Source organism: Zea mays, chromosome 8, assembly GCF_902167145.1.
Source record: "Zea mays cultivar B73 chromosome 8, Zm-B73-REFERENCE-NAM-5.0, whole genome shotgun sequence".
NCBI classification, from domain to species: Eukaryota; Viridiplantae; Streptophyta; class Magnoliopsida; order Poales; family Poaceae; genus Zea; species Zea mays.
In genome coordinates this window covers 6,745,870-6,817,651 of record NC_050103.1, presented here as the reverse complement: position 1 = coordinate 6,817,651, position 71,782 = coordinate 6,745,870, and the positions used below count along the sequence as shown (strand labels likewise).

The 71,782-nt window shown below is 43.3% G+C and overlaps 2 protein-coding genes, 1 long non-coding RNA gene and 1 other non-coding gene across 6 annotated transcripts; 3 read left to right on the top strand and 1 right to left on the bottom strand.

Moving 5' to 3' along the window:
- The first annotated feature begins 18,615 nt into the window (after window positions 1-18,615).
- LOC100284073 (uncharacterized) lies at window positions 18,616-22,278 on the top strand. Of its 2 annotated transcripts, none has more exons than XM_020542163.3 (9): window positions 18,616-18,971; window positions 19,089-19,204; window positions 19,322-19,381; window positions 19,636-19,821; window positions 19,924-20,028; window positions 20,295-20,391; window positions 20,891-20,998; window positions 21,127-21,331; window positions 21,723-22,234. In XM_020542163.3, the coding sequence occupies exons 1-9, from the start codon at window positions 18,911-18,913 to the stop codon at window positions 21,832-21,834; spliced, it is 1,050 nt and encodes a 349-aa protein (XP_020397752.1). In that variant the 5' UTR covers window positions 18,616-18,910; the 3' UTR covers window positions 21,835-22,234. The 2 variants fall into 2 exon arrangements, with proteins under 2 accessions (XP_020397752.1, NP_001150443.1); NM_001156971.3 differs by having other exon boundaries at window positions 18,644-18,971; window positions 21,127-21,262; window positions 21,723-22,278.
- A 244-nt stretch (window positions 22,279-22,522) lies between these two features.
- TRNAI-UAU (transfer RNA isoleucine (anticodon UAU)) lies at window positions 22,523-22,596 on the top strand. Its single transcript has one exon. It is a non-coding gene; the product is annotated as a tRNA-Ile (tRNA).
- Window positions 22,597-23,849: 1,253 nt separating this feature from the next.
- Window positions 23,850-63,761, bottom strand: LOC100279760 (uncharacterized). Of its 2 annotated transcripts, none has more exons than XM_020542076.2 (18): window positions 63,610-63,761; window positions 27,637-27,699; window positions 27,461-27,550; window positions 27,224-27,283; window positions 27,047-27,112; window positions 26,905-26,970; window positions 26,745-26,820; window positions 26,469-26,533; window positions 25,713-25,805; window positions 25,537-25,617; window positions 25,372-25,456; window positions 25,196-25,242; window positions 25,058-25,120; window positions 24,882-24,941; window positions 24,745-24,798; window positions 24,557-24,616; window positions 24,343-24,457; window positions 23,850-24,212 (listed from the first exon to the last, which is right to left on the bottom strand). In XM_020542076.2, the coding sequence occupies exons 2-18, from the start codon at window positions 27,664-27,666 to the stop codon at window positions 24,073-24,075; spliced, it is 1,251 nt and encodes a 416-aa protein (XP_020397665.1). In that variant the 5' UTR covers window positions 27,667-27,699; window positions 63,610-63,761; the 3' UTR covers window positions 23,850-24,072. The 2 variants fall into 2 exon arrangements, with proteins under 2 accessions (XP_020397665.1, NP_001146190.1); NM_001152718.1 differs by lacking the exon at window positions 63,610-63,761 and adding an exon at window positions 27,898-28,200 and having other exon boundaries at window positions 23,895-24,212.
- Window positions 63,762-66,581: 2,820 nt separating this feature from the next.
- LOC109941595 (uncharacterized) lies at window positions 66,582-68,762 on the top strand. Its single transcript, XR_002264256.3, has 3 exons — window positions 66,582-68,279; window positions 68,357-68,446; window positions 68,528-68,762. It is a non-coding gene; the product is annotated as an uncharacterized lncRNA (long non-coding RNA).
- Window positions 68,763-71,782: the final 3,020 nt, after the last annotated feature.

Sequence of the window (71,782 nt, the reverse complement as noted above, 5' to 3'; positions counted from 1 at the left end):
TAATATGGCATTTTCATCTCTAAGATTGGAAATGGAAGCATTGCAAACATTTAATTCATTAGCCTTAGCAATTAATTTTTCATTTTCATTTCTAAGGCTATCAAGAGAGACATTTAATTTTTCAATCTTAGCAATAGAAATAGCGTGATCATTTCTAAGATTGGCATATGAATCATCACATACATTCGAATCAACCTTAGCAATTAATTTAGCATTCTCTTTCCTAAGGTTGGCAATCAAATCATGGCAAGTGCTTAGCTCACTAGATAATTTTTCACATTTTTCTACCTCTAGAGCATAAGCATTTTTAACCTTAACATGCTTCTTGTTTTCCTTAATTAGGAAGTCCTCTTGGCTATCCAAGAGTTCATCCTTATCATGAATGGCACTAATTAATTCATTCAATTTTTTCTTTTGTTGCATGTTAAGATCGGCAAAAAGGGTAAGTAAATTGTCCTCATCATCACTAGAATTATTCTCATCACTAGAGTTTTCGTATTTAGTGGAGGATTTGGATTTAACCTTCTTTTTGCCGTCCTTTGCCATGAGGCACTTGTGGCCGACGTTGGGGAAGAGGAGTCCCTTGTTGGCGGCGATGTTGGCGGCGTCCTCGTCGGAGGAGGAGTCGGTGGAGCTCTCGTCGGAGTCCCACTCGCGGCACACATGGGCATCGCCGCCCTTCTTCTTGTAGTACCTCTTCTTTTCCTTTCTTCTCCCCTTCTTGTCGTCGCTCCTGTCACTGTCACTAGAAATAGGACATTTTGCTATAAAGTGACCGGGCTTACCACACTTGTAGCAAACCTTCTTGGAGCAAGGCTTGTAGTCCTTCCCCTCCTTTGCTTGGGGATTTGTCGAAAGCTTTTGATGATTAAAGCCATCTCCTCATTGTCGAGCTTTGAGGCGTCGATGGGGAGCCTACTTGATGTAGACTCTTCCTTTTTCTCCTCCGTTGCCTTGAATGCGATGGGTTGTGCCTCGAGCGTGGAGGAGGCGCCTTGCTCGATGATTTTCTTTGAGCCTTTAATCATTAGCTCAAAGCTCACAAACTTTCCTATAACCTCCTCGGGAGACATTAGCGTGTATCTAGGATCACCTCGAATTAATTGAACTTGCGTAGGGTTAAGAAAAACGAGGGATCTAAGAATAACCTTGACCATCTCATGGTCATCCCATTTGGTGCTCCCGAGGTTGCGCACTTGGTTCACCAAGGTCTTCAAGCGATTGTACATGGCTTGCAGATTCTCTCCTTGGTGAAGCATAAAGCGACCGAGCTCCCCCTCGATCGTCTCCCGCTTGGTGATTTTGGTCACCTCGTCTCCTTCGTGCGCGGTCTTGAGCACGTCCCAAATTTCCTTTGCGCTCTTCAACCCTTGCACCTTATACTCCTCTCGACTTAGAGAGGCGAGGAGTATAGTAGTGGCTTGGGAGTTGAAGTGTTGGATTTGGGCCACTTCGTCCGAATCATAATCTTCATCCCCTATAGATGGTACCTGTACACCAAACTCAACAACGTTCCAAATGCTAGTGTGGAATGAGGTTAGGTGATGCCTCATTTTGTCACTCCACATGTTATAATCCTCACCGTCAAAAACCGGTGGTTTGCCTAATGGAACGGAAAGTAATGGAGTACATTTAGAAATACGAGGGTAGTGTAGGGGAATCTTACTAAACTTCTTGCGCTCATGGCGCTTAGAAGTTATGGACGGCGCGTCGGAGCCGGAGGTGGATGGTGATGAAGAATCGGTCTCATAGTAGACCACTTTCCTCATCTTCTTTTTCTTGTCGCCATTTCGATGCGACTTTTGTGAGGAGGATTCCTTATCCTTCCCCTTGTTGCGGGACTCTCCCGATGGAGCCTTCCCGTGGCTTGTAACGGGCTTGTCGCCGGTCACCATCTCCTTCTTGGCGTGATCTCCCGACATCACTTCGAGCGGTTAGGCTCTAATGAAGCACCGGGCTCTGATACCAATTGAAACTCGCCTAGAGGGGGGGGTGAATAGGGCGAATATGAAATTTACAAAGTTTAAGCACAACTACAAGTCGGGTTAGTGTTAGAAATATAAGCGATTCCGAGAGAGAGGGTGAAAAACAAATCGCAAGCAAATAAGGAGTGAGACACAAGGATTTGTTTTACCGAGGTTCGGTTCTTGCAAACCTACTCCCCGTTTGAGGTGGTCACAAAGACCGGGTCTCTTTCAACCCTTTCCCTCTCTCAAACGGTCACTTAGACCGAGTGAGCTTCTCTTCTCAATCACACGGGACACTAAGTCCCCGCAAGGACCACCACACAATTGGTGTCTCTTGCCTTGGTTACAATTGAGTTGATCACAAGAAGAATGAGAAAGAAAAGAAGCAATCCAAGCGCAAGAGCTCAAATGAACACGAGTCACTCTCTCACTAGTCACTATTGATTGGAATTGAACTAGAGACTTGGGAGAGGATTTGGTCTCTTTGGTGTGTCTTGTATTGAATGCTATAGCTCTTGTAATGTGTTGGAAGGTGGAAAACTTGGATTCAATTGAATGTGGGGTGGTTGGGGTATTTATAGCCCCAACCACCAAACTAGCCGTTTGGTGGAGGCTGCTGTCGAATGGCGCACCGGACAGTCCGGTGCGTCACCGGATACTGTCCGGTGCGCCAGCCACGTCACCCGGCCGTTAGGTTCGACCGTTGGAGCTCTGACAGGTGGGGTCTTCTGGTTGTCCGGTGGTGCACCGGACAAGTACTGTAGACTGTCCGGTGCGCCTTCTGACGCTGCTCTGACTCTGGCGCGCACTTTAGCGCATTGAATGCGGTTGCAGTCGATCGTTGGCGCTGAAGTAGCCGTTGCTCCGCTGGCACACCGGACAGTCCAGTGCGCCACCGGACACTGTCCGGTGCCTCACCGGACAGTCCGGTGAATTATAGCGGAGCGCCCTCTGATTTTTCCGAAGGTACGAGTTTGGAGCTGAGTTCCCTAGTACATCGGACATTGTCCGGTGGCACACCGGACAGTCCGGTGCGCCAGACCAGGGCACGCTTCGGTTGTCTTTTGCTCTCTTTGTTTGAACCCTTTCTTGGTCTTTTTATTGGTTTGTTGTGAACCTTTGGCACCTGTAAAACTTATAATCTAGAGCAAACTAGTTAGTCCAATTATTTGTGTTGGGCAATTCAACCACCAAAATCACCTAGAGGGGGGGTGAATAGGTGATCCTGTGAAACTTAAACTTATAGCCACAAAAACTTGTTAAGGGTTAGCACAATAATTGCCAAGTGGCTAGAGAGGAGTCTCAACAAAACACAATACCACAAGAGATCAAACACAGAGATGACACAGTGGTTATCCCGTGGTTCGGCCAAGACCAACGCTTGCCTACTCCACGTTGTGGCGTCCCAACGGACGAGGGCTGCAATCAACCCCTCTCAAGCGGTCCAAAGACCAACTTGAATACCACGGTGTTTTGCTTTGCCTTTCAATATCCCGTTTGCGAGGAATCTCCACAACTTGGAGTCTCTCGCCCTTACACTTGAGATTCACAAAGAAATACGGAGTAAGGGAGGGAAGCAACACACACAAATCCACAGAAAAATGCGCACACACACGACCAAGAATCGAGCTCAAAAGACTGTCTCACAGTTCTCACTAGAACAGAGCTCGAATCACTGAGAATGACAAACAAATGCGCAAAGACTGAGTGTGGATGATCAAGAATGCTCTAAGGTTGCTTGGTGTTCTCCTCCATGCGCCTAGGGGTCCCTTTTATAGCCCCAAGGCAGCTAGGAGCCGTTGAGAGCAAATCTGGAAGGCCAATCTTGCCTTCTGTCGTCGGGTGCACCGGACAGTCCGGTGCACACCGGACACTGTCCGGTGCCCGATTTCCTTCCTAAAATGGCGCGGCCGACCGTTGCAGATCTGGGAGCCGTTGGCGCACCGGACATGTCCGGTGCACACCGGACAGTCCGGTGCCCCCTTCCGACCGTTGGCTCGGCCACGTGTCCCGCGCAGATCGCGCGGTCGACCGTTGGCCCGGCCGACCGTTGGCTCACCGGACAGTCCGGTGCACACCGGACAGTCCGGTGAATTTTAGCCGTACGCCGTCGGCGAATTCCCGAGAGCGGCCACTTCGCCCGAGGCAACCTGGCGCACCGGACACTGTCCGATGCACCACCGGACACTGTCCGGTGCACCACCGGACAGTCCGGTGCCCCAGACCGAAACAGCCTCGTGGCTGTACACAGCCAACTCTTCTCTTTTCTTCTTCTTTCTGTTTCTGATACTTAGACAAGTATATTAGTACACAAAACCAATGTACTAAGACTTAGAAACATACCTTTGCTCTTGATTTGCACTTTGTTCATCCATGGGCATAGATTCACATTTAAGCACTTGTGTTGGCACTCAATCACCAAAATATTTAGAAATGGCCCAAGGGCACATTTCCCTTTCAATCTCCCCCTTTTTGGTGATTTATGCCAACACAACATAAAGCAACTAGAACAAGTGCAATATCACTTCAAATAAAACTCAAATTTATTTTGATTCAATTTTGGCATATATGGATCATCCTTTGCCACCACTTGGTTTGTTTTTGCAAATCAAACTCAAATCTCTATCTCTAAGTCAAACACACATGTTGAAGCATAAATAGAGTCATTCCAAAGAAAATTAATTCAAGATTCCAAAAATTCCCCCTTTTTTCATAATCAACACTTCTCCCTACAAGATGCCAACGTTTGACAAAAGAGACAATGCATGAGTTTTGACAAAACAAAAAGGCTCTATTCTACTATTTTCAAAATCTCTAAGGCTCTATTCTACTATTTTCAAAATCTAAGTGGTAGCTGATCCATTTATTGCTTTGGCCTTTATTTTCTCCCCCTTTGGCATCAAGCACCAAAACGGGATCAATCTTGGCCCTATAACCCCATTGCCTCACCAAAAACTTCAATTAAGAGCAAATGGCAATAAGAGTTCATGAGATGAACTTGGAATAAGTTACCCTCTCATCGGAGTGCAGTGGAAGTCTTTCATGGTCCAAGTCCACCTTTTCCCTTTCAATCCTCCTTCGAGACTAAACACATGGTAAGTCTCAAAGGGTCAAGTTGTAACACATCTCCCCCTAAACATGTGCATCACTTTGCAACGGACTTGTGAGGTCCAGGGAGTGTTTGTACAACTTGAGCACCACAATAAACAACAAAATGCAAAAAGGAACATGATCAAAAGCATAAACACACGTATGCTACAATTCAATCCAAGTTCCGCGAATCTAAGACATTTAGCTCACTACGCAGCCTGCAAAAGGTCTTCTCATCTAGAGGCTTGGTAAAGATATCGGCTAGCTGGTTCTCGGTGCTAACATGAAACACTTCGATATCCCCCTTTTGCTGGTGGTCTCTCAAAAAGTGATGCCGGATGTCTATGTGCTTTGTGCGGCTGTGTTCAACAGGATTTTCCGCCATGCGGATAGCACTCTCATTGTCACATAGGAGTGGGACTTTGCTCAGATTGTAGCCAAAGTCCCTGAGGGTTTGCCTCATCCAAAGTAGTTGCGCGCAACACTGTCCTGCGGCAACGTACTCGGCCTCAGCGGTGGATAGGGCAACGGAGGTTTGTTTCTTAGAGTTCCACGACACCAGGGACCTTCCTAAGAATTGGCACGTCCCTGATGTACTCTTCCTATCGACCTTACATCCAGCATAGTCGGAATCTGAGTATCCAACCAAGTCAAAGGTAGACCCCTTTGGATACCAGAGCCCGAAGCAGGGCGTAGCAACCAAATATCTAAGAATTCGCTTCACCGCCACTAAGTGACACTCCTTAGGATCGGATTGAAACCTAGCACACATGCATACGCTAAGCATAATATCCGGTCTACTAGCACATAAATAAAGTAAAGACCCTATCATTGACCGGTATGCTTTTTGATCAACGGACTTACCTCCTTTGTTGAGGTTGGTGTGTCCGTCGGTTCCCATCGGTGTCTTTGCGGGCTTGGCGTCCTTCATCTCAAACCGTTTTAGCAGATCTTGCGTGTACTTCGTTTGGGAGATGAAAGTGCCGTCCTTGAGTTGCTTCACTTGGAACCCAAGGAAGTAGGTCAATTCGCCCATCATCGACATCTCGAATTTCTGCGTCATCACCCTGCTAAACTCTTCACAAGACTTTTGGTTAGTAGAGCCAAATATTATGTCATCGACATAAATTTGGCACACAAAAAGATCACCGTCACAAGTCTTAGTGAAAAGAGTTGGATCGGCTTTCCCAACCTTGAAAGCATTAGCAATTAAAAAGTCTCTAAGGCATTCATACCATGCTCTTGGGGCTTGCTTAAGTCCATAGAGCGCCTTAGAGAGCTTACACACGTGGTCGGGGTACCGTTCATCCTCGAAGCCAGGGGGTTGCTCCACGTACACCTCCTCCTTAATTGGCCCATTGAGGAAAGCGCTCTTCACATCCATTTGGAACAACCTGAAAGAATGGTGAGCGGCATATGCTAGCAAGATACGAATTGATTCTAGCCTAGCCACAGGAGCAAACGTCTCCTCAAAGTCCAAACCTGCGACTTGGGCATAACCTTTTGCCACAAGTCGAGTCTTGTTCCTCGTCACTACCCCGTGCTCGTCCTGTTTGTTGTGGAACACCCACTTGGTTCCCACAACATTTTGCTTGGGACGAGGCACCAGTGTCCAGACTTCATTGCGCTTGAAGTTGTTGAGTTCCTCCTGCATGGCCAACACCCAGTCCGGATCTAGCAAGGCCTCTTCTACCCTGAAAGGCTCAATAGAAGAGACAAAGGAGTAATGCTCACAAAAATTAACTAATCGAGATCGAGTAGTTACTCCCTTGCTAATGTCACCCAGAATTTGGTCGACGGGATGATCCCTTTGAATCATTGCTCGAACTTGGGTTGGGGGTGCCGGTTGCGCTTCTTCCTCCATCACGTGATCATCTTGTGCTCCCCCTTGATCACACGCCTCCTTTTGATGAACCTGTTCATCGTCTTGAGTTGGGGGATGCACCGTTGTTGAGGAAGAAGGTTGATCTTGTTCATCTTGTTCCTGTGGCCGCACTTCTCCAATCGCCATGGTTCGTATAGCGGCTGTCGGAACATCTTCTTCATCTACATCATCACAATCAACAACTTGCTCTCTTGGAGAGCCATTAGTCTCATCAAATACAACGTCGCTAGAGACTTCAACCAAACCCGATGATTTGTTGAAGACTCTATACGCCTTTGTATTTGAGTCATATCCTAACAAAAAACCTTCTACAGCTTTGGGAGCAAATTTAGAATTTCTACCCTTCTTCACTAGAATGTAGCACCTGCTCCCAAATACACGAAAGTAAGATACATTGGGTTTGTTACCGGTTAGCAGCTCATATGACGTCTTCTTGAGGAGGCGATGAAGGTGGCAAGCCGTGTTCACGGCTTCCGACCAGAAACACTCGGGGGTCTTGAATTCTCCAAGCATCGTCCTCGCCATATCGATTAGCGTCCTGTTCTTCCTCTCTACCACACCATTTTGCTGTGGTGTGTAGGGAGCGGAGAACTCGTGCTTGATCCCTTCCTCCTCAAGGAACTCTTCCACTTGAAGGTTCTTGAACTCGGACCCGTTGTCGCTCCTTATCTTCTTCACCTTGAGCTCAAACTCATTTTGAGCTCTCCTGAGGAAGCGCTTGAGGGTTCCTTGGGTTTCAGACTTATCCTGCAAAAAGAACACCCAAGTGAAGCGGGAAAAATCATCAACAATAACTAGACCATACTTACTTCCTCCTATGCTCAGATAGGCGACGGGTCCGAAGAGGTCCATATGTAGCAACTCCAGGGGTCTTGATGTTGTCATCACATTTTTGGTGTGATGAGAGCCTCCCACCTGTTTCCCTGCTTGACAAGATGCACAAGGTCTATCTTTTTCGAAATGAACATTGGTTAGACCTATCACGTGTTCTCCCTTTAGAAGCTTGTGGAGGTTCTTCATCCCCACATGTGCTAAGCGGCGATGCCACAGCCAGCCCATGCAAGTCTTAGCCATTAAGCATGCATCTAGACCGGCCTCTTCTTTTGCAAAATCAACTAAGTAAAGCTTGCCGTCTAGTACACCCTTAAAAGCTAGTGAACCATCACATCTTCTAAAGACAGACACATCTACATTTGTAAATAAGCAGTTATATCCCATATTGCATAATTGACTAATAGATAGTAAATTATATCCAAGACTCTCTACCAGAAACACATTAGAGATAGAATGCTCATTGGAAATTGCAATTTTACCTAGCCCTTTTACCTTGCCTTGATTCCCATCACCGAATATTATTGAGTCTTGGGAATCTTTGTTTTTGAAGTAGGAGGTGAACATCTTCTTCTCCCCCGTCATATGGTTTGTGCATCCGCTGTCAATGATCCAGCTTGAACCCCCGGATGCATAAACCTGCAAGGCAAATTTAGGCTTAGGTCTTAGGTACCCAACTCATGTTGGGTCCTGCAAGGTTAGCACAAATATCCTTAGGGACCCAAATGCAAGTTTTGTCTCCCTTGCATCTTGCCCCTAATTTTCTAGCAACTATCTTCTTATTCTTTCTACAAATAGCAAAAGAAGCATTTAAAGCATGATATATTGTAGAAGGTTCATTAACTTTCCTAGGAGCATTAGCAACATTTTTCCTAGGCATATTATGAATAACATTTCTCCTACCAACATTTATATCATGCACATAAGAAGAACTAGAAGCAAACATTGCATGAGAATCAAAGGCATTATAACTCCTATAATCATTTCTAGGTTGTCTTCTATCATAGTACATAAAGGCATGGTTCTTTTGCACATTACTAGCCATAGGGGCCTTCCCTTTCTCCTTGGCGGAGATGGGAGCCTTATGGCTTGTCAAGTTCTTGGCTTCCCTCTTGTAGCCAAGTCCATCCTTAATTGAGGGGTGTCTACCAATCGTGTAGGCATCCCTTGCAAATTTTAGCTTGTCAAATTCATTCTTGCTAGTCTTAAGTTGGGCATTAAGACTAGCTAATTCATCATTTAATTTGGAAATTGAAGCTAAATGATCACTACAAGCATCAATGTCAAAGTCTTTACACCTATTACAAGTTTCAACAATTTCTACACAAGAATTAGATTTACTAGCTACTTCTAGTTTAGCATTTAAATCATCATTACAACTTTTTAACTTAGCAATAGTTTCATGACAAGAAGATAATTCACTAGAGAGCATTTCATTTCTCTTAATTTCTAGAGCAAGAGATTTCTTAGCTTCTACAAATTTATCATGTTCTTCATACAACAAATCCTCTTGCTTTTCTAAAAGTATATTCCTATCATTCAAGGCATCAATCAATTCATTAATTTTGTCTACCTTAGTTCTATCTAATCCCTTGAATAATCATGAGTAATCTATATCATCATCATCACTAGACTCATCCTCACTTGAAGAAGCATAAGTACTAGTATTAGGAGTGCTTACTTTCTTTTCCCTTGCCATGAGGCAAGTGTGACGCTCGTTGGGGAAGAGGGATGACTTGTTGAAGGCAGTGGCGGCGAGTCCCTCATTGTCGGAGTCGGACGAGGAGCAGTCCGAATCCCACTCCTTGCCAAGATGAGCCTCGCCCTTTGCCTTCTTATAGTTCTTCTTTTTCTCCCCCTTGTTCCCTTGATCCTGATCACTATCATTGTCGGGACAGTTAGCAATAAAATGACCAAGCTTACCGCATTTGAAGCATGAGCGCTTCCCCTTGGCTTTGGTCTTGCTTGGCTGTCCCTTGCGACCTTTAAGCACTGTCTTGAATCTTTTGATGATGAGAGCCATCTCTTCATCATTAAGTCCGGCCGCCTCAATCTGTGCCACCTTGCTAGGTAGCGCCTCCTTGCTTCGTGTTGCCTTGAGAGCAAGGGGTTGCGGTTCGTTGATCGGACCATTCAAGGCGTCGTCCACGTACCTCGCCTCCTTGATCATCATTCGCCCGCTAACGAATTTCCCAAGAACTTCTTCGGGCGACATCTTGGTGTACCTGGGATTTTCACGTATATTGTTCACCAAATGAGGATCAAGAACGGTAAATGACCTTAGCATTAGACGGACGACGTCGTGGTCCGTCCATCGCGTGCTCCCGTAGCTCCTTATTTTGTTGATAAGGGTCTTGAGCCGGTTGTATGTTTGTGTTGGCTCCTCGCCCCTTATCATCGCGAACCGTCCAAGCTCGCCCTCCACCAACTCCATTTTGGTGAGCAAGGTGACGTCGTTTCCCTCATGAGAGATCTTGAGGGTGTCCCAGATCTGCTTGGCATTGTCCAAGCCGCTCACCTTGTGATACTCGTCCCTGCACAAAGAGGCTAGCAACACAGTAGTAGCTTGTGCATTTTTATGAATCTGTTCATTAATAAACACAGGGCTATCCGAGCTATCAAATTTCATTCCACTTTCCACAATCTCCCAAATGCTTGGATGGAGAGAAAACAGGTGAGTACGCATTTTGTGACTCCAAAATCCGTAATCCTCTCCATCAAAGTGAGGGGGCTTGCCAAGTGGAATGGGGAGCAATTGAGCATTTGAACTATGCGGGATGCGCGAATAATCGAAAGAAAAGTTTGAGTTAACCGTCTTTCGTCTATCGTAGTCGTCGTCGTATTTTTGGGAGGAGGAAGATTCGTCGCTGTCGTAGTAGACAATTTCCTTGATGTGCCTTGTCTTCTTCTTCCTCCCATCTTTTCTTTTGTGGCCCGAGCCTGAGTCGGTGGGCCTGTCATCATTGGGCTCGTTGACGAAGGTCTCCTCCTTGTCGTTGATCACCATCCCCTTGCCCTTAGGATCCATCTCTCCGGGTGGTTAGTCCCTTTGTGAAGAGAACGGCTCTGATACCAATTGAGAGCACCTAGAGGGGGGGTGAATAGGTGATCCTGTGAAACTTAAACTTATAGCCACAAAAACTTGTTAAGGGTTAGCACAATAATTGCCAAGTGGCTAGAGAGGAGTCTCAACAAAACACAATACCACAAGAGATCAAACACAGAGATGACACAGTGGTTATCCCGTGGTTCGGCCAAGACCAACGCTTGCCTACTCCACGTTGTGGCGTCCAAACGGACGAGGGCTGCAATCAACCCCTCTCAAGCGGTCCAAAGACCAACTTGAATACCACGGTGTTTTGCTTTGCCTTTCAATATCCCGTTTGCGAGGAATCTCCACAACTTGGAGTCTCTCGCCCTTACACTTGAGATTCACAAAGAAATACGGAGTAAGGGAGGGAAGCAACACACACAAATCCACAGAAAAATGCGCACACACACGACCAAGAATCGAGCTCAAAAGACTGTCTCACAGTTCTCACTAGAACAGAGCTCGAATCACTGAGAATGACAAACAAATGCGCAAAGACTGAGTGTGGATGATCAAGAATGCTCTAAGGTTGCTTGGTGTTCTCCTCCATGCGCCTAGGGGTCCCTTTTATAGCCCCAAGGCAGCTAGGAGCCGTTGAGAGCAAATCTGGAAGGCCAATCTTGCCTTCTGTCGTCGGGTGCACCGGACAGTCCGGTGCACACCGGACACTGTCCGGTGCCCGATTTCCTTCCTAAAATGGTGCGGCCGACCGTTGCAGATCTGGGAGCCGTTGGCGCACCGGACATGTCCGGTGCACACCAGACAGTCCGGTGCCCCCTTCCGACCGTTGGCTCGGCCACGTGTCCCGTGCAGATCGCGCGGTCGACCGTTGGCCCGGCCGACCGTTGGCTCACCGGACAGTCCGGTGCACACCGGACAGTCCGGTAAATTTTAGCCGTACGCCGTCGGCGAATTCCCGAGAGCGGCCACTTCGCCCGAGGCAACCTGGCGCACCGGACACTGTCCGATGCACCACCGGACACTGTCCGGTGCACCACCGGACAGTCCGGTGCCCCAGACCGAAACAACCTCTTGGCTGTACACAGCCAACTCTTCTCTTTTCTTCTTCTTTCTGTTTCTGATACTTAGACAAGTATATTAGTACACAAAACCAATGTACTAAGACTTAGAAACATACCTTTGCTCTTGATTTGCACTTTGTTCATCCATGGGCATAGATTCACATTTAAGCACTTGTGTTGGCACTCAATCACCAAAATATTTAGAAATGGCCCAAGGGCACATTTCCCTTTCAGTCTTTTGCTCTCTTTGTTTGAACCCTTTCTTGGTCTTTTTATTGGTTTGTTGTGAACCTTTGGCACCTGTAAAACTTATAATCTAGAGCAAACTAGTTAGTCCAATTATTTGTGTTGGGCAATTCAACCACCAAAATCAATTAGGAAAAGGTGTAAGCCTATTTCCCTTTAAATGTTGTTGAATTGAGGCATCAGTTGCAAGCTGATTCTTTGTGATGAACTAATCCCTGGTAGATTCGGGGTACCTCAACACTAAGATTGGATCAGTTATGAATTCATATCCTTGCTCAGTAATGTTTGTGTGGTGGAATCAGAGAATCGAAATAGCATTTTTGGACATCATCTGTTGTGTTGTTGAAATGAGGCGTCAACCGTGAGCTGCCTCTTCGTGATGAACTTACACATGGTGGATTTTGGGTACCTCAACACTTATATAGATTGAATAGGTTATGAATTCATATCTTAGTTTTCTAAATGACCATCAGTCGTTTGTCCTCCTCCACATGAACTCTCATGTCCATAGCAACTCCATATGGGGCCGACACAAACTAAAATCTTTCCCACACTTGAGCAGCTTGGAAAAGATAAAAATGAGTAAGTCAATAAACAAGAAATATATTGTGGGACGTTGAATGTTTGACTACAAATGTTTAACAATAATTTATATCAGCAAAAAAGCAGTTCACACCATATGCACTGACCACCGTAATTAGTATGCAATTTAAGAGCAACGCAATAACAAATATACATAGATTGTAAATAATGAAGCATTGCAAGAACTGAACACAGGAAACATTCAACAAGATAGAACATAATCTATTAGTTAGTAGCCAAATACTTTACTGCACAAACTTTTGCCACATGTGTCTAACCAAATCGAATTGTAGTACCTCCTTCACTGTTTCATGGCCATTAGTAGATGGCTGGACAACAAAAAGGGCAGCAGTAGCATGCCGAGAAGAAATAATAGCACTTCACAAAAATAGTGGAGAAAGTTCATACTTGCATGCAAAAAAATTCAGTTTCACAAAAATGGTGGAAATAGCAATGAACAAAGGAATTAAATAATTCAACTTACTGAAGACTAAAAATAGCACTGATCACAGCTAAATAGATTCAGTTTCACAAAAAATGGAGGAGATAGCACTGATCCACGAATTAAATAGTTTTAGTTTGAAAAATGAAAATATTTCTTTAGACCTTCTTTCTTATTCTTAATATATTAATACGCAGCTCTCCTGCGTAATCAGGAAAAAATAGCACTGTAGACAAGAATTAAAAGGGTTTCAGTTACCTTACAGAAATTACTTGCATGGTCACATTTGTATGCACACACTTGCTACTGCAGATTCAAATCCAAGAAAATCACATATTCATCGGTTGACAGTTCCCTATAATTTAATAAGCAATTGAAGAATAATTAACAATGTCATACCTTACAAAACAAAGCAATTATCAGGCTACCTGGTGCTTTGTTTCTCCCAGCCAATGCATCTGCAGTAATATAGCGTTTTGCACTTAGTCCATCCATGACGTACCTCAATCTTCTTATGAGCTGAGCTTTGCTGAATTTCAGTCATATTCTCTTGCTTTCCCATTCTTAGTGCTAGCTTACTTCAATGAACTTTTCAAGTTTTGCACTAAAACTAGAGGAGATACCTTCCTTTTGCCATTTTGCTCATTTTTACTCTCTTATGTCCTATAGATCGCTTTTCTCCATCTATTTCCCGCCTTTGCAATATTTTCCGTTTTCTTTCACTTGGTATAAATTGCTTGCTTAGAAAGATGTTTTCTAAGCGCAGAGCGCGCGCACAAGTTACTAGTAGAACAGGGTCGCGACGAGGAAATCTCGATGACAGAGCGTACATGTCACCGTAAATCCCCTCAACCGTTAGATTTCACCTACACGGACAGATGAATGTATCGTACGCACACGCATAATGGATTCCGCCTCAGCTCGACGCACGGGAGTCTTCCAGAAAGGGCTCCAAGCCTCCAAGGGTCGCGTGGCTAAAGAAGTAGAGAGTGAATAAGAACATCGTGCCGCTTACCCGCCGCCGTCTTCGCCATCGCGACAACGTGCTTGCTTGCTCCTTGTCCCTCGGCTCCCGACTCCTCACACCACGGATGTCTTCCAGGAAGAGAGATTCTTGGGATTATAGAACATGACATCAAGAGAACGAAGCAGACGTCGACACCTTTCCCGTGAAGAGAGATTAAGCCACCGGAGTAGACGTCGTCACCTTTCTCGTGAACTCTCCTTCATCCAGAGACCGCCATTCTCCCTCTCTCTCTTCTTCCCGACCTAGATCTCGTTCGTCCCTCTGTTTCTACCTTACATCCCGCCGCTGTAAGAAAAATAGACCTTAGACGAAGTGATTGTAGTGTTTGATAACATAACCAATAAACTAATATTTTTCAAGTTTCTGTGTTTTGTAGTTTACAGGATACAAAATGGATTAGACTTAAGGTGTGTTTGGCCTAGCTTTTAACTTTGACTTTTGCCTTCTAAAAATCAAAAACAAAACCAAATAGCTGGATCTAGAAAGAAGTTTTTTTTCTAAAAGCTGACTTTTTTTTCTAAACATGGTAGTTCCAAGCTATGAGGAAGAACCATTGCCAAATTATTATTTTTCTAAACACTAGTAGCTAAACTTTACTTGAAGATCCAAACATGAGTGCTAAAAGTAAAATGCTAAACTTTAGCACCTAATAGCAGTTTAGCTTCTTTAAGACGTGCTAAAAAGTTTAGCATATAGAATCCAAACAGACTCTAAAAAAAAACTTTTTCCATGGATGTGGAGCTGTTGTACCTAAACAGTTTATCGGTGATCCTAGATTCACTAGTAGAACAATGGAGTTGCTCAATAGTAAATTTCTGTTTAGATTTACTTATCAAAGATGGAGCTGTCCTAAACAAGCCATATCTCGAACGATTTTATGGTAGATCTAAGATTTATTGGAGCTGATTTATGAATTCTAAACCTAAATTTTCCCTTTAGCAGTAAAGGTGTCAAATAGACTCAAGAGGACGAAGTACACGAATATATCTAGGGTATTTAATTTTATGAGATTGAATTATTTTTGTTGGTGTTTTGACCCAAAGATCCTACCGACTAGTGAATTAATGTTGTGTGCTCTAACCTAGATATGTGATACAAGTAGATATAAGTCTTTATCCTAGTTCCGATAAAAAAGATCCTACTTCCAGCAGAGGAGAATGTGATTTATATTACTTTCACCTAAGTGCTTGTAGTAGGGAATATAAGCTGATCGAAAAAGGGAAAGGACCCTAAGTCCATATTGATTGGGACAAGAGCCAATATCTATATAGAGATAAAAACCATAAAGTATTCGTCCCTCCTTCTAAAGCACTGTACTTCTCTATTTATACCTTCTTGACCTCAAAGAATGTGTCTCACAGTGGCTTGAGAGGGTGTTTGGTTAGAGGGACTAAAGATTAGTCTCTAGTTTTTAGTCCCATTTAGTCCCTTTTTTGTCAAACACTCGAACTAAAATATGGACTAAAATGGTTTAGTCTTTAGTCCTTCACATATGTGCTAAAAGGGACTAAACCATATTAATTCCATATTTACCCCTCATTTAGTTCAATTATACTAATAGCAGGAGAATGTTAAAGGCCATTTTAGTCTTCTTATGAGTCATTTAGTATATTCTTACTATTTTTAGCCCGTAGAACCAAACATGTTAGGGACTAAACTTTAGTCCCCTAACTAAACTTTAGTCCCTAGACTAAAGAAACCAAACATGACCTAAGATTTAAGCGTATTTAGACTAGCTTCAACAAAGACCCATAAAACATCAGATAAATATAGCGCTCCATCATCTCCTTTATCCGTCGAACAACAAACGCTATCGAGACCGCTAAACTATAGCGTACGTCGTCCGTCCGCTACATCTACAGATTTCCTGTAGATCCTCTATCTGATGACGAGCGTCCGTAGCCGTCGGGGAGGAGCACAAGAGCGCGGGCGCCGGCGAGCAGCACAAGCACGTGCAAGGAGCAAAGGCTCTCGGCTGCCACTGTGGCGTGAGCCCGATCCCCGTCGGTGCGTCGTGGACAGTACCCGGCTACTCGTCCCCACCGGCGAGCCCGGTCCCCGTTGGCCGTGAAGTTGGCCGCACCCATAGACACGAATGGGAGGCTATCGCCGGGGTCGGGAGCACGGGAGGCGGCAACGGGAACATGGCGGCAAGACTGGAGAGCTGATGGTTCTTGCTGTAGCCTGCGACAAAGGAGCACCGACGGCTGCAGCAAGCGCCGGCAATAAAGACGCGCGCAAGGTGCTCGATGTAATGCCTGTGTACAACAAACGTGAAGGAAATACACGACTGCTAATCAGTTTGGTATTTTCTATCGATGCAAAACTATTAGTTAATTCATGATGCTAATAGTATTTCTCGGAGCCGGTTCCTCTGACGTAGTGCAGGGGGCAGCAGGGTCACTGCGCGCGGGCCCTGTCGCACACGGGGGCCACGCGGCAGTGCCCTCTTCCCACGTCAGAGGATCTCGTTCCGTATTTCTCGTGGGTAACCAAGGATGATGTTGTAGTATTTTTCCTAATGTGTATACGTTATTTTTTTCATGATATTTGTACGCTCACAAATGTGTATTATTGAAAAATTATTAATTTCATCATTTTGTAATGTCGTACCTTTAATCCAATTGAAATATAAGAAAAACTATTAGTTTATGTATTCTGTTAACACAGTAGATATAGAGGATCGAATTTAGAGAACGTTGTTGGAGATAAAGAAGATATAGATGACGTAATCTTTTAGAAAATGTTGTAAAGAACACCAAATATTTCTTTAAATGATGAAATTTAGACATCGTTGCTAGATAGCGGTGTAATCTAGATAACTTTAATTACGATACCCGACAACTATATTGAATATTTCTAAATAGTAGCTAAACGTATAATTTTAAATGATGAAATTGGATGTTTAGATAATATTTAGAAATATTAAATATAGTTTGATTATAAAACTAACTACATCGATAAAATTAACTACAAATACAAAACTATAAGACGAGTTTATTAATTCTAATTAGTCCATGATCCAGCCATATGATGCTACAATGAGTATTTTGCTAATTATAGATTAATTAGGCTTATTTTTTTTGTCATTTAATCTTCGTTTATAACTTAGTTATATAATTAGATTATATTTAATATTTGTATTTGACAATCAAATATTCATTTAATTTTCGTCTATAAATTAGACTCTTTGACACTCAAATATTCGATCACGGATTAAACTTCACTCTGCGAAACCAAATATTCACTTAGATTAAGCATTTAGTGCTACTTTGGTAACCTCATTTCTCCAAGTGAAATGAATTTATTTTCTTGATAAACCGAGAATTACTTGCCGCTAGAGAAAGGGACGGCAGCTAGGGATGAAAACGGGACGGGTACCCGGAACGGGTATCGGATACGGGTACCAAAACGGGACGTAATTTCGGATACGGATACGGGTATTTTGTTTGTCGGGACGGATACGGGTATTACCCGGATATTGAACCTCGGATACGGGTAGGATACGGAATCACTAATACCCGGTCAGTACCCAAAAATCCCGGGTCGGATACGGGTACCCGGAATTCGGGTACCCGTTTTTTCTTTTTCTGCATAATATAGTTATAAAATCATAACTTTTACATATGAAATCGGATGAAGATAAAGTTTATATGAAAATTGTAGAGCTTGAAGAGATCTATGACTTTGTAATACATCATGTTTTTGTTTAAACAATATTTTAATGATTTAATTGTATTTTGATGATTTTCTATGACAAGAAATTAATAATACATAAATAGCCTCAAAAAATTGTGAAATTTTACGGAGATACAACGTATGTCCATATGTAACCATAAAAAATGTTTGGATCATAAGATCTATAAGATGCCCACATTTCTTTCCTTTCACTTTCACTTATTTGTATGAGTTACATGTGAAATTAGTGTAAGTATCCAAGTTTCAATATAATCAGTACTTCACTTTATCATTTTTATACGAGGACTTGAGTTATCTTCATATAAAATGTTTATTAGTTTTTGTAACTTATTTGCAAATTTTTAGAACTAGAATATTTTATGAATTTTAAATATTGCGGTGTTGGTTCTACAATGTTCTTGTGATAAGCAACTTTGAACTGCATGATGTCAATTTTACCGGTTTCCTTTCTTACATCTGATGTATCATATACATGATTATGTATTGCTTAACTTATGGATGGTTGGACAATTAATATCATCGGATGAACTACCCGACAATTATCCGGTACCTACCCGAGTAGTATCCGCTATCCGTTTCTTACCCGTCCGGATTATTACCCGGTCCCGTCCTGTATCCGTCCCGAATCTTAACTACCCGTATCCGGTCCCGTATCCGAGAGAAATACATTAGGGTAGGATACGGGATGACCCTATATCCGGCTGTATCCGTCCCGTTTTCATCCCTAACGGCAGCCAAATCCGCTTTATCAGGTCGAGAATTGTTTCTCATCCACCGATCCACGCGTGCTGCCGAGCCGGGGTCTGCTCAGCCTGTAAGCGTCAGCGTGTTCCAGTTCCAGCTTCTATTTTTGCTCCAAACAAGTCGTGCTCCACTAGGGATCCTATCCAGATTCGTGGGGACACCCCCGTCCAGTTCCAGCCTTCCAACTTCCAACCCTCTCCTCTCCGCAGGCTGTAGCATTTGTCGGGTTGGATTGGGTTGTTCCGCTTGGGTAGCCTGGTGGGATCGAAATCTGTGTGGGATCCATGGCGGCGGTCGAGGGGACGACGAAGAAGAAGGTAATCATCGACACCGACCCCGGAATTGGTAGGTACCCATCCTTGCGAATGTAATCATCGTCGTGGCTGTACATGGATAGTTGCCTTTTCTTCTTGTTGCGTTCGGAGCGCAGTCCACTGACTGATCCGCTGTTCGACGGAGCAGACGACGCGATGGCCATCTTCGTGGCACTGCGGTCGCCGGAGCTGGAGGTGCTGGGCCTCACCACTACCTTCGGCAACGTCCACACCGCCCTCGCCACGCGCAATGCGCTCCACCTGGTACGCTGATGGTGCCGCCGTCTGCCTTCCTCTCTTCCCCCACCCACCCTGTTGGCCTGTTCCGCCCACTCCGACCGCGTCTCACATTCGCATCTGATGTGCGTGCTTCTGCTTCAGTTGGAGGCTGTTGGAAGGACTGACATCCCCGTCGCAGAGGGATCCCATGTAACAATCAAGGTAGCTGTCAGCATCTCTTTCTTTCTGTTTCCACGCTGAATCAGTGTGCAATTGTCAACGTTGTAGCTCTCAAACAGAAATAAAGAATTCAAAGTATTGCAGCGATCTAGCAAATCTACAAACAGTTGAGGGAATGCCAGCAAGAGGATCCTACTTTACTACGTGCTGATCAGCAGCTTTCAACAAGGCTGTTTGTTTACTGTGTCATCTGAGTTACTGTTTCTTTCCCCCTTTCCCCTGTACACGGAGCACAGAAAGCCACCAAGCTGAGGATCGCAAGCTTTGTCCACGGTTCTGACGGCCTGGGAAACCAGGATTTCCCTCCACCGGCTACCAAGCCTATAGATCAGTCGGCTGCTGCCTTCCTAGTTGAGCAAGCAAATCTGTACCCTGGACAAGTTACCATTGTCGCCCTCGGTCCACTAACCAACCTTGCTCTGGTCTGCTCTCATCTCCTTCGCTTTGGTTAACCAATACAGTACATACATTGGTTGATCTTTTTTTAGTTGATCTTTTTTTTTTCTCAAACTCTGGTTACCCAGGCAGTGGAGCTTGACCCTTCGTTCCCGAAGAAGATAGGGCAGATTATTATTCTTGGAGGTGCATATTCAGTTAATGGAAATGTGAACCCTGCAGCCGAGGCAAATGTGAGGGTTCTCTCTTCATTTCTTTGATACATTCTGTATCCCTTTGTTATCATGTAACTAAGTAGTTTCACTCGAGCTCTGCATTGAGCTGGTAGGTACCACAATCGACACAATGATGCAGTGGCACTTTTTTTTTAATTGGAGTTGTATTATTATGGCTCCCTAATGAATTCGGAGAAAAATAGACTTTCCTCTACATTGTGTGATGCTTAAACAGTGCATCACTTTGCTCGAGTCGTTGATAATGGGTTCATGTTTATTCACAGATCTTTGGGGATCCTGATGCGGCAGATATTGTGTTCACCTGCGGTGCTGATATTTTGGCCGTGGGACTAAATGTAACCCACCAAGTAGTTCTAACCGGTAATTCTGCTGCATTTAAGGGTTTCATTCTTTCTGCTCAAGATGTATGCTGCATCAAGGTCAGATTAATGAAGTATCAGAGCATACGAGTATAGGCATAATGGATAACATGTTATATCAGAGCTGAAAACAGCTACAACATGTTGCATTATTACATTTGTGGTTTACGATTTTGAATATACTGATGTAATGCTTCTTTTTTAACCTACTTTTCATTAGTCAATGGCAATGCATTTATAAAAAAAAGGACTTTGCAACATTACCATATTGAAAGATCAATTTTGCAGGCATGGTGCACTGCACATTGATCTTTGGTTCTTCTGCAGTATGATGTGACTTGTTATTGCTTTGCTAATGGATTAGATCAAATTTATTCAAATGATAAGTAATCAAGATTTTAAACAATTGGAATTATAGGCTATTTGGAAGTGGCCCAACCTGCCATGTATTACAACAAAATTTCCTTGGTGCTTTGACACACATCACCTTTTTATTGCAGATGCTGACAGGGAGAAGCTTGAACAGTGTGATAGCAAATATGCCCGCTACTTATGCAAGATAATGGGCATTTATTTTGATTACCACAAGGATGCCTACTTCATTAAAGGTTTTGTACTTTTGTATACTTTAGTATCTTCCAAGGAAGGCAAAATGTTTATGTCAAAGTACTTGTAGCGGGGACAGATCAGAAGCTGCGCAACCTTGTGACTTGACTTCACACTGAAATGCTTACAGGAGTGTATCTTCATGATCCAACAACGGTTATTGCTGCTGTGAATCCATCGCTGCTGACTTACACAGAAGGTGTTGTGAGGGTACAGACGGTTGGAATCACAAAGGGCCTTACTGTTTTTGATAACACCAAGAAAAGGTTAGGCAACTCTCTTCGTCCCTCAGAAAACCAAGTCGCTGAAACAGTAGCAGTGTATTTTGAAATAATGTGAGCTCCCCATAATCCTGTATATTGTACTTGTGAATTTGATTCATTTTATAAGTCCTAACACTTGTTGAGTTCACTTTTGCATAGTATACGATTACTCTTAGTAGAACAAGGTACTCTCTCTGGGCACAAAAGAATGGAAGTCCAGGTGCATTCTTGGTTAACATGTGTAAAGTTTGACCAAATATATAGATAAAAAATATGAATGTTTATGACACCAAACAAGTATAGTATGAAAGTATTTCTCATGACAAATCATTGATTTGTTTTACTTATAGTTAGTCCAACTCAAGCCTTAAGGTACTTTAACTTGGCACTTTGCTAGAATTGCATCTGTGGACGGAGGGAGTAGAATTCAGTCTGATGCACCGAACATCCCGGGTGTTTGCAGGTACGGAGAGATCACAGCCTGGAGTGGCATGCCCACCGTGAAGGTTGCTGTCACCGTCGATGCCCCTGCCGTGGTAGAGCTGATGATGCAGAGGTTGATGACTGATGACTAGCAGCAATACCAGTTAATTGGCAGCGCCACCATTAAGACAATTTCCAGTTCTTAAGGGAGAAACAAATGTTGGAACATGGAAGTGCATTTGTTGTTCACCAGAAATTTGGTCGTCTTGTCATCAAAACACCAGAATTGCATTATTGCACGCTAGATACTCATTTCTTTGGTTGTTATGTGCGTGCTTGGTGTTTATGTACAGTTTTATGTGCTTGATAATGGGCACATGACCAGTTCGACAATGTCATACAGTTATACTATACTAGTACATTGCTTATGCTTGTGAGAGAACAGAATTAAGTTAAATGAAGAGCCACCTGATGCCAGAAATTGGTCCGCCAGTTGTTGCACGATGTTATTATATGGCCGGAAAATACAGGGTCCTAGTAAATGTAACTTTATATTATACTCCCTCTGCTTTCTTTACATGTTATATTAGTTTTGTTCTAAACTAAACATTTCTACTTATTTTTTTTTAAAAAATCGTATAGATCAACAACATAATATTTATATTTATAGATTCACTATAAAAAATATTTTTGTAATATGTAGTTCACATGATTTATTATAATTATTGGCCAAAGTTAGGAATGTAGAATTATTGTACAAACATATGGAGTGGCTCAAAAAATTGTAAGTGCTACACATACATGACTTAATATATAATTTACTGATTTTTAAAACATTCTGGTCCCGTAGCTCAGTTGGTTAGAGCGTTGGTCTTATGAGCCGAAGGTTGCGGGTTCGAGCCCCGCCGGGACCATATTTTTTATTATTTTTGGTTTAATTTATTCGTTATTTTGTCAGTTGAGATAGATGTTTTTTTGGTCTGTACACCCACAAGCTGTGCTAAATTTGTTTATTGCAATTTTTTGCTAAATTTAATTTGGTGTATATTCTGTTTTTTTTTGTTTCTGTCCAGTGTCAACTCACATGCTGCCCTAAAATTGTTGTTTGTCCTTTGTCAACTCACAAGATATATATTTTTTATTTGGGTCTGTTCGCTCACAAACTGGAGTAGTCAAGGCAAGCCAGATAAGTTCGGAAACTGTTGTAAAGGGGTCGAAAATCTCTTCTCCTCTTTTAGGGTTGATAGGATAGTTTCTAAACATTCTTAATTTAAGCTCAATTAGACTTCGTTTGAATGGATTTCGCCATCTGGTAGTTGGATAGAGTCTATCGAAGTAGGCCAGGTTCACCTAGCAACCCGAATATGCCAACCTCCAAGGTAGGCCAGGTTTGCATCACGAGTCACGACTTTGTTGGGTTTGTCTGTTTAGGATCCAAAGCCATCCATGCTGACTCCTGATCTTGGTTAGGCCAACTTTCATATGTTTGTGTCTTTGGAAGGTGTTTTTGAGTTCTGTGTGTTTGCTTTTCGATCCGTTTGTTTTGGTGGCATACTAAGTTACAAAGAACTTTTCTAAGTCATTAAACTGCTAGTTGGTTTGAGTCATTTACGTGCATGCTCTTATTTCATCTCAGTTGAAGTTAGGAGCACCATTTTTCTATTTCAGAGGTTTTAGGTGTTGTGCTAAATTTCTTGTTAGTTCGAGTACCTCACTGTGTTCGTCGGTCATCACCAAGAACATCCATCCACTGTTTGGCCTGTGAGCTACTTATTTGCTATTTGGCTGTCAAGCAAAGATTGTCTAGAGCAAAAATATTAATTGCTCCTATTTACCCTTTTCTTGTTGTTTGATTTGATCCTTCAATTATACTACATATTATTGAGAAAAAAATCTATTGCACTGCATATTATTGAAAAGAAAAGAAGCGACACAAGACAAATGAAAAAGGAAGAGAGAGAGAGAGAGAGAGAGAGAAATATATATATTACACTTCATATTGTTAAGAAAAATATGATATACAAACTTGTATTTTTTTCCGATAAAGAGTGTTTTATTAAACTCGAAAAATTTGTGTAATACTTTGCTATGTTTATGGTTACGTCTTGTATGGAGACTAACTAGCATCCAAATATTCGATGTGGCAGTGCCTAAAATTTAGTAGAGGTATCCAAACACCCCCTAAATCTCATTTGATGACGAGGTTCCCAATACCGACGCAATAGTATCATTTTTATGTCGGACAATATTATACAAAGCTGGATGGTCCTGCGAGAATCATATCTTCAAGCCGTCCTAGATATACAAACTTGTATGCGTACAAATAATAACCACTGTAGCGCAATAGTATTTACATCCAGGTATTTGGTTGTGTAAACTAGACAGGCAAATCATATATCAGAGGGGGACGCCAAGGATGAGTTCATGGAGGCTTGGATCTCCTCTAGGGTTCTTCCTTTGGTTTCTGGCACTAGCTGCTCCACAAACACAACTGTGAGCCCACATATGCTTGCAAAGATGAAGAATGTGCCTGCATTCCGTCCAAGCCACACATAAACATATATCATCATCAGAAGTTGCTGCAGAGTCAATGTTTATGCCGATGCTGGTATGCAACACTCTGACCAGAATTCTATACCACTTGGTGCGCCTTGGCTTACCGTAGGAGTTCCACACCAGGAGGAAGTTGAAGGCGTACGAGACTATCCACGAGCCAAGCCAGCTGACGAGTGTTACAAGGCTTCCTGCTGCTCCTTTCATGTTTATGGGAAAGATCTGCATGTTCAGTTCATGCATACTTTCAATCTGCCTGTTCTTAATTTTTTGGTTTGAACGGTAATATCCTTTTGCCATTACTTATGGCAGTAAAGGTACCTCTGACATTATAACCCAGGGTATTCCTCCCATACCCAGTGAAAATGATCCACCGAAAATCTGGTGTGCAAATGATAAAGATCGTCAGAACAACAGTTTGTGTGTGTGCGCACGCGCACGAGCGAAAGAGCCGGAGCGAGATCTCTCTAGACAAATTATAGGAAAATAGGCAATAAAGAGTAATGTACCAGAATGCCTGCCAAAGCCAGCACTAAGTTCAGGTCCTTTCCCCAGTGATGTTCCTGTTCCATGAAGAAAAAAAATGACACTGTTCTGACGAATGAGAAGTTGTTAATCTTATTATCAGGATGAAATCGCACCAGACCTTAGCTAAGAATGACAATCCAACTAGTAGGCAACCCAGGCATGTTCCAGCTGCAGATACCTGAAATATTGTACAACACATATTATCGCTGTGGTCCTAATTCATTATTATCACGAGAACTGCGTATCATTGTATTGTTAGAGAAATTATTAACTCAGAATATATCTTTTCTTTACCATCAAAAGTGGCCTCCGTCCAGCTTTGTCCATTAGAATTACTCCTAGTCCTGTCATCGGAATCTGCAGATCAGAACTCAAATTATAAACCTACATTCAGTAAAAAACACATGAGTAAACTAGGCTTGTTGAGGAGACCTGAACAGCAACCATAGCCAGCATTCCTGTATTTCCTGATGAGAAACCTGATTTGTAGCAAGAGTACTTAGTGACTAGTATATATTATTCAAGGGCGATCCGTAGTAAAAAAAAAATCTCTTCTCAGGACAAAAACAAGTTTATGCGGGCTAAGGAAATAAGTCATTCTTCATTACCAGCTGAAACAAATATTTCACTTGCATAAAAGCAAATGGCATTCACTCCCCCAAACTGTTGAAGGACCATTAACCCTACTCCAACCTGAATGCAGACCTGATCCATCACAAAACAACAACAGAGACATGTCCTAATATGAAGAAAGGCATATTAAAGATGCTTACTGTAACAGCACGGATATAATCCTTCTGAAAAAGGTCCAACATCTTCGACTTTGGTAATTGCTGAAGCTTTTCTGTAAAATCCTGAATACCATGACTAGAGAATTACCAAGAGCTTTCTTTAGTGCATGATTAAGGTGAATGTATTTTTTATTCTCAAGCTGTCAAGCACTCCATACTTTGATTCCTGTTGCTTCGTCAGAGATATCAGTTCCCTTTCCCCTTAGCTTCTGCAATGCTGCCTCAAATGCACCTGGGTGGCCAAACCTAGCCTGAGATACATCATACATGATCTTTGTCAAGCATCGTTCTGACTTCCAAGTGATTAAGTTGCGGGTTCTATCTAATGGTGTATGGTCAGAAGAGGAGATTGGTTTTACCCTTTTTTATTGTTTAGTCGACATGCAGATCTTACCATAAATGCTTCTAAGGGGGTGTTTGGGAGTGAAGTTCTTTCACAGTTTTGGAAAAATACTGCGGTATTCTCAAACACTGTAGTACTATATACAGAATGGTATTTAGCAAGCTAGCTAAAATATCTGTTTTCAAAACTAAAGTATTGCAAATAATGTAGTTGTTCTAAAATATTCTAAACTTAGGTCTGGACCTCAGTTTCTAAAATTGTAGTATTTTAAACTGTGGTATTATCATGACTAAAGTATATTGTAGTATTTCAAAAACTGTGGTTCCCAAACAGGGCCTAAATTTAATCAAAAAGCTAAGTATTTATGTGTAAAATTCCAAAATCTGCTCCCTTGCTTATGATTCACGTATGATATTCACATGAGTGTATGATTTTATTAAGAAATGTATGATTTCAGTTTGTCAATGTCGTCTTTATTTCTATACTTCTAATAAGAGAAGTTTTCTAAACTTGATTGATTATAATACCTAAAAAATCATCAAGTATTAGTGCTTCAAACAAAGCTACTAACCAGCCATCTTGGGGACTCAGGAGTAACAAGAAGGCCAACCAGTTGCAGCAAACATGGTGCCACTCCTACAATAGGAAAGTCAAAATCGTATACAATGACAAGCATTGAAGCTCTTGGTACTCTTTGTGCATGAATTTTGAAGTAGATGTAGCTAAGAAAAAAGGGGTCAGCTAAAACTGATGCAATATCTGATCCTGGTTAATGCATACATATAATCTATTCCCATTTTTTTCTTAGGAAAACGGTAGAATGATGAACCCAAGATAATTTTCTTACCAATGATTGCCAAAGTCCGCCAGGTGATAAAAGTTCCCAGAACATAAGCAAGTGATGCCCCACAACATATCATAAACTGCATAAATAAGGAAACTGTTTGTTAAGATAAAGCTCTGAACATCCAGTGATGAACCATCCCTTGATCGGGCATAGTACAAACCTGGTTTACAGTTGCAAAACCTCCTCTAAGATTCTTTGGTGTTATCTCTGATATATAGACTGGAACCTGCTCAGATGCTACAAGATTCAGACCGAATCCGTTTGAAAAAAGATAACAAGACGGAATCGGGTACTATAATCACCACATATGAAAGAAGGCCAATTCCACATCCAATTGAGAACCTTCCAATGTCAAGCCACCAGAAATTCTACGGGAGAATATGCACGTAAATTGTACTATAGGTTAGGTTATATCATTTCTCAAAAGTTGATGGCCCACTAATGTGGAGATACACTAATACAGAGATAAAGGAGAAGACCTGGGAAAAGGTTATCAAGAGATATCCGAAAATGCAGAGAAGATCTGATATCGCCATTGCCTGCATGTGGCAGCATACAAGAAACTTAGGCGAAATTGTGCCAGTCAATGTTCACTGCCCAGTGAAAAGCGAACGAGCGCTTTCCTATCTTGCTGTATGGCCTTGGTACAAGTGAAACGTGCAGGTGCACATTATGGGAACCATTTTTTTCAAAGAGAGAAATGGGTTAACACTAACAGATCTTCGACCAACTCGGTCTGCCACGGTACCACTGACAACAGCTCCTAGCATTGCTCCAATGGTTAGTATGGAGCCAAAGACAGAGTACTGCATATGAGCAAGATTTGTGTCAGTTGCGGATGAGCAGGAAGCCCGCGTGTCCTTTTCTGTCAAATCTTTTACGGACAGGGTACCTCGGCTAAGGAGAGGCTGAGATCACGCATGATGCCAGACTGAGAAGGCGACGAGTAGCCCACCTGCAGGATGCAAGAACTCGAAATTAGCTTGCCCCGGCAAGCAAGTGCTGACAATTTGCCCGGGAAAAACACCACCAGTTCTTGTTTAGTTGTCTTCTAGCTAGTTTTGGTTATCTATCTACTCCAACTCCACGGAGGCACGAAATTTAATGCATGGTGTAGCAGAAACTACAGCGGAAGGCCTTGGTTAGTGGTTACCGAGATGCCGAACTCGAAGGATCCGGCGACGGCGACTGCGGTGCTGGCGACCACCACCGCAATCGAAGAGGAGGACGAGGCAGCGTCGGACTCAGCTAAGTGACTGCCATCACCGATTCTCCCGGGCGCGGTGACCAGGAGAGGCTTCTGCGCTTCTTGGTCCTCTAGGTCCATCGGGCCCGCGGCCGACCTGGGTCCTTCTCCCTCTCAGTCGGCGGCCACTCCGTCGGCTGGTGTTTTTCGAGCTGAGCTGACGAGGACGACTGGTGACCGGCGTGGATCGGTCCACTCCACTGGTGACCGATGTCCTGACATGGGCAGACGCTTCTATGGCCGTGTTTGGTTTTATAGAGATTCTGCTTATTAGATAAATTTTCTCTGCAGTTTCAAACGGATTGCTTTCACTATATCAGATATAGTGGTGCAAAAAAAAAACTCAATTATCAACATTTTGTTGCATTTTATTCGTTAACGTGCCTATGTAGGATTCTCCGAATCCGCTGGATGCCAAACGCAAGCCTATGGGCATGTTTGGTTGGTGCCCTGACCTAAGAGTGCTCGTCAGGCAGGTCCATTCAGCTATCATACGTCCAAAATTGATGGCCTAAAGAGATGTCTAGCCCAGGTACTTTTTTTAGGTGTCAACCAAAAAGACCTCTAATGCTGCCCTCGTTAGATCGTGTAAAATAGGTGACACAATATTATATATAATACTATTTAACATTTTTTTGTAGAGTGGAGTTTGAAATAAGAGATATGATAAAGAAGTTGTGGGAGACTGCCTAAAGGCTATGATCTACATTGCATTGTTTTATATTATAACTTGTACTTCTTATAGAGTGTAGTTTAAAATAACAAATAAAGATAAAATAAGTTGTGGGAGATAGCCTAAGAAGATCTTCAACTGTTTATCGAAGCTCCCTCTCCCTCGGAGTGTGCCTTGGTCAATATGAAGGGGGTCCAACAACACCCCCTTTGTTCTTCCCCCTCACCCGCGTGCGCACAAATCTTACCCCATTTGTGATGTAAGCTGTCTCTTTCCCTCGGTAGTCACTTGTTGCATCTTGCGACAGCGGGAACTTCTCCTTATGGTGACAGAGATCCATCCCTAGCTTCGTCGGTAGACTTCAATACGTCTCATGGAAGTCGACCGCCATCATCATTGCTTCATATGTTCGTTGAGTTGCTATTGGCGGTCCTTATCCCATCGCTGGGAGATCGAGCGGTGGATGAGGCGAGTAGATCTGATGGAGTCAAAGGGGTTGCGAGCCTCGTCCACGGTCCGTCCTCCTCACCGACGATGTCGTTGTGTGCCAGCTTCATCGGCAGGCACCGCGGGGCTCCATACAATCGAGATTCGTCCAAGCTCATGGTGAAGCCCCAGATCCTCCTTTTCAATCTGAGTTCTCGACCGCAAACTTTGCCTGTTCGGTCGATATGGCCTCTCTTCCCTAATGATTCGCCTATCTGTGTAGTTTGTGCGATGATTGCAGATCGCTTGTAGGTTTGTTGGAGTCAATATTCGAGCATGATGGTTGGAGATCCAATTTCCTATAGTAAACTACCCTTTTTCATTCAATGGGATAGTTCCTCCAATTTCTTGCAAGTAATATATACTCTCTATCATACTAGGAAATTAGCTCTCTTCTCCGTCGGCTGGTGTTTTTCGAGCTGAGCTGACGAGGACGACTGGTGACCGGCGTGGATCGGTCCACTCCACTGGTGACCGATGTCCTGACATGGGCAGACGCTTCTATGGCCGTGTTTGGTTTTATAGAGATTCTGCTTATTAGATAAATTTTCTCTGCAGTTTCAAACGGATTGCTTTCACTATATCAGATATAGTGGTGCAAAAAAAATCTCAATTATCAACATTTTGTTGCATTTTATTCGTTAACGTGCCTATGTAGGATTCTCCCAATCCGCTGGATGCCAAACGCAAGCCTATGCGCATGTTTGGTTGGTGCCCTGGCCTAAGAGTGCCGTCAAGCAGGTCCATTCAGCCATCATACGTCCAAAATCGATGGCCTAGAGACATGTCTAGCCCATGTACCTAAAATAGGGTGCCAACAAAAAATGTCTCTAATGCTGTTTTCGTTAGATCGTGTAAAATAGGGGATACAACATTATAGATAATACTATTTAACATTATTTTGTAGAGTGAAGTTTGAAATATGAGATATGATAGAGAAGTTGTGGGAGACCGCCTAAAGGCTATGACCAGCATTGCACTGTTTTATATTATAACTTGTACTTCTTATAGAGTGTAGTTTGAAATAACAGATAAAGATAAATAAGTTGTGGTAGATAGCCTAAGAAGCTCTTCAACTGTTCATCGAAGCCCCCTCTCCCTCGGAGTGTGCCCTGGTCAATATGAAGGGGTCCAACAACACCCCCTTTGATCTTCCCCCCTCCCCCGCGTGCGCACGAATCTTACCCTGTTTGTGATGTAAGCTGTCTTTTTCCCTCGCCAGTCTTCTGTTGCATCTTGCGGCAGCAGGAACTTCTCCCTATGGTGACGGAGATCCAGCCCTAGCTTCATCGGTAGGCTTCAATACGTCTGATGGAAGCCGACCGTCGTCATCATTGCTTCATATGTCCCTTGAGTTGCTGTCGGTGGTCCTTATCCCATCGCTGGGAGATCGAGCGGTGGATGAGGCAAGAAGAGTAGATCTGATGGAGTCGAAGGGGTCGCGAGCCTCATCCACGGTCCGTCCTCCTCACCGACGATGTCGTTATGTGCGAGCTTCATCGGCAGGCACCGCGGGGCTCCATACAATCGAGATTCGTCCAAGCTCATGCTAAAGCCCTAGATCCTCCTTTTCAACCTGAGTTCTCGGCCACAAACTGAAACTCGCCTAGAGGGGGTGGATAGGCGCAAACTAAAATTTACAACTTTAAACACACTACAAGTTGGGATTAGCGTTAGAGTAAATGTTAAATCTGGGAGAGAAGGGAAAACAAATCAACCAAGAAAATAAAGCGGATGACACGGTGATTTGTTTTACCGAGGTTCGGTTCCAATGAACCTAGTCCCCGTTGAGGTGGTCACAAAGACCGGGTCTCTTTCAACCCTTTCCCTCTCTCAAACGGTCACATAGACCGAGTGAGCTTTCTTCCTTGATTTCCCGGGTCACTTAGACCCCGCAAGGACCACCACACAATTGGTGTCTCTTGCTTCGCTTACAAGACTTTGAGAGTAAGAATGAGAGAAAGAAGAAAGCCAACCAAGCAACAAGAGCAACAAAGAACACAAGACGATTTTCTCACAAGTCCTAAAATACTAGAGTTGAATTGTGGACTTTGATTGGATCGGAGGCTTTGATTTGTGTATTGGAGTGTTGTATTTTGCTCTTGTATTGAATGAGTAGTAGTGAATGCTTGGATGGTTGGAGTGGAGGTGGTTGGGGGGTATTTATAGCACCCAACCACCAATTCAACCGTTGGAAATGCTGCTGTCGATGGGCGCACCGGACACTGTCCGGTGCGCCAGCCACGTCACCCAACTATTAGGGTTCTGACGGTTTCGACTGTTGGAGCTTTGTCTTCATGTGGCACCGGACAGTTTGGTGCCGCACCGGACATGTACTGTTCACTGTCCGGTGCGCCTTCTGCGGCTGTTCTGACTTCTGCACGAACTGTCCGCGCACTGTGCGTTGTCAGACGACCGTTGGAGTCGACCGTTGTGCTGGCTAGCTGTTGCTCCGCTGGTGCACCGGACAGTCCGGTGAATTATAGCGGAGCGCGGCCTTAGAAACCCGAAGGTGAGGAGTTGGAGTCGATCGCCCCTGGTGCACCGGACACTGTCTAGTGGCACACCGGACAGTCCGGTGTGCCCGACCAGGGTTCTCTTCGGTTTCTTTTGCTCCTTTCTTTTTGAACCCTAACTTGATCTTTTTATTGGTTTGTTTTGAACCTTTAGCACCTGTAGAATATATGATCTAGAGCAAACTAGTTAGTCCAATTATTTATGTTGGGAATTCAACCACCAAAATCATTTATAGGAAAAGGTTAAGTCCTATTTCCCTTTCACAAACTTTGCTGGTTCGGTCAATATGGCCTTGCTTCCCTAATGATTCGCCTATCTGTGTAGTTCGCGCGATGATTGCAGATCTGATAGTCGCCTAGAGGGGGGGTGAATAGGGCGAAACTGAAATTTACAAATATAAACACAACTACAAGCCGGGTTAGCGTTAGTAATAAAGAAACGAGTCCGCGAGAGAGGGTGCAAAACAAATCCCAAGCGAATAAGCAAGTGAGACACGGAGATTTGTTTTACCGAGGTTCGGTTCTTGCAAACCTACTCCCCGTTGAGGAGGCCACAAAGGCCGGGTCTCTTTCAACCCTTCCCTCTCTCAAACGATCCACGGATCGAATGAGCTTTCTCTTCTCAATCACTTGGAACACAAAGTTCCCGCAAGGACCACCACAAGATTGGTGTCTCTTGCCTCAATTACAAGTGAGTTTGATTGTAAAGAAAGGATCAAGAAAGAAGAAAGCAATCCAAGCGCAAGAGCTCGAAAGAACACAAGCAAATCACTCTCTCTAATCACTATGTCGTTGTGTGGAGTTTGGAGAGGATTTGATCTCTTTGGTGTGTCTTGAATTGAATGCTAGAGCTCTTGTAGTAGTTGGGAAGTGGAAAACTTGGATGCAATGAATGGTGGGGTGGTTGGGGTATTTATAGCCCCAACTACCTAAAGTGGCCGTTGGGAGGCTGTCTGCTCGATGGCGCACCGGACAGTCCGGTGCACACCGGACAGTCCGGTGCCCCCTGCCACGTCATCACTGCCGTTGGATTCTGACCGTTGGAGCTTCTGACTTGTGGGCCCGCCTGGGTGTCCGGTGCACACCGGACAGGTACTGTTTGCTGTCCGGTGTGCCAGTATGGGCGCGCCTGTCTTCTGCGCGCGCAGAGCGCGCATTGAATGCGCGGCAGAGATCCGTTGGCGCGGAGATAGCCGTTGCTCCGGAGTCGCACCGGACAGTCCGGTGCACACCGGACAGTCCGGTGAATTATAGTGGACTAGCCGTTGGAGTTTCCCGAAGCAGACGAGTTCCTGAGGCCGACCTCCTTTGGCGCACCGGACACTGTCCGGTGTACACCGGACAGTCCGGTGAATTATAGCCGAGTCGCCTCTGGGAATTCCCGAAGGTGGCGAGTTTGAGTCTGAGTCCCCCTGGTGCACCGGACATGTCCGGTGGCACACCGGACAGTCCGGTGCGCCAGACCAGGGGCGCCTTCGGTTGCCCCTTTGCTCCTTTGTTGAATCCAAAACTTGGTCTTTTTATTGGCTGAGTGTGAACCTTTTACACCTGTATAATCTATACACTTGGGCAAACAAGTTAGTCCAAAGATTTGTGTTGGGCAATTCAACCACCAAAATTAATTAGGGACTAGGTGTAAGCCTAATTCCCTTTCAATCTCCCCCTTTTTGGTGATTGATGCCAACACAAACCAAAGCAAATATAGAAGTGCATAATTGAACTAGTTTGCATAATGTAAGTGTAAAGGTTGCTTGGAATTGAGCCAATATAGCTACTTACAAGATATGCATGGAATGTTTCTTTCTTATATAACATTTTGGACCACGTTTGCACCACATGTTTTGTTTTTGCAAATTCTTTTTGTAAATCCATTTCAAAGATCTTTTGCAAATAATCAAAGGTAAATGAATAAGAGTTTTGCAAAGCATTTTCAAGATTTGAAATTTTCTCCCCCTGTTTCAAATGCCTTTCCTTTGACTAAACAAAAACTCCCCCTAAATGAGATACTCCTCTTAGTGTTCAAGAGGGTTTTGATATACCACTAGATCAGGAGGCGCACTTCGTGCGCCCTGCAGTAATCATGGCTATGATGAGGCATATCAAATTGAAATTATAATAAAATCTTAATTTGCGGTAACAATTAGACAAATCAACATGAAATGCAAGAGAAACATAATTAAGTACATCTCTGAAGAACAAGCTTTTGAGTGTGACGTCACAGCTGATATCTGTTTTTTTGGCTTGGTTCTGTAAACCATGGAGATTTTTTTCTTAGCTCAAAACACAAAACAATCTCGATGCAGACAGCTATAGTAACCTAGTATTACAAGGCAGCCAGGCAAATTACAGAGTACTGTCCAAACTAACAAAGCGAGGCTAACATGCCATAATATTTTATTTTACAACGGCGGGACAGGTAGCACAGAGGATTATGATACATCAGGCGTATTACTAATTGAATTCTCTGACAAAATCAGTTAAGTCACTCATGATAGTCATGAAGTTAGCCATCAACTACACACTGAATAGAAAAAGGAAAGGCAAAAAATTAGTACCTAGAAAACACCCCCTAAGTTAACAGGCGCTATAGCAGCTATATGAAGAATTCACCTAGTTCAGCATCTTACTGCTTCCAGTGCAAAAAGAATTGGAAGACATGTCGCTAGCAACCCCTAAATCTCTGCAACTGTACAAGCTACAAGAACTAATAATCCATAAATGAAAGCAGTTTGTTATTTTTTAGAGAACATTTTTACCTACCACGGTCTAACACCAATCCAATGAGCTAAACTGTTCACTCTCAGGAGGGAGTCTACACCATTAACAGATAATTCAGGTCTTCAACGGTCAATCAAGTGTGTTGGGAACCAGATTTGTCTTCTCCAAACGCAGAAGCAACCATCTCCCGCTTTTTCTCCTGACATATTGTACAGCTTAAGTAAGCATCAAGAGCTTGTAGATTACAAAGCTGTTACTACCAACAAAATTAAGAGTGAGATCTCGATCCTTCGAACTGTGCAGGAAATAATTCAACTCTATATATATATTCTCAGACACCAATAAATAACATCTTCGAGAAGATCGATACTCATGTAAGACTCTTTTTCATATACACGCAATGCACAGGCTTCCTACAATAACAGTATTCTCAAGACAAGTAATCAATAATTCAGTGAGATAATCTGTTTTGTTCTCAGAACAACATTCTGTTCAACCTAATCAATAATTCATATGTTCTTTATAGTTAATGTCCAAGTTAGCAAAAACAGATAGTGGTGGTAGACTAAAGTGAGTGTCAGCGAACCAGACTTTTTGAGTAGTGAGGACTTAGCTCTAAAAAAAAGAAACAAACCTGATGTTCCCCTCCCTAAATGATGAACAGGTACTGGATGCGACTGCACATCTTTTCTCTTGAACCGGCAAGATGAGGCCATCTTCCCGTCTTTCAATTGAAGCTGCGCTAAAACAGTCCGCTGCTGAAACAGTCCTTTAGGCAGAACTTGCAAGCCAAAAGGCTTATTAAGGGCAACCTGACAAAACATTCCTTGGCTAAGATTCATAGTTCTAAATGTAAAATTGGAAATTAGCTTCATGTGTTATTACAGATTTTGGCAAAACAGGCAAAAAAAGCAGCTCAGAATCAACAATTTAATTCGCCCACAGCCTAATATTGAGTCGCTGAGTTGAGAGGAAATAAAAATATGTTCAGCTAACAATTTAATTTGCCCTCGCTAGATAGATATAGTTTTTTTGCTTCTCTATGGTATCTTGTTTGAATGTGAAAGGAGTTAACTCCTTGGGAAGGTTCGAGTCTTAATTATCACTAAATTTTGAGATGTTTCCATGGTATTTGGCAAAGATCAACATATGCTATATATACACAGTTGTGATGCAATCACAACTGTAGATTTTCATTAACAGAAACCCTGTAAAATCTGTATACCACTTTGCCATTCTAAATGTCTTGGAAAAAAGACAGTTGAGAATGTACCATAGCTACAGATTATAAGTTATTGAGTCAACTATATCATCTAAAGTAACAATATGGATTCATGCTTTAAAATGCTTTGGTTCCATTCAGATATCATTACAATGTAGTAGATGCCAGACCTCATCAACACATAAAGAAGGGTAATGCAGATGGATTGTTCATCAGTTCAGTAGCAGCTCCAATCAATATTTGGGCCCTCGTTATGGATGCAGGGACTGGTTTCACATCCCAAGTATATGAACTATCACCCATATTCCTTGATAAGGTAGGTCCCCGATTCCCGAGCATAGTGCTTTTCTAAGCATGGCTACATTTATAAGCTATAAGGTATTTTTTCTTGCACTTTAGGGTTGGATTATGGAGCATTGGGGAAATAACTACTACATCAGTGTCATAGCTGGCGCAACAAATGGGAGTTCCTTGGTAGTTATGTCAAAAGGTCTGTCCTAATCGATGGCTGTATTGGAGTCCTCTTACATTTTCTTCATTCATTTGTAACATCTTCGGGGTGGTGCCTACACATGGCTAAATGCTCTATGCTGACTCATGTGTGCTATGGCATGCAAAGCATTGATTATAACTGGATCCTGGTGGTCTTCATGTTCTTGTTTGCTAAAGTTTCAAGATATTCTAACAGATAACTTGAGAGTACACACAAATAGACCAGATTATTAACGGGTTTACCTAGCCATTATATTGGGTGGGCACATGCCACGATTTTAGTCTATACATTGGGTTGGGTATGGGCTGAATTTTTTGATCAAAAACCATTCCCAATATAGAAAAACCCATCACAACCTGGGAAAAAACCTAGTCCTGTGCACCTGTTAGATGGGCACATGGGAAAAAATCTAGACTTACATCTATCGGTCAGGCCTGGGCCAGAAAAAAGGGAGTTTCTGGCTCAAAACCACATAGATGTTTGACCTGTTACTGTTCTGTTAAAATCTGGGCCTCAAACTGTCTTTCTCCATAACTGATGAAAATGCTCCACTTCTATAGTGTTAGATGCAAGCACAAATAACACAACTTTTGGGCTGATAATAACAGTTATGTTATTTTATAGATATTTGGCCTGTTTTTGTAGCAGTTAAATTTGCTAGTTTGCCTTGCTTGCACTGATTATCTATGCACTTTGGTTTAGAATTACCATATGAGTTACATTAATTTGAACCCTTTTAGTCTTTGCAGTAACTCCTTACACTCACCAGTCTTACAAAGTTAGTGAATCATTACCCTACAAGTGGATCAACAAGAAATGGAAAGAAGGTTTTCATGTTACATCAACGACAACTATCGGAAGCCGATGTAGTTACGTCAAGGAACTCTGGATACTCTGAATAGGTAATTGGCAAGTTGTTTTTGGTCAACACACAGTTAGATGTATATCCTACAAAACTTTTAGAACTCTCAATAGAGTAACCTGTAGGGGTCAATGACACATGAAAACCGACTCCCAAAAAGGTACATGTGGGAATTGAGCTAACTATGCTTCGGAGTTGGGATTCCACAAATTCAAAGAAACACAATACTATGCCACCGAGACGACAGAAGCACACGATCAAATAACAAGCACATCAGCAACAGAAAAACCTCCCAACAGTATACCATGATCCCACCACCCCCAAAAAAGAAACACAGGCACGAGTACATATATGCAGAGGAAAAACAAACCATATGAGCTAACTGTGGTAGTATAGGTTGGGAAGGTTGAAGTCTGTCCTTGTCCTTGTCAAAAGGATCAACATCAACTCCTGGAAGGTTGAAGCATGTCCTTGTCAAAAGGTTTCCTACATCACCAGTCAAGGTTTAGAAGAAAACAACATGAGACTATATATGCACTGCAGAATAGAAGAGAAACATGCCTATTCTGATTCTTGAAAAAACATGCACGCAGATCACATCACTCTTCAGCATACATTTATTGCAGCTAGAAACTCTCATCCACAAGCACTTCATAATGGTCAATGAACCAGCCATCATGACCATGCATGTTCAATTAAAAATAGTTTATGTAAGTTAATTCAATTGCTCTAGCAACAGAAGTGATATATTCATGTGCCATTGTTGATCAATACATGAGTACAAAACAGAATAAAAGCTTTAACCAATTCAAAGAGTACATTAGTTGTCTCGTTACCTGCAACAGCAGCAAAACCAACCTTTAAAAACCACCATGGGAATTGGGGGGAAGGGGGCAGGAGTATTCAGACAGTGGCTCAGATTTAACAATTATCAAGATAACAATACAGTTTATAGTGGATACAGTTTTTTTCAAATCATGTAACTGGCATCCTTAGATTACACAACAGATATCAAAGCAAATCACTGTACAGGGAATTAGCATCAGACAATCGAACACATTCCAAGTTATAGAGGTTATGTAGAAAAAAGTAGGTGCGCACCACTACGATTTCCAGTGGAACACAAAGTAAGCAGCAGCCAATCAGGCAGACAGTTTAGGCTCTACTGGATCGCACGCCAAAAACACACTTAGGAATAACCAATTAGCACTGTGGCAACAATAACCAACCAGACACGCGTCAAATACGCGATGGCCAGAGGCCCATGAAGCGCGGAGGAGGGAGTTATTTGGATTGGAGACAGGTGGAGGCAGCCCCTCCGCTCGTGATAGCAGGAGGGTGAACGCCGACTCGCTAGTCCATGGGCCTGCGACTACCTCTAGGGACGGGAGGTGAGAGCAGGAGCCTGCCCGCTGGGTGGCGAGATAGGGTCAAGTGGGGACAGGACCATCGCATTCACCAAGTCACTCCAAGGGACGGGGAGAAAAATACTCATCAATCTCGCGAGATTTTTTTTGGGGGGAGAGGGCGGTGGGTGTCGACTTGGGAAGGGAGAGAAATAAAGGTTGTGAAATAAAGGAAAAACCACAAGATCTAAGGAAGCAGGGAGGAGTGTGATGCGTGTCTTACATGGACATCTCGTGGACGGAGCAGGTGACGCCCTTGAGGGTGTACTTGGGGTCGGGCGTGAAGTCGGAGTTGGGGAAGGCGACCTGCGTGATGATGGCCGGGAAGAGGACCGGCAGCAGCAGGTGGGTGATGAAGTAGGAGCAGAAGCCGTAGATGTACCAGCCGACGAGGTCGACCACGGCCGGCGGCTCCTCGGGTATAACGTAGGCCGGCGCGGCCGTCTCGCGGCAGTACGCCTCCCTGACCACCTGGATCTCGCGGGCCGTCTCCTCCACGGACTACGGGGGCGCTCCACCGTTGCCGCTGCCGGCGCCGCCGCCGTTGCCGTTGCCGTTCTTGGGGACGGCCGCCTTCTCCTTGGCCGCCGCCGCCTTCTCCTTGTCCTCCTTCTCCAGAGCCTCCCGCATGCTGCTCCGAGGCTGCGGCAATGGCTGTTGCTGCTCCGACATTGCTCGAGTAATAGAGTATTTTTATGAGTGCAAATGGAAGCTTATCAAACTGGTTCAATGTGAATCTTTCTAAAAATAGATGTAACCAAACCACATGATACCATTTGTTTCAATATATCAGGAACCTCACTACATGCAGTAAATCAACTTACCTTTTTCAACTCAACTTTGGGTGGTTGCTCCTTGTAAAAGCTTGGCATAGGTGTGGCTTTAAATGTTAGGCTCTTCCTCAGTAGTTTGATCTCAGCCTCTTGGCTTTCCTGAGTGTTCATAGATTAACTTTCAGAACTGAAACATACAATTATCCCATAGGTTTTTATGCAAATAATGTGAAAGCAGCTCTTGCCTTAGATTTCTCCTGCAAATTTGTTTTTTCCAGTTCCTTCGCATGGATTTTTTCTTCAAGCTTTTGGAAGAACTGGGATATAAGGAATGACTAAGGCCCTTCAGTACAAGAAAAACGAAAAGTAGACAAAATCTGGATAATTAAAACACCACTGTGGAATATAGTACATACCTCCTTTCTCTTCTCAGCACGCTCCTCCAATCTGAAACTAAAACCAGCAGCAGCAGCACTCTTACGAACTGCTGCACGGGGAGTATTGGTACTTCTGCAACACAGCATCAAATTAGCAGGATTTTGTATTGACACCACTGAGAAGAACAGATAAGTAGCTATCAATCAATCACAAGGAATTTCTTACGATGTGGTGGAGTGCACATCATCCTCTGGTTTCTCTGACTGTGTTTGTTTCAATGGTTTGTCCGTATTTTCATCTGACCTGTTATCCAATATCAATAATTTCAGCAAAATAAACGATAGAAACCAAAATTCATAACGGTTCTGGTTAGTGAATCTAGTGCGACAAACAACACTGATCAAACCATTTATAGTAAGCATCAGGAAACAGGAAGACGACACAAAGTCGAAACAGCCCACATTAATTGTGTGGTGTGTTCTATTTAGAGACTAACTGAAATCATTCGACGCAAAAGGAATTACTTTTAGTTAAAAGACACTTGGATTTCGGCTCTCCTCCGCGCTTCACGGGCCTCTGGCCATCGCGTATTTGAAGAATATGAGATATTTTTAAAAACAAATCGCAAACTATTGTTTTGAAAAAATAATCAAATATTGATGTGACACAAATGAATCAGAAATGAATATAAAGTATTTTGAATTGTGGTAAGATAAGTGTCACTCTCTCCCTTTCCTGTATTATGGTTTCTGTTCATGTCCTAGTGATATGTCAATTTAGATAAACACACATTTTGCCGCATGTTACTCAATCTCTCTCCAACTACCAATACTAAAGAAAATATACAGGTTCTCATAGACCATAATTATAACAGTACAATATCAAGTCACTCTAGCAAATACGATAACTATATTCAAGATGAACTTTCAAGGCAGAGCAACCTAAGAAACCATGTCAAATTTCACATAAAGACACATCAGAGAATGCAATCATTAAACAAACTACAAAGTTAGGAGCATGAATAAAATGAGCGTACACAAGATTGCTTCAAAGCACCAGCTGTTAGGTACCCGATCGCACAAAGAACTCCATGGTAATTTTCAAATCTGACACAATTCATCAAGTCGCATGAATCAGAGGTTACACGGGAACCAAATCTGGATTGGTAGTGGTCCAGCACTTACTCTTGGACAGAAAGAACTGCGTCATTTGGGGCAGCCGCATCCACTGATCCAGACTTAACAAGCTAGGTCAAAAGGAACCGAATCAAGTCATACAACAGGGCAACCAAAAATAGACAGAACAATCACATGCTTCAAGTAAGGGGTAAGCAAGGACCTTTACCATCGGCCGACGAGCAACAGGTGTCCGCGGCAAACTCGCCTTCTTCTCCACCGCCCGGCCTGCAAGCGCTAACATTCAATTCCACAGAGAATTCAGTCTACACGACTCCACCGAGGCACAACAGACTGAGGAGTGAGGACACCCATCACTAAATAATGAAAGGAACCCAGGCCAGCAGCCTGACCTGCCGCTGTCTCTGATCCAATGGGCACGGCGCCCTTGGCCTGCTTGGGCGTAGCAACCGCCGCCGCGGCCTTCTTGGCGGCGACCGCCACCGCGCCCCGCGCCGGGAAGGAGGCGCTCTGTGAGAGGACCCCGGGCTTCTAGATGGAGTCGTGGCGGTTGCCGTGGGGAGGGGGAGAAGACGAGGCGGCGGAGCGCACGGAGGGAGATGGACGGGAGAGCCAGCCAGCCAGGTGCGCGACGCGAGAGAGAGAGATGGCGTTTGGAGGGGACGAACTCAGAGCGAGAATTGATAAAGAGTTCGGGTCCGTGGAGCAGACACGCGTCAAATACGCGATGGCCAGAGGCCCGTGAAGCGCGGAGGAGAGCCGAAATCCAAGTGTCTTTTAACTAAAAGTAATTTTTGAAATACTACTTTCTCCCCCTTTTGAACACAATAGGATACCAATTGACAAATACTTTTGGAAAGTACTAAGTTTTTGACAATGGTGGTGGTGCGGTCCTTTTGCTTTGGGCTCATACTTTCTCCCCCTTTGGCATGAATCGCCAAAAACGGAATCATTAGAGCCCATAAAGTACTATCTTCCCCTTTGGTCATAAGTAAATGAGTTAAGAATATACCAAAGACGAAGTCCGGTCCTTTTGCTTTGGGCTTTTACTCTCTCCCAAAGACGAAGTCCCTTTTCTTGATGCTCATTTCTCCCCAAGGAATAGAGAGTTGCTTGGAGTGATGGCGAAGTATGAGTTACGGAGTGGAAGCCTTTGTCTTCGCCGAAGACTCCAATTCCCTTTCAATATACCTATGACTTGGTTTGAAATACTCTTGAAAACACATTAGTCATAGCATATACAGAAGAGATATGATCAAAGGTACATAAATGAGCTATGTGTGCAATCTAACAAAAGAAGTTGCGGGAATCAAGAATATTGAGCTCATGCCTAAGTTTGGTAAAAGTTTGTTCATCAAGAGGCTTGGTAAAGATATCGGCTAATTGATCTTTAGTGTTAATGTAAGAAATCTCGATATCCCCCTTTTGTTGGTGATCCCTAAGAAAATGATACCGAATGGCTATGTGCTTAGTGCGGCTATGCTCGACGGGATTGTCGGCCATTTTGATTGCACTCTCATTATCACATAGCAAAGGGACTTTGGTTAATTTGTAACCATAGTCCCGCAGGGTTTGCCTCATCCAAAGCAATTGCGCGCAACAATGACCTGCGGCAATGTACTCGGCTTCGGCGGTGGAAAGAGCGACCGAATTTTGCTTCTTTGAAGCCCATGACACCAAGGATCTTCCCAAGAACTGACAAGTCCCCGATGTGCTCTTCCTATTAATCTTACACCCTGCCCAATCAGCATCCGAATAACCAATTAAATCAAAAGTGGATCCCCGAGGGTACCAAAGCCCAAACTTAGGTGTATAAGCCAAATATCTCAAGATTCGTTTTACGGCCGTAAGGTGGGATTCCTTAGGGTCGGATTGGAATCTTGCACACATGCAAACGGAAAGCATAATGTCCGGTCGAGATGCACATAAATAAAGCAATGAACCAATCATCGACCGGTATACCTTTTGATCCACGGACTTACCTCCCGTGTCGAGGTCGAGATGCCCATTGGTTCCCATGGGTGTCTTGATGGGCTTGGCATCCTTCATCCCAAACTTGTTTAGAATATCTTGAGTGTACTTTGTTTGGGTAATGAAGGTGCCTTCTTGGAGTTGCTTGACTTGAAATCCTAGAAAATACTTTAACTCCCCCATCATCGACATCTCGATTTTCTGTGTCATGATCCTACTAAATTCCTCACAAGTAGATTCGTTAGTAGACCCAAATATGATATCATCAACATAAATTTGGCATACAAACAAATCATTGTCAAGAGTTTTAGTGAATAGAGTAGGATCGGCTTTTCCGACTTTGAAGCCATTTGCAATAAGGAAATCTCTAAGGCATTCATACCATGCTCTTGGGGCTTGCTTGAGCCCATAAAGCGCCTTAGCGAGCCTATAAACATGGTTAGGATACTCACTGTCTTCAAAGCCGGGAGGTTGCTCAACATAGACCTCTTCCTTGATTGGTCCATTGAGGAAAGCACTTTTCACGTCCATTTGATAAAGCTTAAAGCCATGGTAAGTAGCATAGGCCAATAATATGCGAATTGACTCAAGCCTAGCTACGGGTGCATAGGTTTCACCGAAATCCAAACCTTCGACTTGGGAATATCCCTTGGCCACAAGTCGTGCTTTGTTCCTTGTCACCACACCATGCTCATCTTGTTTGTTGCGGAAGACCCATTTGGTTCCTACAACATTTTGGTTAGGACGTGGAACTAAGTGCCATACCTCATTTCTAGTGAAGTTGTTGAGCTCCTCTTGCATCGCCACCACCCAATCCGAATCTTGGAGGGCTTCCTCTACCCTGTGTGGCTCAATAGAGGAGACAAAAGAGTAATGTTCACAAAAATGAGCAACCCGAGATCGAGTAGTTACCCCCTTATGAATGTCGCCGAGGATGGTGTCGACGGGGTGATCTCGTTGTATTGCTTGGTGGACTCTTGGGTGTGGCGGTCTTGGTTCTTCCTCATCCTCCTTTTCTTGATTATTTTCATCTCCCCCTTGATCATTGCCATTATCTTGAGGTGGCTCATCTTCTTGATTTTGCCCTTCATCAACTTGAGCCTCATCCTCATTTTGAGTTGGTGGAGATGCTTGCGTGGTGGAGGACGGTTGATCTTGTGCACTTGGAGGCTCTTCGGATTCCTTAGGACACACATCCCCAATGGACATGTTCCTTAGCGCTATGCATGGAGCCTCTTCATTACCTATTTCATCAAGATCAACTTGCTCTACTTGAGAGCCGTTAGTTTCATCAAACACAACGTCACATGAGACTTCAACTAGTCCAGTGGACTTGTTAAAGACCCTATATGCCCTTGTGTTTGAGTCATAACCAAGTAAAAAGCCTTCTACAGTTTTAGGAGCAAATTTAGATTTTCTACCTCTTTTAACAAGAATAAAGCATTTGCTACCAAAAACTCTAAAGTATGAAATGTTGGGCTTTTTACCGATTAGGAGTTCATAGGATGTCTTCTTGAGGATTAGGTGAAGATATAACCGGTTGATGGCGTAGCAGGCGGTGTTGACCGCCTCGGCCCAAAACCGATCCGAAGTCTTGTACTCATCAAGCATGGTCCTTGCCATGTCCAATAGAGTTCTATTCTTCCTCTCCACTACACCATTTTGTTGTGGCGTGTAGGGAGAAGAGAACTCATGCTTGATGCCCTCCTCCTTAAGAAAGCCTTCAATTTGAGAGTTCTTGAACTCCGTCCCGTTGTCGCTTCTTATTTTCTTGATCCTTAAGCCGAACTCATTTTGAGCCCGTCTCAAGAATCCCTTTAAGGTCTCTTGGGTTTGAGATTTTTCCTGTAAAAAGAATACCCAAGTGAAGCGAGAATAATCATCCACAATAACCAGACAGTACTTACTCCCGCCGATGCTTATGTAAGCGATCGGGCCGAATAGATCCATGTGTAGGAGCTCCAGTGGCCTATCACTAGTCATGATGTTCTTGTGTGGATGATGAGTGCCAACTTGCTTCCCGGCCTGGCATGCGCTACAAATCCTGTCTTTCTCAAAATGAACATTTGTTAATCCTAAAATGTGTTCTCCCTTTAGAAGCTTATGAAGATTCTTCATCCCAACATGGGCTAGTCGGCGGTGCCAGAGCCAACCCATGTTAGTCTTAGCAATTAAGCATGTGTCGAGTTCAGCTCTATCAAAATCCACCAGGTATAGCTGACCCTCTAACACTCCCTTGAATGCTATTGAATCATCACTTCTTCTAAAGACAGTAACACCTACATCAGTAAATAGACAGTTGTAGCCCATTTGGCATAATTGAGATACGGAAAGCAAATTGTAATCTAAAGAATCAACAAGAAAAACATTGGAAATAGAATGGTCAGGAGATATAGCAATTTTACCAAGTCCTTTGACCAAACCTTGATTTCCATCCCCGAATGTGATTGCTCTTTGGGGGTCTTGGTTTTTCTCATATGAGGAGAACATCCTTTTCTCCCCTGTCATGTGGTTTGTGCACCCGCTGTCGAGTATCCAACTTGAGCCCCCGGATGCATAAACCTACAAAACAAATTTAGTTCTTGACTTTAGGTACCCAAACTGTTTTGGGTCCTTTGGCATTAGAAACAAGAACTTTGGGTACCCAAACACAAGTCTTTGTCCCCTTGTGTTTGCCCCCAACAAACTTGGCAACGACCTTGCCGGATTTGTTAGTCAAAACATATGATGCATCAAAAGTTTTAAATGAAATAGCATGATCATTTGATGCATTAGGAGTTTTCTTTCTAGGGAACTTAGCACGGGTTGGTTGCCTAGAACTAGATGTCTCACCCTTATACATAAAAGCATGATTTGGGCCAGAGTGAGACTTCCTAGAATGAATTCTCCTAATTTTGCTCTCGGGATAACCGGCAGGGTATAAAATGTAACCCTCGTTATCCTGAGGCATGGGAGCTTTGCCCTTAACAAAGTTGGACAATCTCTTAGGAGGGGCACTAATTTTGACATTGTCTCCCCTTTGGAAGCCAATGCCATCCTTAATGCCCGGGCGTCTCCCATTATAAAGCATGCTTCTAGCAAATTTAAATTTTTCATTCTCTAAGTCATGCTCGGCAATTTTAGCATCTAATATTGCTATATGATCATTTTGTTTTTTAATTAAAGCCATGTGATCATGAATAGCATTAATATCAATATCTCTACATCTAGTACAAATGGAAACATGCTCAATGGTAGATGTAGAGGGTTTGCAAGATTTTAATTCTACAACCTTAGCATGCAAGATATCATTCTTAGTTCTAAGGTCGGAAATGGTAGTATTGCAAACATCAAAATCCTTAGCCTTAGCAAGCAATTTTTCATTCTCAATTCTAAGGCTAGTAAGAGAAATGTTCAATTCTTCAATCCTAGCAAGCAAATCATCATTATTATCTCTAGAATTGGGAATTGAAACATTACAAACATGTGAATCAACCTTAGCATTTAAACTAGCATTTTCATGTCTAAGGTTGTCAATCATCTCACGGCAAGTGCTTAGCTCACTAGATAATTTTTCACATTTCTCTATCTCAAGAGCATAAGCCTTTTTAACCTTAACATGTTTCTTGTTTTCTTTAATTAGACAATCCTCTTGAGAATCCAAAAGATCATCCTTTTCATGAATAGCACTGACTAATTCATTTAATTTTTCCTTTTGAGCTATGTTAAGGTTGGCAAAAAGGGAACGCAAACTATCCTCCTCATTACTAGCATTATCATCACTAGAAGATTCATATTTAGTGGAGGAGTTAGATTTAACCTTTTTCTTTTTGCCGTCCTTTGCCATGAGGCACTTGTGGCCGACGTTGGGGAAGAGAAGTCCCTTGGTGACGGCGATGTTGGCGGCGTCCTCGTCATCGGAGGAGTCGCTTGGGCTTTCGTCGGAATCCCATTCCCGACAAACATGGGCATCGCCGCCCTTCTTCTTGTAGTACCTCTTCTTCTCCTTTCTTCTCCCCTTCTTGTCGTCGCCTCGGTCACTGTCACTAGATATAGGACATTTAGCAATAAAATGACCGGGCTTACCACATTTGTAGCAAACCTTCTTGGAGCGGGACTTGTAGTCTTTCCCCCTCCTTTGCTTGAGGATTTGGCGGAAGCTCTTGATGACGAGCGCCATTTCCTCATTGTCGAGCTTGGAGGCGTCTATTGGTTGTCGACTTGGTGTAGCCTCCTCCTTCTTTTCTTCCGTCGCCTTGAATGCGACGGGTTGAGCTTCGGATGTGGTGGGTTCGTCAAGCTCGTTGATCTTTCTCGAGCCTTCGATCATGCACTCAAAACTTACAAAATTCCCGATAACTTCCTCGGGGGTCATTTTAGTATATCTAGGATTACCACGAATTAATTGAACTTGAGTAGGGTTAAGGAAAATAAGTGATCTTAGAATAACCTTAACCACCTCGTGGTCATCCCACTTTACGCTCCCGAGGTTGCGCGCTTGGTTCACCAAAGTCTTGAGCCGATTGTACATGTGTTGTGGCTCCTCCCCTTTGCGAAGCCGGAACCGACCGAGCTCCCCCTCAATCGTTTCCCGCTTGGTGATCTTGGTGAGCTCATCACCTTCATGCGCGGTCTTGAGTAAATCCCAAATCTCCTTTGCGTTCTTCAACCCTTGAACTTTGTTATACTCCTCTCTACTCAAAGAGGCTAGGAGTATTGTGGTTGCTTGAGAGTTGAAGTGCTCGATTTGGGCCACCTCATCCTCATCATAGTTCTCATCCCCTACGGATGGTACCTGCGCACCAAACTCAACAACATCCCATATGCTTTTGTGGAGCGAGATTAGATGAAATCGCATTAAATCGCTCCACCTAGCGTAATCTTCACCATCAAAAGTTGGTGGTTTGCCTAGTGGGACGGAAAGTAAAGGTGTATGTTTGGAAATGCGAGGGTAGCGTAGGGGGATCTTACTATACTTCTTGCGCTCTTGGCGCTTAGAAGTGACGGAGGGCGCATCGGAGTCGGAGGTCGATGTTGATGAAGTGTCGGTCTCGTAGTAGACCACTTCCCTCATCCTCTTGTGCTTGTCGCTTCTCCGATGCGGCTTGTGGGAAGAAGATTTTTCCTTCTTCTCTTTGTGGTGAGAAGAGGAAGACTTTTTCTCCTTCCGTTTGGAGGAGTCCTTCTTCTTTTCCTTCCTCTTGGTGCGGGACTCTTCCGATGAAGTGCTCTCGTGGCTTGTAGTGGGCTTTTCGCCGGTCTCCATCTCCTTCTTGGCGTGATCTCCCGACATCACTTCGAGCGGTTAGGCTCTAATGAAGCACCGGCCTCTGATACCAATTGATAGTCGCCTAGAGGGGGGGTGAATAGGGCGAAACTGAAATTTACAAATATAAACACAACTACAAGCCGGGTTAGCGTTAGAAATATAAACGAGTCCGCGAGAGAGGGCGCAAAACAAATCGCAAGCAAATAATGAAGTGAGACACACGGATTTGTTTTACCAAGGTTCGGTTGTTGCAAACCTACTCCCCGTTGAGGAGGCCACAAAGGCCGGGTCTCTTTCAACCCTTCCCTCTCTCAAACGGTCCCACGGACCGAGTGAGCTTCTCTTCTCAAATCACTTGGGAATCAAACTTCCCGCAAGGGCCACCACACAATTGGTGCCTCTTGCCTCAATTACAATGTGAGTGTTTGATCACAAGAAAGAATCAAGAAAGAAGAAAGCAATCCAAGCGCAAGAGCTCGAAAGAACACAAGCAAATCACTCTCTTTAGTCACTAGGGTTTTGTGTGTGGAATTGGAGAGGATTTGATCTCTTTGGTGTGTCTAGAATTGAATGCTAGAGCTCTTGTAATAGTTGGGAAGTGGAAAACTTGGATGCAATGAATGGTGGGGTGGTTGGGGTATTTATAGCCCCAACTACCTAAAGTGGCCGTTGGGAGGCTGTCTGCTCGATGGCGCACCGGACAGTCCGGTGCACACCAGACAGTCCGGTGCCCCCTGCCACGTCATCACTGCCGTTGGATTCTGACCGTTGGAGCTTCTGACTTGTGGGCCCGCCTGGGTGTCCGGTGCACACCGGACAGGTACTGTTTGCTGTCCGGTGTGCCAGTATGGGCGCGTCTGTCTTCTGCGCGCGCAGAGCGCGCATTGAATGCGCGGCAGAGAGCCGTTGGCGCGGAGATAGCCGTTGCTCCGGAGTCGCACCGGACAGTCCGGTGCACACCGGACAGTCCGGTGAATTATAGTGGACTAGCCGTTGGAGTTTCCCGAAGCAGACGAGTTCCTGAGGCCGACCTCCTTTGGCGCACCGGACACTGTCCGGTGTACACCGGACAGTCCGGTGAATTATAGCCGAGTCGCCTCTGGGAATTCCCGAAGGTGGCGAGTTTGAGTCTGAGTCCCCCTGGTGCACCGGACATGTCCGGTGGCACACCGGACAGTCTGGTGCGCCAGACCAGGGGCGCCTTCGGTTGCCCCTTTGCTCCTTTGTTGAATCCAAAACTTGGTCTTTTTATTGGCTGAGTGTGAACCTTTTACACCTGTATAATCTATACACTTGGGCAAACAAGTTAGTCCAAAGATTTGTGTTGGGCAATTCAACCACCAAAATTAATTAGGGACTAGGTGTAAGCCTAATTCCCTTTCAAGATCGCTTGTAGGTTTGGAGTCAATATTCGAGCATGATGGTTGGAGATCCAATTTCCCGTAGTAAACTACCCTTTTTCATTTAATGGGATAGTTCCTCCAATTTCTTGCAAGTAATATATACTCTCTATCATACTAGGAAATTAGCTCTCTTCTCCTTTAACTAAAAGACGCCTAAGACCATCAATAGTATAACAATAACTATACTCCTCACCAAAACATGAAATGACACTGAAAGTCGCCTAGAGGGGGGGGTGAATAGGGCGAATCTGAAATTTACAAACTTAATCACAACTACAAGCCGGGTTAGCGTTAGAAATAAGAACGAGTCCGAGAGAAAGGGTGTAAAACAAATCGCAAGCAAATAAGAGTGTGACACAAGGATTTGTTTTACCGAGGTTCGGTTCTTGCAAACCTACTCCCTGTTGAGGTGGTCACAAAGATCGGGTCTCTTTCAACCCTTTCCCTCTCTCAAACGGTCCCTCGGACCGAGTGAGCTTCTTCTTCTCAATCAAACGGGAACAAACTTCCCCGCAAGGACCACCACACAATTGGTGTCTCTTGCCTCGGTTACAATTGAGTTGTTCGCAAGTAAGAACGAAAGAAAGAAGCAATCCAAGCGCAAGAGCTCAAAAGAACACAACAAATCTCTCTCACTTATCACTAAAGCTTTGTGGATAATTGGGAGAGGATTTGATCACTTGGGTGTGTCTAGAATTGAATGCTAGAGCTCTTGTAAGTAGTTGAAGTAAGAAAACTTGGATGACTTGAATGTGGGGTGGTTGGGGGTATTTATAACCCCAACCACCAAACTAGTCGTTTGGTGAAGGTTGCTGTCGCATGGCGCACCGGACAGTCCGGTGCGCCACCGGACACTGTCCGGTGCGCCAGCCACGTCACCAGGCCGTTGGGTTCCGACCGTTGGAGCTTTGACGTGTGGGCCTGCCTGGCTGTCCGGTGGTGCACCGGACAAGTCCTGTAGACTGTCCGGTGTGCCACCCGCGCGTGCTCTATCCTCTGCGCGCGCAGGCACACATTTAATGCGTTGCAGTCGACCGTTGCGCGCGAAGTAGTCGTTGCTCCGCTGGCTCACCGGACAGTCCGGTGTGCACCGGACATGTCCGGTGAATTATAGCGGAGCGGATTCCCGAAGCTGGCGAGTTCAGAGCCGCTCTTCCTTGGGGCACCGGACACTGTCAGGTGGTGCACCGGACAGTCCGGTGAATTATAGCGAGCGCCTCTGAGAATACCCAAAGGTGAAGAGTTCAGCTTGGAGTCCCCTGGTGCACCGGACACTGTCCGGTGGCCCACCGGACTGTCCGGTGCGCTAGACCAGGGCACACTTCGGTTATCCCTTGCTCTCTTTGTTGAACCCTTTTCTTGGTTTTTTATTGGCTTAGTGTGAACCTTTGGCACCTGTATAACTTATAGACTAGAGCAAACTAGTTAGTCCAATCATTTGTGTTGGGCAATTCAACCACCAAAATCAATTAGGAAATAGGTGTAAGCCTAATTCCCTTTCAATCTCCCCCTTTTTGGTGATTGATGCCAACACAAACCAAAGCAAGTATAGAAGTGCATAATTGAACTAGTTTGCATAATTGTAAGTGCAAAGGCTACTTAGAATTGAGCCAATATAAATACTTATAAGATATGCATTGATTGTTTCTTTAATTTTTGACATTTTGGACCACGCTTGCACCACATGTTTTGTTTTTGCAAATTCTTTTGTAAATCCTTTTCAAAGTTCTTTTGCAAATAGTCAAAGGTAAATGAATGAGATTTTGCGAAGCATTTTCAAGATTTGAAATTTTCTCCCCTTGTTTCAAATGCTTTTCCTTTGAACTAAACAAAACTCCCCCTCAATGAAATTCCTCCTCTTAGGGTTCAAGAGGGTTTTAAGATATTGATTTTGAAAATACTACTCTCTCCCCCTTTTGAACAAAATGAGATACCAATTTGAAAATCATACCAATTGAAAAACTCCTTTTTAAAATTAGTGGTGGTGCGGTCCTTTTGCTTTGGGCTAATACTTTCTCCCCCTTTGGCATGAATCGCCAAAAAGGGATACTTGAGTGAGATATAAGCCCTTTCCTAACTACTTTCTCCCCTTTGGCAAATAAGACATGAGTGAAGATTATACCAAAGACGGAGAGTTGCTCGGAGCGACGACGAAGGATGAGTTACGAAGTGGAAGCCTTTGTCTTCGCCGAAGACTCCAATTCCCTTTCAATACACCTATGACTTGTTTTTGAAATGTACTTGAAAACACATTAGTCATAGTATATGGAAGAGACATGATCAAAGGTATATTAATGAGCTATGTGTGTAAGACATCAAAAGAAATTCCTAGAATCAAGAATATTTAGCTCATGCCTAAGTTTGTTAAAAGTTTGTTCATCAAGTGGCTTAGTAAAGATATCGACTAATTGATCTTTAGTGTTAATATATGCAATCTCGATATCTCCCTTTTGTTGGTGATCCCTTAATGATACCGAATGGCTATGTGTTTAGTGCTGCTATGCTCAACGGGATTATCCGCCATGCGGATTGCACTCTCATTATCACATAGAAGAGGAACTTTGGTTAATTTGTAACCATAGTCCCTAAGGGTTTGCCTCATCCAAAGTAATTGCGCGCAACAATGGCCTGCGGCAATATACTCGGCTTCGGCGGTAGAAAGAGCTACGGAAATTTGCTTCTTTGAAGCCCAAGGCACCAAGGATCTTCCCAAGAACTGGCAAGTCCCCGATGTGCTCTTTCTATTAATCTTACACCCCGCCCAATCGGCATCCGAATAACCAATTAAATCAAAAGTGGATCCCCTAGGATACCAAAGCCCAAACTTAGGAGTGTAAGCCAAATATCTCAAGATTCGTTTTACGGCCGTAAGGTGAGCTTCCTTAGGGTCGGCTTGGAATCTTGCACACATGCATACGGAAAGCATAATATCCGGTCGAGATGCACATAAGTAGAGTAAAGACCCAATCATCGACCGGTATACCTTTTGATCGATGGATTTACCTTCCATGTCGAGGTCGAGATGCCCATTGGTTCCCATGGGTGTCTTGATGGGTTTGGCATCCTTCATCCCAAACTTGCTTAGAATATCTTGAGTATACTTTGTTTGGCTAATGAAGGTGCCCTCTTGGAGTTGCTTCACTTGAAATCCTAAGAAGTACTTCAACTCCCCCATCATAGACATCTCGAATTTTTGTGTCATAATCCTACTAAATTCTTCACATGTAGATTTGTTAGTAGACCCAAATATGATATCATCAACATAAATTTGGCATACAAACAAATCATTTTCAAGAGTTTTAGTGAATAAAGTAGGATCGGCTTTTCCGACTTTGAAGCCATTATCTATAAGGAAATCTCTTAGGCATTCATACCATGCTCTTGGGGCTTGCTTGAGCCCATAAAGCGCCTTAGAGAGTTTATAAACATGGTTAGGGTACTCACTATCTTCAAAGCCGGGAGGTTGCTCAACATAGACCTCTTCCTTGATTGGTCCATTGAGGAAGGCACTTTTCACGTCCATTTGATAAAGCTTAAAGCCATGGTAAGTAGCATAGGCAAGTAATATACGAATTGATTCAAGCCTAGCTACGGGTGCATAGGTTTCACCGAAATTCAAACCTTCGACTTGTGAATATCTCTTGGCCACAAGTCGGGCTTTGTTCCTTGTCACCACACCATGCTCGTCTTGCTTGTTGCGGAAAACCCACTTGGTTCCTACAACATTTTGATTAGGACGTGGAACTAAATGCCATACCTTATTCCTAGTGAAATTGTTGAGCTCCTCTTGCATCGCCACCACCCTGTGTGGCTCAATAGTGGAAACAAAAGAGTAATGCTCACAAAAATGTGCAACACGAGATCTAGTGGTTACCCCCTTATGGATGTCGCCGAGGATGGTGTCGACGGGGTGATCTCGTTGGATTGCTTGGTGGACTCTTGGGTGTGGCGGTCTTGGTTCTTCATCCTCCTTGTCTTGATCATTTGCATCTCCCCCTTGATTATTGTCATCATCTTGAGGTGGCTCATCTCTTTGATCTTCTTCTTTATCAACTTGAGCCTCATCCTCATTTTGAGTTGGTGGAGATGCTTGCGTGGAGGAGGATGGTTGATCTTGTGCATTTGGAGACTCTTCGGATTCCTTTGGACACACATCCCCGATGGACATGTTCCTTAGCGCGATGCATGGAGCCTCTTCATCACCTATCTCATCAAGATCAACTTGCTCTACTTGAGAGTCGTTAGTCTCATCAAACACAACGTCACAAGAAACTTCAACTTATCCAGAGGACTTGTTAAAGACTCTATATGCCCTTGTGTTTGAATCATATCCTAGTAAAAAGCCTTCTACAGTCTTAGGAGCAAATTTAGATTTTCTACCTCTTTTAATAAGAATAAAGCATTTGCTACCAAAGACTCTAAAATATGAAATATTTGGCTTTTTACCGGTTAGGAGTTCATATGATGTCTTCTTGAGGATTCGGTGTAGATACAACCGGTTGATGGCGTAGCAAGCGGTGTTGACCGCCTCGGCCCAAAACCGATCCGATGTCTTGTACTCATCAAGCATGGTTCTTGCCATGTCCAGTAGAGTTCTATTCTTCCTCTCCACTACACCATTTTGTTGTGGGGTGTAGGGAGAAGAGAACTCATGCTTGATGCCCTCCTCCTCAAGGAAGCCTTTGATTTGTGAGTTCTTGAACTCCGTCCCGTTGTCGCTTCTTATTTTCTTGATCCTTAAGCCAAACTCGTTTTGAGCCCGTCTCAAGAATCCCTTTAAGGTCTCTTGGGTATGAGATTTTTCCTGCAAAAAGAATACCCAAGTGAAGCGAGAATAATCATCCATAATAACTAGACAATACTTACTCCCGCCGATGCTTATGTAAGCTATCAGGTCGAATAGGTCCATGTGTAGGAGTTCCAGTGGCCTGTCAGTCGTCATGATGTTCTTGTGTGGATGATGAGCACCAACTTGCTTTCCTGCTTGGCATGCGCTACAAATCTTGTCTTTCTCAAAATGAACATTTGTTAATCCTAAAATGTGCTCTCCCTTTAGAAGCTTATGAAGATTCTTCATCCCAACATGGGCTAGTCGGCGGTGCCATAGCCAACCCATGTTAGTCTTAGCAATTAAGCAAGTGTCGAGTTCAGCTCTATCAAAATCTACCAAGTATAACTGACCCTCTAACACTCCCTTAAATGCTATTGAATCATCACTTCTTCTAAAGACAGTGACACCTACATCAGTAAAAAGACAGTTATAGCCCATTTGACATAATTGCGAAACGGAAAGCAAATTGTAATCTAAGGAATCTACAAGAAAAACATTGGAAATTGAATGGTCAGGAGATATAGCAATTTTACCCAATCCTTTGACCAAACCTTGGTTTCCATCCCCGAATGTGATAGCTCGTTGGGGATCTTGGTTTTTCTCATAGGAGAACATTTTCTTCTCCCCTGTCATGTGGTTTGTGCACCCGCTATCGATGATCCAACTTGAGCCCCCGGATGCATAAACCTACAAAACAAGTTTAGTTCTTGACTTTAGGTACCCAAATGGTTTTGGGTCCTTTGGCATTAGACACAAGAACTTTGGGTACCCAAACACAAGTCTTTGACCCCTTGTGCTTGCCCCCAATATATTTGGCAACTACCTTGCCAGATTTGTTAGTTAACACATAAGATGCATCAAAAGTTTTAAATGAAATGTCATGATTATTTGATGCACTAGGAGTTTTCTTCTTAGGCAACTTAGCACGGGTTGGTTGCCTAGAGCTAGATGTCTCACCCTTATACATAAAAGCATGGTTAGGGCAGAGTGAGACTTCCTAGAATGAATTCTCCTAATTTTGCTCTCGAGATAACCGACATGGTATAAAATGTAACCCTCGTTATCCTGAGGCATGGGAGCCTTGCCCTTAACAAAGTTGGACAATTTCTTAGGAGGGGCATTAAGTTTGACATTGCCTCCCTGTTGGAAACCAATGCCATCCTTAATGCCAGGGCGTCTCCCATTATAAAGCATACTACGAGCAAACTTAAATTTTTCATTTTCTAGTTCATGCTCGGCAATTTTAGCATCTAATTTAGCTATATGATCATTTTGTTGTTTAATCATGGAAAGATGATCATGTATAGCATTAACATCAACATCTCTACATCTAGTACAAATAGTGACATGCTCAGTGGTAGATGTAGAGGGTTTGCAAGAATTAAGTTCAACAATCTTAGCACGTAATATATCATTTTTATCTCTAAGATCGGAAATTGTAATATTGCAAACATCAAGTTCTTTAGCCTTAGCAAGCAATTTTTCATTCTCAATCCTAAGGCTAGCAAGAGAAATGTTCAATTCTTCAATCTTAGCAAGCAAATCAACATTATCATTTCTAGGATTGGGAATTGAAACATCACAAGCATTTGAATCAACCTTAGCAATTAAATTTGCATTTTCATTTCTAAGGTTGACAATAGTATCATGGCAAGTGCTTAGCTCACTAGACAATTTTTCACACTTTTCTACTTCTAGAGCATAAGCATTTTCACCTTAACATGCTTTTTGTTTTCCTTGATAAGGAAGTCCTCTTGGGTGTCCAAGAGTTCATCCTTTTCATGGATGCTACTAATTAATTCATTTAATTTTTCTTTTTGTTGCATGTTTAGGTTGGCAAAAAGAGTACGCAAATTATCTTCCTCGTCACTAGCATTATCATCGCTAGAGGACTCATATCTAGTGGAGGATTTGGATTTAACCTTCTTCTTTTTGTCGTCCTTTGCCATGAGGCACTTGTGGCCGACGTTGGGGAAGAGGAGGCCTTTGGTGACGGCGATGTTGGCGGCGTCCTCGTCGGAGGAGGAGTCGGTGGAGCTCTCGTCGGAGTCCCACTCCCGGCAAACATGGGCATCGCCGCCCTTCTTCTTGTAGTATCTCTTCTTCTCTTTTCTTCTACCCTCCTTGTCGTCGCCCCTGTCACTGTCACTTGATAATGGACATTTTGCAATAAAATGACCGGGCTTACCACATTTTAGCAAACTTTCTTGGAGCGGGGTTTGTAATCTTTCCCTCTCCTTTGCTTGAGGATTTGGCGGAAGCTCTTGATGACGAGCGACATTTCCTCGTTGTCGAGCTTGGAGGCGTCGATGGGTGTTCTACTCGATGTAGATTCCTCCTTCTTCTCTTCCGTCGCCTTAAATGCGACCGGTTGTGCTTCGGATGTGGAGGGGCCATCAAGCTCGTTGATCTTCTTTGAGCCTTTGATCATCAATTCAAAGCTCACAAAATTCCCTATTACCTCCTCGGGAGTCATTAGTGTATATCTAGGATTTCCTCGAATTAATTGAACTTGCGTAGGGTTAAGAAAAACGAGGGATCTTAGAATAACCTTGACCATTTCATGGTCATCCCATTTCTTGCTCCCGAGGTTGCGCACTTGGTTCACCAAGGTTTTGAGCCGGTTGTACATGTCTTGTGGCTCCTCCCCTTGGCGAAGTCGGAAGCGACCGAGCTCCCCCTCGATCGTTTCCCGCTTGGTGATTTTGGTCACCTCGTCTCCTTCGTGCGCGGTCTTTAGCGTGTCCCAAATCTCCTTAGCATTTTTCAACCCTTGCACCTTATTATACTCCTCTCGACTTAGAGAGGCGAGGAGTATAGTTGAGGCTTAGGAGTTGAAGTGTTGGATTTGGGCCACTTCGTCCTCATCATAATCTTCATCCCCTACGGATGGTACCTGTACACCAAACTCAACAACATCCCATATACTTTTGTGGAGTGAGGTTAGATGAAATCGCATCAAATCACTCCACCTAGCATAATCTTCACCATCAAACGTTGGTGGTTTGCCTAATGGGACGGAAAGTAAAGGCGTATGTTTAGGAATGTGAGGGTAGCGTAGGGGAATCTTACTAAACTTCTTGCGCTCATGGCGCTTAGAAGTAATGGATGGCGCGTCGGAGCCGGAGGTGGAAGGCGATGAAGTATCGGTCTCGTAGTAGACCACCTTCCTCATCTTCTTTTTCTTGTCGCCACTCCGATGCGACTTGTGAGAAGAGGATTTCTTTTCCTTCCCTTTCCCCTTGTTGCGGGACTCTTCCGATGAAGTCTTCCCGTGGCTTGTAGTGGGCTTGTCACTGGTCTCCATCTCCTTCTTGGTGTGATCTCCCGACATCACTTCGAGCGGTTAGGCTCTAATGAAGCACCGGGCTTTGATACCAATTGAAAGTCGCCTAGAGGGGGGGTGAATAGGGCGAAACTGAAATTTACAAACTTAATCACAACTACAAGCCGGGTTAGCGTTAGAAATAAGAACGAGTCCGAGAGAAAGGGTGTAAAACAAATCGCAAGCAAATAAGAGTGTGACACAAGGATTTGTTTTACCGAGGTTCGGTTCTTGCAAACCTACTCCCCGTTGAGGTGGTCATAAAGACCGGGTCTCTTTCAACCCTTTCCCTCTCTCAAACGGTCCCTCGGACCGAGTGAGCTTCTTCTTCTCAATCAAACGGGAACAAACTTCCCCGCAAGGACCACCACACAATTGGTGTCTCTTGCCTCAGTTACAATTGAGTTGTTCGCAAGTAAGAACGAAAGAAAGAAGCAATCCAAGCGCAAGAGCTCAAAAGAACACAACAAATCTCTCTCACTTATCACTAAAGCTTTGTGGATAATTGGGAGAGGATTTGATCACTTGGGTGTGTCTAGAATTGAATGCTAGAGCTCTTGTAAGTAGTTGAAGTAGGAAAACTTGGATGACTTGAATGTGGGGTGGTTGGGGGTATTTATAACCCCAACCACCAAACTAGCCGTTTGGTGAAGGCTGCTGTCGCATGGCGCACCGGACAGTCCGGTGCGCCACCGGACACTGTCCGGTGCGCCAGCCACGTCACCAGGCCGTTGGGTTTCGACCGTTGGAGCTCTGACGTGTGGGCCCGCCTGGCTGTCCGGTGGTGCACCGGACAAGTCCTGTAGACTGTCCGGTGTGCCACCCGCGCGTGCTCTGTCCTCTACGCGCGCAGGCGCGCATTTAATGTGTTGCAGTCGACCGTTGCGCGCGAAGTAGTCGTTGCTCCGCTGGCTCACCGGACAGTCCGGTGTGCACCGGACATGTCCGATGAATTATAGCGGAGCAGATTCCCGAAGCTGGCGAGTTCAGAGCCGCTCTTCCTTGGGGCACCAGACACTGTCCGGTGGTGCACCGGACAGTCCGGTGAATTATAGCGAAGCGCCTCTGAGAATACCCGAAGGTGAAGAGTTCAGCTTGGAGTCCCCTGGTGCACCGGACACTGTCCGGTGGCACACCGGACTGTCCGGTGCGCCAGACCAGGTCACACTTCGGTTATCCCTTGCTCTCTTTGTTGAACCCTTTTCTTGGTCTTTTTATTGGCTTAGTGTGAACCTTTGGCACCTGTATAACTTATAGACTAGAGCAAACTAGTTAGTCCAATCATTTGTGTTGGGCAATTCAACCACCAAAATCAATTAGGAAATAGGTGTAAGCCTAATTTCCTTTCAGACACCCTTATAGAAATATTCAAGGTAGTTTAAGGGAGAGCTTTTCCCTAATTTGATATACTCATCAATGGAGACAACAATGTTACCATAGGCAAGCATGTGGAGGGAAGCAGTGCATTTTTTTGTGAGGGGACAAACCATTGCGGTTGAGTGACATGACCCAAATAGTAAAATAGGGGGAATGCTTGCCCAACCTCTTTAAAATTTGAAGAAAAAAGACTCCTTCGCATGTAGTGCCTTTGACGAAAGTAGAGTAGGGGATATACACATGGGTTGTTGAAATAGTCTTGCATCAGCCGGTTGTGGGCAACTTCACAATCTTAGTCATGCAAATTCTTTGAAATTTTGTTTTGGTGGAGTAGAGGAGCACCTTTGGGTCTCGGTCTTAGAGGTCGATTCATCGTAGACCTCTAGCTGAAGGGTTATGTGGGTCATCGCTGTCATCGGTTCTAAGTCATCGGGAGGGTCCTGATCTAAATGCCAAATATAGGATTCTTGGAAAGTCATGTACTTGGAGCCAGGGTTGAAGAGAATCGTCATCATCATCATTGTCTGAGTCATTGACTCAGACTATTTCCTCGTTCTTCTATGGACGAGGAGTACTCGACTTCTTTGCGACATGAGGACTCATGGGGGCTCGCTCAGCAAGCTACTTGGGTAAGTGGCTCGAGTCAGGTTCCTCGTCATCTATTGGTACCCAAGCAAATTTCTGTAAAAGTAAATAATGTTCTAGCATTTAAAAGTTCGAGGAATGGTTATGACAGAGTTAAACAATATCAGGAAACAATGATAAGTGGCATAGTCCTTAAAGTACCTTGGGACATGGCTCAAGTATAGAATATGCCTTTGTCAATCAACCTTTTGGTCAGTCTTCGATGGGTGAGAATCCCTGGTGAAGCTAGGCTCCACCTTTGGCATAATGATGGTTTGAACTCTTGATTGAGAGGGATTAGTCTCTCTGTCATATTCCCATGCAAAGTTTGCTTTCTCATGGAGGGAGGCTCATGCTAGGTCCAGCTCCATGCCACATGCATCGTCAAGAGGACGAGGGCTCTCAACTCCTGGTTTGCTCATCGTAGCAGAGATGGCATCAATGTGCTTGGATAGTGGGTCACTCATCTACTCAAGTCGAGGAATAGGGTGTTGTCCAAGGAACTCGGGTGGTTTGGGGGCGTGATTTTCAACATAAAACAAAAGTTTGTGCTAGTATTTATGGGAGGTTTCAAAGGACAGTTGAGGTATTAGCTGTTAGCACAAAGCTTAATCCCAACTATAGCTAGTTGTTCTTTGCTAGGACAAGGCCAGTGAAAGAAAAGATACTAAAAGGGGGAAAGAAAGAAGGAATTTCCAAATATGCCTCACAAAGGTGCGCGAAGATGGTGATGTGTAGAATAGAATAGGGTTGAGATGAACAAGCTCGATTTGATAATAATGGAGTAAATCCTAGAAGAATTGAGAAGAGGGACACTAAATCCTTGCATCAAGAAGGAAGGAAAGATGGTGATCTCGTCAACATTAGTCATGGGGTAGGTTTATTTACCGATAATTTTCCACAGGATTATATTTTCTCTTGAAGTAATTCAATCATGACCAAAGATTTAAGGGCCTTGGACTTAATTATGGCAGCCTCAAATTCATGCGAATGAGAGGCAGCCATGACTGTAGTTTGGGAATCTGGCATCAGAGGAGAAGATGAGGTTAGAAAAGTGCTTCAAGAGATATCGCGAGAAATGTGATGTTCTATGGAAAAATGAGAGTGTGAATGGACAGCTCAAACAAGCCCAAGCGTCATGGGGAAATTCTTTTATAATGGGATGTGGAAGTTGTGACTCACAAAAATATAATTTGAGCATGTGTTTAGGAAAAGCGACGAGTCGTGAACAATGCATTGACTCGATGGCTGAGTCAGGGACTCAACCACATGAATCGAGAAAGATCGACTTATACAATAAAAAACAAGTTGCTATAGAAGATTCAATATTAGAGCTTTACTTGCCCAATTAGTTAACACGACCAAATAAGACTCAAGGCTACTGGCTACTGCCGCATCATGGGTACCATGTCGAGCTTTGAGATGGAGTACAAGTAAAGATGAGCCTATGGGCTTGGTCGAGAGCCCAATGCCTCTATTGTCTAGATTAGGAGGATACCTATCATCAGGAGAATTCTAGAAGGATAACCATGACAAAGATTTTATCAGCATAAATATGGTCAAGAATCAAATGGATATGGTGATATGCCGATATCCTAATAGAAAAAAGGTATACCTATAAAAGAATATAGTATAGCTTGTATACGACTCGGGGCCTACTCGATAACGACTTGTATTAGGTAACCGACTTGGTACCTATCTCGTAAATGTTGCTCCTTCCTGGCATATAAAAGGCTAGGGACTAGGGAGCCTCAGGTAGACATAATCATAGGCCACTCGACCCGACGAACTTGACCCGACCCGCCCAAAAAAACCTGACCTGACTCGATTCAATCAATGCAACAGGCGGATATTGTTCATATTTTTTGACCCACAACAATCCACGGGCCAGGCAAGAGCCATGATTTATGACCTGACCCAAAAAAACCCGATCCAAAGCCAAAAAAACCCAACCCAAGTCGAAAAACCCGACCCGACACGCCTAATAGAGAAGCATGGGCCAACCCACCCTGCCCCGACACTAGGCACAGGCCAGGTAGGGGCCGTGCCAAATGACCCACAATCCAACCTTGATTCGACCTGACGTTTGAACAGGTCTAGCCTCAAGACAAGAAGAGAGATCACACACGATGAGAGAATACAACACTAGTTACGAACAAGACATATGTAGAGTATTATCTCATCTCGAGATCCTGGACGTATATAAATCTTTATGTCTCCCGTGCTTTTACCTTTAGTTGTCGATCGCACAATCTATCCCATAAATTTAATATCGGAAAATCTTCGACACAACTATTTTACTGGTTATATTAAACTATCTTTTTCTTTAAGATAAAACTAGATAATATTAACTAGAAACACTATTAAGTAGCTAACTATTATCACCAAATGGATCAAAATGGTTAGGGCTTGTTCGGTTAGCTCTCAATCTATGTGGATTGAGTGGGATTAGGTGTGTTTTAATCCCAAGCAAGTTAAAGTCCTAAATTTATTCCGATCTCATCCAATCTATATATATATATATATATATATATATATATATATATATATATATATATATATATATATATATATATATAATGTGAACAACCGAACAAAGACTTTGAGGTACGATCGTTTGGAGGAGAATGTGGAATTGACCTGGGATATCCGGTGTTGATGGTGGGCCGGTGGAAGAATGCGTGGGTGCTATAGACTAATGGGCTACCTGGGGCTGCTTTGGATGAATAGACTAGCAACTTTAAAGTTTAACCATATATTGTCAGGGGACTAAACTTTAATCACAGAAGCAGAGACCTCTATATATTGCCCATACGTGACATTATGCGGTCCAAAGAAAGCCTAAAAAACATTGGTTTTTTAGAGTTAATTTGTGTACGTGGACTTGGTAATTCAAAATGCTTCCTGCAATAATATTCGAACGCACTTTTAACATTTCATACCGCAATAGTACATTTATTTAAGTAGTTACGGTATGGTGCATTGATTTGGATCATCTCTTTTTTTTTGCAATGATATTAAAATAACATGCACTCGAAAAAATTGATTGCGCGTATCTTTTTAGTCACGATTTCAATATTGTACACGGCAGACAGAAAATACATTTGAAATTTAAAAATCCGTGGTACACGATACGATGCCAGACAGAAAATACAGAAACAAGCAAACAAAGCACACAATTGATGTGACTCGCACCACGATTTACACATGTCGGACCACGATTTTCTGCAACAGACCTTTATATTATTATTAATAATAAACAAAAGATTCACATAGCCTGTACCAAAAATGCAAACCGTCCTTCACACGCAGTGGTGGAAATATGGAGGTTGCGTGTGATGTTTCAGTGAGCTGGCGCATGTGTTCCACGTGATGGCGACTAGTTTTCAACAATTAAACGTTCGGTTGGATAATACTCCTCCCTCCATCCTACTAAGGTCTTGTTCGGTTAATCTCGTTATCTATAGATTGGATGAGATTAAAAAAATTTAGAAGAAATTTGACTTGCTTGAGATTTAAACACACCTAATCCAATTCAATCCACATGAACTGAGAGCTAACCGAATAAGCCCTAAACTGATACCCTGAGTCCAAGGATGATCTACCTATTTTTCTTGTCTATATAAGTCGCCGATTTTGCATCTATACATACCTGGTGCATCTTCCCATTCTTCCCATCGACCGACTAGCTTAGAAATGTCCTATGGACATTTACAATCAATGCAGAGCTGCTTATCTCCTCTAGGGTAGAAATCTCTCATCTTTTTTTCTGAGTTGTAAACTGGAGCGATTCATGTAAACAAAAACAACTTTTATATGGGTCCAACTTTTGAATGATCACTTAGGACACTAGCAACGAACCAACAAAGGCAGGTGAACAACTGAAGTGTGGAATCATCAGCGTCGCCGTGCACTTCAAGTTCAAAGCTTGCATGCAAATTAAAGCAACGAACCAACAATAAAGGCAGCATGGCAAAATACGATGGATCTTTACGGGCGCGGCGGCGAAGGAGAGTTGGGGAGGTACGGAACCCTAACACCGACGGATCGAAACGAGCGCGGCGGCGTAGGAGAGTGGGGGAGGTACGGAACCATAAGAGCGCAATGGCCGGATCCAAATGGGCGCTGCGTCGGAGGAGAAGAGAGGGTAGGGATGGAGGAGCTGGAACATCCGTACCTGCGAAGACGAGATGCGCGCGCCCGCGATGGGGGCAGGAGAGGAACCTTCACCGATGGCTGCGAGAGATGGAGCTGCGGCGACGCGGTGGGTGGGCGAATAACCCTAGCGAAACGGGTGCGGCGGCTTTCGGACGAAGCCAAGTTGATGTTGCGGGGTGGCGTCTCTCCGAAGCGCGGCCCGGAGAAGCCACGCGTGGTCCAAAGGGTTCAGGATCTAGAAAGCGATGGATTTCTACTATCATGACGACTTAACCGATCCTATGTTCATGTTGATTTTGAACGGTTTTTGTCAAAGCGATTTTTATAGAAGCTGACTGAAAAGCTAGTGCGTTTGGCAGTCCACAGCAGCTTTTGATGGCCAGAAGCTGAAGCGCCTCCCAAACGTCTAGTATGTAGAGAGATACACATTAACCTCACTAAATCATCCATACGATCGACTCATCAGTAAATAAGGGATACCTTGAAGTCTCAACCTTTCTAAAGCTTGTCCGAGAATGCCCTTGATTGGTTTAAATGTGTAAGGACCTTGTTTGGTTTTGGTGATTGAGTGATAACTAATGTGGACTAATATATATATATATATATATATATATATATATATATATATATATATATATATATATATATATATATATATAAAATATAATATATATATATATATAGAGAGAGAGAGAGACTTGTGATTAGTTCATAGGTACATTAATGTGAGCTACTTGAGCCATGGTGGTGAAGTGGCTTGGTTATGTTGATATGCTCAATTAGTGTGATCAAGGAGCTCATTGCATAGAAGACATAACATGGCATTAGGGTTGAAAACGGATGGGTAAAATCTCACCCTGACCCATACGGTTTTCCACATTTGACCCGCCTATTTTCGTATTTGCGGAAAAATTTGGAAACGAGACACAAATAGGAGAGGGTCTATTCCGTCTGTTTTTATAGGATCCCGTTTTTATCCGGATTGAACCCATATTTATTCTGTTTTAAGAAATCTAGGATGAGCCCAATATACATTAGTGCATAAACTAAAGCCTCATATCCTTAAGTAAAAAATTATAGCACAAGCGATCATTCTAGCCACTAGCTCTCCTTAATGACAAGTGACCTAATTTCTCAAACAACATCGACCGTAGCTATTATTACACCACTAGCAAGCAAACAATAATGGAATGTTGTCTCTATGTATCTGTTTGTTTTATGTTATTGCACTGCTAGTCAGTCACCAATCAGCTATCAATATCATATGTGCCTATATTAAATTACGAGTTTCCACTTAATATTTTCGTTCTCGTTCATTTTCGTACACCCGTTTACCTCGCTCTTGTTTTCGTTCCCGACTCTTTCGGACCCAGTCCCATTTTCGGTGATAAAATACAGAAACGAAAACATGAGAGATGTTTTTCCATCTGTTTTTATCATTACATGGCATCATGTGGTAAAGTGGGGAAGATCAAAAGATATAGCTTGGCTATGATGGACTGAGTTGCTAGTGTGAAGGACAAGTAAGAGGCACAAGTACGATGGACCGTGTGGTGACAAAGGTAGAGCAAGAACATGGCATCGATGGACCAAGTGGCAAGTGCAATGAAGAGCAATTGAAGTTGTGCTCAATGAACTAATAAGGCCACACGATAACATAAAGTAGCTCAGCAGTCGTAAGCACTGCTTATACAATCTCAACCTATTTTAAACCTTACTTTATAAATAGTGTAACCTACAATATAAATCCACTATTTTATACGATCGACCGCGAACAACCTAAGTAATGTATGACGGCATGCAATGCAAAGATAGGGCCGATTGGCTAGAAAAAAAATTGCTGCAGCCCGGCTGCAAACCACGATGTTTGCAGCTCCTCACAAAAAAGAGGATAGACCCCACTCGCAGCAGCAATAACACAACTAAAATGTTACCTAGTGGACCTGCAGGTGGGATCTATTCTCTTTTTTGTGAGGGCTGTAAACATCGTGGTTTGCAGCTGGGCTGCAGCAAAAATTTTTCCGATTGGCTTGAGTTGACCTATGTGCTACAGGTCACGAGTGTGGAGCAGTAATACAAGCGACAAACGGAGTGCTAGCCTTGGCATGCAAGTCAAGCGAGGAGGCTGATGGCATGGGTAGCAGCATATGCGCTGCAAGCATTGGCAGCGTGCCGAGACAAAGCCCGCGTGCAGCAATGATCATAGCGAGAGGTAAGTGCTGCTAGTCCTCGTTTGTTCAGTGTGCTTACTCTCTCCAACAAAGAACTATAAATCATTCTGTCATCCGCTAGATATAGCGTGTAGTTGGCTACTTTATTCATCAAGCAACCATCGCTAAAAGCTTCTCTATCTTACCGGATGCTACATACGTCTGTCAAATATAGAGTCTTCCTGTGTCCTTCTCGGACTCGCTCCGAGTTCTTTGTAGCTCGAGAGTCGAAACTGTGCTTCGAAGCTATGTGCATAGGGCTTCTCCGTCGGCGTGCACGTGCCACTGGTCATCAGCTTCTACGGCACCTGCAACCTAAGACTGTGTTCAACGGTTGCTCTCGGTGTCCCCCTCCCCTAACACTGTAGCCGATATAGGGGCTACAGTGCGCCCCCTTCCCCTTCAACGGCGTCCTCCTCCTCCTCCTCTCCCTTCCTGATTCTTTCTCTCTCCCGCTAAATCGATGGGCACGCTACGCCGTATTCCTTCCCCGCAGCCGCTTCTTCGCCCACACGCCCGCGTGCTCGGAATACTCCGCACCAATCATGGACGCTGCCGGCGCGCGTCCATCGGCACCGTCGGCCGCTGCTGCCGCAGTCGTCGGGGCCTCCGTCGCGGACGAGCCCCGGGACGCGCGGGTGGTGCGGGAGCTCCTGCGCTCGATGGGTCTCGGTGAGGGCGAGTACGAGCCACGCGTCGTGCACCAGTTCCTGGACCTGGCCTACCGATACGTCGGAGACGTGCTAGGGGACGCCCAAGTCTACGCTGACCACGTCGGGAAGGCTCAGATCGACGCCAACGACGTCCGCCTCGCCATCCAGGCCAAGGTCAATTTCTCTTTCTCCCAGCCGCCGCCGCGCGAGGTACCAATCGTACCTTATTCTCAGTTTGGGCAAATCAGTTGGCTTATGTTTATTTTCTTCTATCCCCGCCAAATCGTTGCTTTCTCCCTGGGTTGGTTTTGTACGGCCGAGTCCATGAAACCTAATTATTTTGCTGCCCGTGTAGTTGAAACTAGATTTCGAATTAGTTTTGTTTTTGCTGGATTAGTTTGGTCCCTGCTCAATTCCGTTGATAGAGAGATGGAAATGTCAATATACAACATAGATTCAGATATATATTCAGAAAGAGTTTAGATACTAAAAGCCACATAGATCAGAGACAATAACATCCTAATCCAAAACATAACCATTAAGAGAAGATTCAGAATTCTAAACTACTACAAAAATTAATTATTCATGTGTTGTAATAAATTCTTGAAGTTTCAAAAGCTGTGTCTTCATGCATTCTAATGGTACTTATCATTCCTGTGCTGCATTGCAGACTATGGTGATCTTTTTACTTCCTATGTCTATAACAATTTTAGTTATTAAAACCACTTTGGCCATACACTAGGATCATATTGGTCAAGAACTAGCTTTCATATGGGAAAATGACAGCTAGTGCATTGCATGCTACATAAGCTTTAAATGGTTCAGTTTGAAATTGATTGCCACCCACCAGTTGCATTTTAAATTTGTAGATGATTAGATGTAGATAATTCATGATTGATACATGTAGGATTGAACACTGTTGCATTAGGGTATTGTATTTTGTTTTTTATTTCAGAATCTTCATTTTATGCATCTACATATGACAAGGCTATTGACACTTTTTGTCCAGATTCTTTGATAAAAAACTCTGACTCACCAATTCCTATTGGTTCTGTTAATTGACTATCTGCTATAATATTTTGATCTGTTGAGAAGTTCATACAAAGTACGGACCAACCTATGAGCAGAACCATATAATCAAGTGTTCCATCTGACCATTCAGTGATAAAGTGATGTTATGGGTATGAAGTGTTTGAGTGCTTCCTCACGACACCTAGTACTGAGTTTTAAGGTGCATTTCTGGAAGGTTACAATGTCGCAAACACAATTGATTTCTCCTTGCTTGTTATGGGCATCAGCGGCATCACTATGGATATTTATTGCCTTATGAGGGACATGTTTATATTAAATAAGCTAGCTCTTTCAGTTTTTCCCCTTTAAATCAGAGCACCACAGTTTCATATTAGACAAAAGTGGACAGAAGGGCTAATGTCAAAGAAAGACCTCAGATTCTATTCTTCTTTGGCCTATTTGTTTGATGCTGTGTTATACTGTTATTTTTTAGAACAAAACAACGTGAGCTGGAAAGAATACTAATCACATGCTTTAGCATTAGTAGTTATCTGTGTCCTAATATGCCTTAGCAGTTATCTGTGTCCCAATATGCTTTGAAGTTTGGAAAGCTGGTGGCACTATATTTATTATTTGGAGATAACTTTTGGAGAGTTTGAAACTAACATTTAGTTTCTGTCTGTAAGTGGAATACTGGAATAGTAGTACCATTGATTGTTTTATGTTGTTTAAGCTTTTTCTTTATTGTGCAGGTTAATGATGCCATTATAGTTGGAGACAAGCTTGTTTCCTGCTCCTCAGACACTACAATAAAGGTTTGTTGTCTAACACTTTCTCTTCTTAAATATTATTTTGCTGAGCATGCATGTGTTTCATTTCCCTAACTACGCAGGTGTGGAATTGCTTCTCTGATGGTGCTTGTACCAGGACTCTCCACCGGCATTCTGATTACGTGATTTGTCTTGCTGCTGCTGAGAATAATGTAATATTATCCACACTTGTGCTTTTCTGTGGTATTTTTAGCTTTTTCATTTTTTACAGTTTTTTTGCCTCTGAATTGTAGAGCAATATTGTAGCCTCTGGTGGTCTTGGTGGTGAGGTTTTCATTTGGGACCTTGATGCTGCTCTTGCTCCTGTAGCCAAATCTGTGGATGCAAAAGAGGATGAGGTTCCTAATGGAAACTCCGGACCTGCTTTGACAACACTGTGCAGCATGAATTCTAGTTCTTATTATGTTGATAAGAGATTTCTTTAAATGTGGTATTACTAAATACAATTAACGTGATCCATGTTGATCCCTTGGACTCTTCACAAAAAAAGTACAATATGTATTGCTCGCCTAGAAAATGATACATCAGTTACCTAAGGAAGTGTAGGAAGTACCAATTAACATTTGAAAAGATCAAATTTCTTATTATTTTAAAAACATATAATTTCAACGATTTTTTACTAACGTATTTATACTAATTACGAAGTGCGCGAATTAATTGTGTACTAAGTTGCCGGCGCGCACTGTTCATAGAGCAAATAAAAATAAAACAAAAATTGTATGGTAGTTGAGTTAGTTGAAGATGAAAGTATATAATATTGGTGTGGTGGGGTATAGAGGTTTGATATAGGGGGAACCGCTGTAGAGTGTGGAGATATAGGGGGAAAGAGAACGCTGACGTGGCACGTGAGTGGGATATAGGGGGAGAAATTTAGGGGGAACGGTTGAAGACAGTCTAAGCGGTGCTCGGGCTGAACTCAGCAGCCGGAGCTTGCCAAGAGCTTGCAGTCGGCCGAAGCTTGCCACGTCAGAAGTAGGTGGCGACGTCGGACAACCGCTTCCAGCCAAGATCCATGGCGATGTTAACTGGTTGTGACTTGTGACCATGGCCAGGAGCCACGTGCGTCCAGGACTCAAGTTGCAGGTGGCCGTTGTTTGCTCTCTCACATACTTGCGTAGAGATGGCAATGGGTAAATACCCACCGGGTATTACTACCCCATACCCATACCCACGACACAAAAATAACCCCACCGGGTCACCCATATACACTGGCGGGTATGAATTTACCCCCATACCCATACCCATGTGGGTATGGGTCACCCATCGGGTCACCCGTACCCACAAAAATTAAACAACTATCAAAATATTATACTATACAAATGGTAAGTATATCCATATAAATAACATTACAAAATTTTCTAACATCATTTAACCATCCATTCAACACACCAAAGATAATTGGATAAAGTAGTAACACTATGATAGTACTACATAGCACATTACATGTTCCATTATATGGTCATTAAATTGTTGTTCAATAGTAAAAAAGTTGGATGACTAAAGTCCAAGTGCATGCTTCGGATAAGTTTATATTGGGTATTTTATACCCACGGGTTAGCGGGTATGGGTGAAGGCAGAACGTTCTAATACCCGTTTACCCATTGGGTGAAGATTTTTGCCCAATAACAGACCCACGGGTAGAATATTTAGCCCACATACATACCCTAATAGAGTAAATACCCATCGGGTATCGGGTCGCGGGTACCCATTGCCATCTCTATGCTTGCGTGAAGGTGATAGCTGCTACGGTCACCATAGGACCCACGCAGCATGCTAGCTTGAGGAAATGCTCAAGCCAACGCGTATAAAACTATTGTTGTTTTTTTAATTATAAAATGACTAAACTCTATTAATTTCTAATTCGTGCAGTACGATACTCTATTAAAAATTTGTAGTAGTGAAAAAAATATTAATTTCATTATTTTTAATGTCGTACGTTAAAACTATTTTGAAATATATAAAAACAATGAATAAATATGGTAGTTTATGTATTCTGTTAACACTGTAGATATAAAGAACTGAGTTTAAAGAATATTGCTGAAAATAAAAAAGATATAAATGGTATAATTTTTTAGAGTGTACTATAAAAGAAAGAAAATATTCTTTTAAAGAGCGGAATTTAGGAGACGTGAGTGGAATTTAGGGGACTATCCTCTCCAGAGTCCTACATGTCCGCTCGTGGGGGTGCACACCGAGGTTGTGCAAGTTTAGGATATGTGACCGAGCTTGGCTAGCTGTTGTCAATGGCGTGTATAGCCTTTCCGATGTGTGCATATCGTGCAAAAAGCAAACCATGTGCTAGTGACGTGGAAAGAATTTAGGGACGTTATGCGGTCCTGTCCTCTACCATCGAATGCCAACAACTGCATGCCCTATGCAGTCGCTTGGAGAGGATCCGGTTCCCTCAATGGTCGACAAACATAATCTAGATGAGATTCTTTTTTAGCTGTCACATGATATGAATACAGGGAGGGAGGAGTGTTTGTTTGAGATTGTAATCTGACTAGATTATATAATCCAACAAGTTTTGAACTAACATATAAATTTTGAATTAAGTGTTAATTCGAAATTTGTTGGATTGTATAATCTGAACGGATTATAATTCAAATAAACACCCCTTTAGTCTAGGCAGTGGTTATATATACACAGTACATTCAAATCGTGTAGGTCATTTGGTATTATTGTAAAATATGTGTGTCCATGGATGTCAATGCAGTGAAGATTAGTTATATAAGTGGAAACAACATATTCATTCCACTAAAGTTATGTACAATCTAGATACTACGTTTCGGTTCTCCAAGCACTAGATACACTTAAGAAACCCCTTCGTACAACCTAATATATCTAAATCTTGTATATTATTCAATAGAACCTCTTAAGATACGACTCATTTATATGTGTTGTATGAGTAGAACCGTATCTAGACTTACAGAACCGTGCTAAAGACGTTCATTCACCAAGATAGGATCTCTTATGTTTTTTTACACTTACCCCCTTAAACCCGTTAAGATATGGTGCATTTATGTGGGTTGTATATACCCTAATAATGTCAAAATATGTTGCTGTCGTTCGAGTATTCACAATGAGATGTTGGTATAAGTGTACAGTTTGTTCGTTTTGGATTAAAGTCAGCTGTTTGGACTGGTGCAGTTATAATCTAGAAAAAACATTGTAAAAGTAGTAGAAGCTGATACAAATTAAAGGTAAGCGAACGTAGACATTGAAGATCGACGATGACTCCAATGATCTCGATGTAGAAGTTGTCGTATTGATAACATGTTGTGGCATACGTCGTTAACAGTTAGAATTATTTCTGTCATTGTCTTTTATGATGAACGTAATATTACAGTATCACTAAGGTCTAAAAGTTCAATACAAACCTATATAATTAAAAGACTAGGAGTAGAATTTCTCTATATCTAAGTATAAAGCATCAATTTCCACGGTTTCATGGTCGTCGTGCTCTCCCGGCTTTAAATGATACTAGT

Coding starts and splice junctions, on each gene's coding strand:
- LOC100284073 (XM_020542163.3), top strand. CDS start 18,911: ATGGCGGCGGTCGAGGGGACGACGAAGAAGAAGGTAATCATCGACACC. Junction 19,382..19,635: donor GATCCCATGTAACAATCAAG/GTAGCTGTCAGC, acceptor CACGGAGCACAG/AAAGCCACCAAGCTGAGGAT. Junction 21,332..21,722: donor GCAGTGTATTTTGAAATAAT/GTGAGCTCCCCA, acceptor GGGTGTTTGCAG/GTACGGAGAGATCACAGCCT.
- LOC100279760 (NM_001152718.1), bottom strand. CDS start 28,071: ATGGACCTAGAGGACCAAGAAGCGCAGAAGCCTCTCCTGGTCACCGCG. Junction 27,700..27,897: donor CCTTCGAGTTCGGCATCTCG/GTAACCACTAAC, acceptor TGCATCCTGCAG/GTGGGCTACTCGTCGCCTTC. Junction 25,806..26,468: donor CTGAGTCCCCAAGATGGCTG/GTTAGTAGCTTT, acceptor GATGTATCTCAG/GCTAGGTTTGGCCACCCAGG.